General features: G+C 36.4%; 2 protein-coding genes across 4 annotated transcripts; one reads left to right on the top strand and one right to left on the bottom strand.

Annotated features, from left to right (window-relative positions):
- Positions 1-31,547: 31,547 nt before the first annotated feature.
- LOC149793432 (uncharacterized) lies at positions 31,548-38,599 on the bottom strand. Of its 3 annotated transcripts, none has more exons than XM_089967427.1 (4): positions 38,501-38,599; positions 35,053-35,240; positions 32,512-32,744; positions 31,548-31,784 (listed from the first exon to the last, which is right to left on the bottom strand). In XM_089967427.1, the coding sequence occupies exons 2-4, from the start codon at positions 35,085-35,087 to the stop codon at positions 31,633-31,635; spliced, it is 420 nt and encodes a 139-aa protein (XP_089823553.1). In that variant the 5' UTR covers positions 35,088-35,240; positions 38,501-38,599; the 3' UTR covers positions 31,548-31,632. The 3 variants fall into 3 exon arrangements, with proteins under 3 accessions (XP_089823553.1, XP_089823552.1, XP_089823551.1); XM_089967426.1 differs by having other exon boundaries at positions 38,483-38,571; XM_089967425.1 differs by lacking the exons at positions 35,053-35,240; positions 38,501-38,599 and adding an exon at positions 38,325-38,456.
- Positions 38,600-38,865: 266 nt separating this feature from the next.
- LOC149793433 (transmembrane protein 178B-like) lies at positions 38,866-55,784 on the top strand. Its single transcript, XM_089967428.1, has 3 exons — positions 38,866-39,214; positions 46,750-46,893; positions 54,546-55,784. The coding sequence occupies exons 1-3, from the start codon at positions 38,974-38,976 to the stop codon at positions 54,746-54,748; spliced, it is 588 nt and encodes a 195-aa protein (XP_089823554.1). The 5' UTR covers positions 38,866-38,973; the 3' UTR covers positions 54,749-55,784.
- Positions 55,785-72,089: the final 16,305 nt, after the last annotated feature.

Raw genomic sequence — 72,089 nt, forward strand, 5'->3', positions numbered from 1 at the left:
CGGGTTTAGATTTTTCCTTAGGTTGGTATTATCCGTATCTTGTGTTGTTTTTTTTTTCCCTGTGATCTTAGGTGGGTGGTGTAGTTGTTATTCTTGTTTCTTGTATCCATGTTGGTTTTATTGTTGTCATGTTGTTGCATTTTTGTTTAATATATGTTTGCTGTGTGTTGGCTGTGATTGTTTTTTTATATGTTGAGTTCCTTTGATTGTTTTTCCCCCTTCCCTGTGATGCTTGTTCTTCGTATTCTAGTATATCATGGTGGGTATGTTTTGCTGTTTCTTGTAGTTATTGGTTTGCTTCCTGGAGATGTTTTTCTATTTCCTCCATTTCCCTGGCCGTTATGTGCTTCAATGGACCCACTTGCTGACTGTTATATATGGTGTATTTTGTGGTAGTGGACGGGCGTGAGGTTTGGTGTGTTGTGCTTGTGATTGTTGTTCTTGCTGTGGATGATGTGGTATTGTTGACAGGTTTTTGTCCAAGTACTAACATTATATCTTGATGGTGTAGAGTGCTAGGTGTTGTTTGTGTATGCGTTGTTGATGGTGTCGTTGTTGTTAGCTTGTTGCCTTTCATCTTTTGATTGTTGCTCGCCGTTGTTTCTGGTCCATCTTGTTTCACCTGATGTTGGTGTGTATTGTGTGTTGTGGTTGTTGTTGTATTTGTATCAGTTGCTATTGTCTTGTTGTCAACCTTAGCATCCTTTGCAAGAGCAGCTGGTGGTATTGTTGCTATTTTGTTGTCGGTCCCCATTTCATTGGTGGTTTTGTCTTTTGGGTTTCTTGTTTTTGTTGTGAGATGTAAGTTGTTTGGTTGGAAGTAGTTGTTGTGGTTATCGTTGGTGTCACTGTCGCTACTATGTTGTCAGTAGGTATTGTTGGTAACTCTGATGTTACTCTGTTGTTAGTCTTTCTGTTTTCAGTTGTGTTTCTTCCGGGGTCTCCTGGTGGTATTGTGGGGTGTAAGTTGTGTATTAGTTAGTTGGTGTTATTGGGGCTGTAGCGGTTGTTGTTTCATCGTTGTTGGTTTTGTCTTCCACTATGGGTGTTGTTGGTGTTGCTGTCGTTACCCTGTTGTCGGTTTCTTTGTTTTCAGTTGTGTTGTTGTTTGATGCAGTTAGGTTGTCGTGATCAGGGTCATGGTTTTTTGTTTCAGTTTCAGTTCTTTGATCTAATTGCAGTTGTATGGTAATCCGTTTTTCGTGGTTTTAGTTTTTATGGCATCATCAAGGTTTGTTATTCTGGTGTTTGTCTTTCGTGTGGAGGCTCTAGTGGTTCTGGTTGAGCGCTTTTGTACTTCTAATTTCCTTTGTGTGACTTCCGTTGATGTAGGAGATGTTAGAAAGTAACCTTTAACAAGCTCCCTGTGGGGTTTCTTCAGTATTGTGTCACTGGTTTCTTCTTTTGTACCGTTATTCTTTTGCTGGTTAATTTGCTCCATTTTTCTAGTTAGTCTGCTCTGCATTGCAGTTTCCAATCTCGTTTTGTTGAGTAGGGCAATTTTGTTTCTGGTGCCCTGTGACATGGTTATATAATGTACCTGTCTTGATTTGATGTTTTGGTTTGATGATGTTATAAAATATTTATAATGATATGTAATATTTGGTAAATAAGGCTAGAGACAAAATTTACAATAGTAAAGGTTTCTGTTAGATTTGTTAAATCAGGGCTGTTGTGTGTTGTGTGATGTAATTCGGTCCGTTAAGTAATTGACGTTGTTGTTGTTGTTGTGTGGTTTAACGCCATTTTGCAGCACACGATAGGCTATACATGGCGGCCAGTATTAATGGTGGACAAAGAACCCGGGAAATCCCCAGGAAGAACCACTGACCCTCGAGAAGCTACTGGCAAGCTTTCTCACATACCCACATTGGCCGAAACTGAGACTCGAACCCACGCAAACAGAGGTGAGATGGCAGTGACCCGTAACGGAGAGCGCTTTAGACTACTCGGCCATTCGGGGCCCCAAGTATTGATGTAACTTCACTTTGGTGTTTTGCTGGTTTTTGGTTTTAATTGTAAATATAAGTCAATTGTCATGAACAGCGTTAAGTGAAAAATCTGTATCAACACTGGCTTGTTGCTGTTCAGGATTTCATCTAGGTATGTTGACTAGCACCTGTTTAAGGTCTGCTCTGGTGCGTTTTGTTGCTGTTGTTGTTGTTATATGGTTTAACGCCATTTTCAGCACAAGATATGCTATACATTGCAGCCAGTATAACTGGTGGATGAAAAACCCTGTAAAACCCAGGGAAGAACCACCGACCCACGAGAAGCTATTGGCAGGCTTTCCCACGTACAAATGCTAGCCGAGCCTTGGATTCGATCCCACACAGAGATGTGATTGCAGTGATCCGGAACGGTGAGCGCTTTAGACCACTCGGCCACTCGGGGCCTCTGGTGCGTTTTGTAATGTCGTAATTAGTGAAGGAGTCCTAGAATGACGGTATTTAAACCTGCTTGTGTCTAGGATGTAAAGTCAAATCTGATTGTGAGTTGAATTCATTGGTAGGTTTCCTAGTGTTGTAGATTTAGTTGGCAAAAATGGCAAACAAACGACAGACTTATTTTTTCAAAACACGACATTTTTATTCAAATAACTAACAACAAACAATCAACAAGTTTTTAAATTAACAATTCAATAAACAATTATTTAAAAAAATAACAATCTATTTTGGACAAGGCTGACAACGTTGTGAGCTAAAGTTAAACTTCCACTGTTGGAAGTCATTGGGCCATTGATGTACACTATCTTTTCTAGCTAAAGACAAAAGATAACCATAAATGGTCACAAAACCATCGATCTACTTTCTCATCGTTTCTAGATGAGTGACGATCAAAATAAGCCACTAAATGTTCTAAAGAATATCCAAGACTGCGTTGATGAAGAAAATACACACAAATATTGTCCACACACTATGGAATATGTGCCATGTAATTTCACAATATTGAATCGTGTTGTCTGAGCATTTCTCATAAAGTCGATTATGTCGTCTTCCAAATGGGGTAATCCATACGAATCAAAATAATTCACACAACCTTCTTTAGGAAAGTAGACGGCTACCCAGTGGGTTCCCGTGAGATGACTGTCGTCGTGTTGAGGACATACGCTTGATGGTCTTGAGGCAAGTAAAACGTTCCTTGTAACACTTTCCCGTTTATGTCTTCCATTTTATAGACGGTAGGATGACCGCCACGCACTCTTCCAGTGACACGAAACAATTCGGTAGTTCAGTTGGGTAAGTAACCTTTGTCGAACGTGCGTGTCTGGTGTCTGATGTCTGGTTTTGCCAATGCGCACATAATCTCCTACTGCCAACACTTCACTTTTCTTGGGGATAGCCACTGTCGGGGACGTACCAAACAGGCGCTCGAAAACGAGCACTCGTTGTCGGAAGTCACTTGGGGAAGGGGGGGGGGGCACGTCCGATGCTTCGATGGTAAGACTGGTTGTAGGATTGAACCAGGTGCGATAAGATGTCAGTGTACTTGAGAGTGTGGTGATGCGTAAAATATTTCCACATACGTTCTTTCAATGTGAGTTGAAAACGTTCCACGATGCTGGCTTTGGTTTCGGGATTCTCTGTGGTGAAAAAATGAATATCATGTTTTATTTATTCTTTTTGGAACGCTTGGTTCAGAAATTATGTGCCTTTGTCGGTTTGCCATCGAAGACGGTGACGACCACTTTGTTCCAATTGGAAGGCTCGCACTAATTCACTGCTCGATTTGGATATCAATTGCACGACCAAGGCAAATTTGGAAAAGACGTCGATGACACTAAACAAATATTTGCAGCCACAATTGTAGGTTGCCAAATGAGATACATCGGCTAAATCGGCTTGCCATTGATGATCGAAGCCCTCCATTCGAGTACGGCGTCAGGAAAATTTCGTCGAATGGGTTTGTGTAAAGTGTAGGTGGCTTGTTCTTGAAACCATCGTTGAACTTGAGGTAAACGGAGACTCTTCAGTCGCGATTTGGCAGCAAGATTCAATTTCTGAACTCCTCCGTAACCTGCAAGATGGGATGGATCGTAGTAAATGCTGGCTAACATCTCCATTTTTAACAAGTCACCCACTCTTCGCTCATGCTACTTTGGATGGGGCAAAAGGAAACGGATTTACGTATCCGATTGGCCACGGGAGTAGAAGTCGAAGGTAGTGTTGGAGGTTGTGGTAATGGAATGAATTTGGTCTTCTTTTCTGTTGTCACTTCTGGTTTCCCTTCTTTCTTTTCCACTTCTGTCACTGGCCGCCATGTATAGCCTATCGTGTGCTGAAAAATGGCGTTAAACCCTACAACAAACAAACAAACAAAAATCCACTTCTGTCGAAGGAGGAGTGGACATCATCTTTTTAACCCAACTTTCATTTCTTCTCGTTGGGGTGTGTGGGAAGGGGTCAGCATGGACGCTGCAGTCTTACTATACATGGGAGCTGCTGATACTGTTTGAAAGACTTCTCGTACCTCTTCTTCCTCAGGCTTTCGTGGGGTTGCTCCTGTTTTGACCGCTGAGGGTGGTGGTGGAATTTTTTATCAGAGTGTTTAGAGCTGTTTCTAAAGCTTTCAGGTGAAAGAGTTGCAAGAGTTGACAGTACTTTTGCGATTTTTCTTTTTCGGACAAATCGTGGCGATCCATCAACGAATGAATTCGTGTTGTAACTAGGATATCTTGGTCAATTTTGGATTGGGAGGCAAATGTGAGGTGCGTTGTTCTTGCCAACGATGGAATTGCATCCATGGTTTGTAAGGCACTAAAGCTAGTTTTCGCTTTTGTAAGGCACTAAAGCTAGTTTTCGCCCTTCCATTCGATTTCAAGGGCCACGCCTGAGATGTTTGGAATTTACAGGTCCATTTTACCTTCTTGGTCTTTTTTATCTTACTCACACGAGTCCTCCCATCATGGTTCCCAATGCTCCTTTCAGCAAAGGTCCTAACAACATATGAAAAATTCCTCCGCGTTGTACCAACATCTTCTTTTGACGAATGGGGACATTCTTTTGAACCATTTGGCGAAGAACGTGACGATGTTTGGCTAAGCACTATTTCTGGTGATTTGACAAAGGTATCGTGTCTTTCAAGACGTTCAAACAACTGGCTTCTATGACACGAGCACGTATTTGTCGATTTTTTTCGCGATACCGAACAAGGCACGTATCAATTTCACGGGAAGATGAGACTGAAGACTGAAGGGACGTAATGTTGACGCTGTGTGAGACAGATCCAAAGTGTCCGAGGTTTTTATAGATTTGTTTTGTTAATTCGAGGAAGGGGACGTTTACAGGAAAGGCCCTCCGTCTTGACACCAGTGGTGAAACAAATGGGAACGAAATCACAAATGGTCGGGGTGAGCATTGAGATGGCTGGTGCTGTGAGTTTTACTTTCTTGAAACAAATTTGGAGTAATGTAAATGTCACTGGCATTACGATGATGCCCTTTGCGCGTAAACCAGTTTAATTTCTTCTTCGTCTTCTCCTAGCATGTCGAAAATAACCAGATTGGTTTGACTGGGGTCAGGCACATTCCCGTCGTGTTCGCTAGGAATGCCTTCCACAAACACGATGGAAACACCTTGACGTTCTCGCAAGAGGCTGTATGCCGATTGCCACTCTTTGTAACACCACACGATTCGTTGAGATGAACGATCGATCAAACGATGGTTGATGGTTCGATCAAACGTTTGACAAATTCGGTTTTGCCTGACCACTAAGTCCAGCAATTAACATGTTAAAGGGATGGTGAAGATACAAGGCCTCCCAACTGGCACAATCTAAGTGTTCTTTGATGACTTTGAAAGTGGAGGAAGAGGGAGCAGAGACAGCAGATGTGGCCATAGTGCAAGGAATGTCACTTTTGACATGAAGGCAGATAAGACCAGAGTTTTTATACTTTTTTAGGACACGTTTATTGCAAGCTAAAATGGAACAACACGAAAGACAAAACTACATAAAAGCCAGATGGTTAAGTATAGCTATAAAAAACCACTTCAAAATCATCAAAGCAGAATATAAACAAGTCTCTGTACAACATGTTTTTTGGCAACCAAGATGTCCTAGGGACAGTGTGTAATGTTCCTACAGGCCATGCAAGGAGTAATGTCACACAGGTGTCCTCCCGGAATGGTCTTTCGGGAATGTCCATGACAGTCTGTCCTAAAGGGAGTGGTTGCCATTGGTGACGGGTTCTTCTAGCATTGTCACTAACACAGGTTTAAAATTGATTTTTTTTTCCTTGGACGTTTGAATGGAGTATCACAGCCCTTGAGTATAGTGGGCCACTTCTTTGGTCCAAGTTTCAAAACCCCAATTTTTCCAGTCATGTACATCTGTCCAATGAGGGTATAAGTCACAAGCTACACACACATGGTCATACACATATTCAGTACCTAAAGGTTGACAAATCCTTTTTTCTCGTAGAGGTCGAGATGAAATCGCAAATCTTTGAACAAAATGAGTCTCTCGTGGAGATTTAAAGGAACCACCTTCATGTTTGAATTGTTAACAAGTAAAGTTCGTAAAGAGTCCACAAGGAATCGGCTGGTAAATGAAATCCCAGAAAACAAGTCACTAAGACACACACCACATGACTACCCAAGTTGAATGGAGAGAGTTCTCGTAATAAGTGTTGGTAAGCCTCCACTGTTTGAATAGTGTCATTGAATTCCTTCCACGGAATCTGTCGAATCAGATTGATAAAGGTCGTGGAATGGTAACCTGTTTTTATACCTTTTTCTTGTCGGAGACAATAAGTGTACTTTCTGCACAGAGATGATTTTACTCCAGTTACGAATCTAAATGTTTTAGTCACTAACTTTCACATCATAAGACACCGTTCAGAAGTTTCGTCTTCAACTAAATTTACCTTGTGTAAAATAAGTTGGTAACTCTCTAACACTTTCTCTGGAATTCGTTGGAATAAGTGTACCTTATAGTAAAAAGAACGAGACACAAGAATCCAATCCTTTGTGCCAATGGGTAGTTGATCAATGTCTGACCACGTGATCACTTTCGTCTGAATCAGTCCTTTTATAGCATTAAGGTACCAGTGGTTTAAACACCGGTGACGTAACGGATGCACTTGTTCTTCGCGTTTCACTTGTATTTTGACCAGTTCTCGGTAAATGTTTTCTCTCAACTCCACATGCAAACCACGAATGTTCTCTTGTAAAGTATACATGGTCATGTCAGTCAGTATTATTTTATTTAAAATCTTCTCCTAGACCGAAAGTAACGAATATAGTAAATAATTTCTGGCCACTGACATTCAGGGTAACACTTGATCCAAAGAAATCTGACACGTTTGTTGACTTTTGTCACTTTCCTCTTGTGAATTTCTCGACACAAACGTTCTACAGTCACCCATTGAGATTTCGCTCTGGCAAGTCCCTGCCAAACTTCTTGTATATTTTTTCTTGCAGTTCGTTTGGTAATCCTTGAATATTACTTTTTAAATGGGGTTTAAATACTGCTCTAGGTGTTATCCAACATTTGACTCCTAGCCAGTCTGGTTTCTTAAACGACATGGTATGTCACTTCAAGAACTTGGTCCCACTAAAGGTAGGTAATGACAATTCAGAAACCATCGAGCATATTACAGGTATTTCTGTTTCCACTGGTGATGGGACACACCGTAACTGAAGCATTTATCCCCTTCGCCCAAGTAGAAACATCTGACTCTGGCTAATTCTTCGGGGGGTAGGTCCTCCAAGATATTTAGGTCAGTTTCCTTTGAAGGCTTGAAAACGATTTTCAAAGTCGCAGTGTTCGGGCAAACGCACAGGGTACGCATATTCGTCTTTTACAGGTTAATTTCGATGAGAGCCGGGTGAAATCGACAGGCGTTTTCTCAGTTTTGGATGACATCCTTAGGGTGGTAGACGCATGGTCTCGCGTGAAGGTTGACATTGACAATAGAAACCAGTAAAGAGCCCACGATAACGAGTGGCATGGTTTTCGCATCTGTCCTGTTTAACACGCACAACATCGCTTGCCATGGTAGGTGTAGTGGTAGTATAAGTTATAACAAGGTTCCCATGATGCTTTACTGCATCGCTCTCATCGCCAGTTACAGCATCGCACTCCAATTGAACTTGAATGATGTCTGTTTAAAAGGATTAATATTGTTCGCTCGATCTGGTAGTGACAATGAACTATCAATCTTGGACGCTGTCCCTTTTTATATGTTGACCAATATGGACGTGACCGTACGGTAAAGTGAAGTGATTGGGAAACTGCAATAGCTTTTGATACAAGATTTGATACAGCTTTTCCAAGGATCGACAGACGATTTCGAGGTAATGAGTGGGTAAACGTACAATCTTTTGCGGTTCGTAGGGGGTCACTTTAATGTTTTCATCCTTCTGAACTGCAAGGCTTCTTTCAACACCCCAAAGTTCACCACTCGGCTGATGCGATAATTGGGAGCCAATCATTTCACTTTACACTCCGTGTGCACTTCTCCTTGTTTGTCTCTGTATTCGTAGCAGCAATTGTTAAGACCGCTACTAGCACATCTTAGAATCTTCTCGTCGGAGTGTTCGTCTGTCCAGGCTCATAAACGGTGTCCTTCGATGTCAAGGTGACGTTGATCCGGGCGATCGATGTAGATGCAACTGTCTGTGACAAAGTATAGGATGCGATCACCAAACAGATCTAAATCTTCGTACAGTTTTAAGCGGGCATAGGCTGTCAAGTAAGCCGCAATGATGACATTTCCAAATTCGTCGGCTTGTGCAAAGTCCAGATCTTCTTCGTAATTGACTAAGATCAAATCCTCACGAACGACGTTCACGTGTTTCGTGTATTTGGTTTTGTCGTGAATCATATGTAAGTACCGGTGAGGTTCTGTAAAATGCTCTGTGTTGGGTAAACACGGTTGCTGTGCCATTTTGCCCCAAAAATAATTAAACATCACTTTGGCAAACGATCGTCTGCCTTCATGTTTATTGATGTGGTCTTACGTGATGCCTTCCTGCTCCTACTATTTTTCTTTGAATTTCATTTGACCTTCGGGAGCGTGGCACAAGAAGGATAGCCGCTGGCTTCTAGCTTCAGTTTCAGAAAGGCATCCACATCGTCTGCGAAAATGCCTTTCTGAGTCTCGTCGCCCTTGTGGTATTTTTCAGTTTTGGGAAAGTGGTAAATTTCTTACACTTCTAACAGTTGGTATCCTATGTCTAGAGCCTTGAACAGTCCCACGCTGACCCACGTTCCCGTCAAGGCGCTGTCTTCCTGGGTGTGCTGACAAGGCTTATCTTGGTTGCACGTTTCGGCACAAGTACGGCACAAGAGAAACATTAGTTTTCCTTGGCAATGGCTAGGTAACACGGGATGGTACAAGTCCGTTGGAGGCAAGACTTTGCACTTAATCAAGCCTTCGTATTGTCGAATGTTGTCCAAGTCGATGTGTTCCGTCAGGAATTGCAGGTGCCCTGCAGGAAATCGACAATATTTACACTCGTAAGGATACAGTGAGCACACGTCCATGTATTTGATTTCTTCTCCTCTTTCCTCGTCGGCTTGGTACATAAACGGGTGGCATTTGTCAGTCTTCCGTACAAACTGTCTCGCAGGTTCAGTGGGTCTACCAACTGTAACTTTCTACGATACGTTTAAACTCAGGATCGGTTTTCAAACGACGATAGTACTCGTGTTCCCAAGTTTTCACCACTTGTAATCCTTTCTGTTCTAACTTCAAGCGCCGCTGACAATGGCCTGGTACAAATCTTCTATGGTCCGTTGCAAAAACCGATTTTGAGTGTCACGTTGAGGGTAGCAGAGGGGACACCCGTGAATCAAGCAACCGTTAAACTCGTACACGATCTTGGTGTTTTCTAAGTCCCAACCATCCACTGAATACGTTCCGATGGTCTTTTCGCCTCCTTCGTTGCGTGAGTGCTGGATCCATTTGTCTTCCTTGTCGCACAAGTAATGTAGCCAGCGTAGGGCTTTAACCGAGTACTGACGTTTTACAAAGTTGGTCGTTTGAGGACTGATGACAGGCAGGGTGTTTTCGGACATAAATCGTTGGCGGTACACTAACGAACACGCTTTGGCAATGGTGCATGCTTCCTTCAAAGGATCGACCATTCCATTTTTCATGAACAGTTCTCTAAATTCTCCATAGCAACGCCGTAAAATGTCCACGTCGGAACGATAATAATTTATCATTTCTTCCTGAAAGTCGAAGGGTTCCGAGGCGTGAGCCTGGTAACAAGCATAGAAAACTTCTCGTTATTCGGTATACATGTTGTCGGGGTCGTAATAAGGAGCATAGGGCAAATGGGGTAGAACGGCGTGTTTATTAGCTTCAGTATTGAAAAAGTGAGGAAAATAGTCTTTGGCCGTTTCTGTTATTATACACATTTTAGGCATTCGACTCAAAGGCATGGCCAAGTAACACATCGAATCTTTACACTGTACTTGACCCACTTGCATGGAAATGATTCTGGCTCCGTTCAAATATTTGCATTTTAGGAGTGCCAGAAGGTGTCTCTTTGGATAGCCACGCTTGCTGTAATAGGAGTTCTGCTTCACTTCGTTGTTTGGATCAGTTCGATTTTCGAATGTTCTCCAGGCTCTTTTCCATTCTACCGTGTCGTTCTTGTTGGCATACGTTCGTCCCGTCACGATGGCCCTGAGTAAACACATATGGTCTTGAGGATTATTAATTCGGACGAGACTCGTTTTGGTGCTACGAAGGTCGTCGATCAATAATACCTTTTTGTGTCCTGTCCCTTGCGGAAGAGATACGTGGGTCATGAACAGTGTGGCATTTCCATCGGTGATGTGAAACATATCGTTGGATTGTTGCACGTATTGAATCTTGTCGATGACTTTTGAAGGTGTCAATTCTGCTGGGCTGCTAAACTCGATCCAAAACGGAGGACTTTAAATTGTCGTGATGAATGGAAAGTCTCAAGCGATCGTCTTCTTTGGCTTCACATTGTCGTTTCAGAGTGGTTAACAAAGAATTCCACACCTCAGTGATGAAACCCATTGCTTTCTTCAGCCGTACATTGGACTTGCAATTTTTAAGATGTCGTACTAAATATTCTAGAGGACGCTTTTCCGCCTCTCGAATGTGATAGTACTTTTCAGGGATTACTAATGGTGAACTTTGGCTGGGCGTACACTCTCTGGATCTGGATTCTGGCTTACTCATGTCATCTTCAGAATCACTGGCATGAATTTGTGCCAAGACTTCAGCTACGGTACGAAGCGATAAATCACGTTTTTGCCTCTTACATTGTTCTCCTTTCTCCACATGTTGCGATCGTTTCATCGTGACCGCAAAACGTCAAATGACTACATTTTAAACGCCATGGCAACACTTTGTATCCAATACAGACCAGCGTATATATAAAGGGTGTGTGTCTTCCCTTCCAATATTTATTTCGCTCTCAAGCCGAGCATAACGATGGAAGAGCCCACACAGATCGAACTTATGATCAAGAAATTTTCTTCAGACAAGCAGACGGACTACTCACCCTCCATTCGAGATAAAAGTCAAGGTACTTGCTATATCTGTAAGAAGAAAAGGCATTGGACTACAGAGTGTCCAGACCGTCAATAAAGCGAGACAGGTGCTGGAAGAGACAAAAGTCAAGATACCTGTTATGCTTTGTCAAGAAAAAGAACATTGGTATTCAGAATACCCTTTAAAAAAAAGGAGCAAGACGAAGAGAGGGGCTCCAAACAGGAAGAAGAAGAGGTAACCTCCCCAAACGAAAAACCCAGACACGTGCAGAAAGAGTAAAATGAAAAGAACAGACGAGGAGAAAATGAGGAAGAAGATGATGGAAAAACCCTTGAATGTGAAGAAATTCAAAGCAACAGAGAGAGTAAATAAAGACACAGAAGAAGTCTATGAACTTTTTAAAGTTTTGTTTTGTGCTGTGATTTGGATTGTAAAATTGGTACCAGAATAGACCAGACAGCAAATGTAAGTGTCTCATGGTTTTGATGTTCAGAATAAGAACCTACACTCACGCTCTCACTCACTCACACGTACATCATGGGTAAAAAAGGGCTTTCTGAGTTTTAATTGATTTTGGCAATTGAAATACTATCTCTTTTCAAGAGAAATGGGTGGTACTGAAAAAGACCGTTAGGTTCTTGTTTGATTTTTTTAAAAACTCAGGAACGGGACGTATTCATCTTTAACTGCCTTAAGCCTTTGCCACAGCCATGGCCTACTTCTGGACTGGCTACTGTCGATGATGATTTGGTAGAAATCACTTCGGGTCGTATCGCAGACGTAGTAACTGGGCTGGGTTGTTTGGCTCGGGAAGGACTTTTTCTCTTGGGTCGTAATAAAGAAGTCTGATACATTTATTTCAGACTCCTTACTCTGTTAAAATGTCTAAAAGTACCGTTACCGTTTGGATTTCACTATTCTCCTTCTCTCCTAGGCCTTGTTTCTTCTCTGCTGATTCTTCCTGTCGTTTCCTTCTTGCCTCTTCTTTGTCTCGCTCTTGTTGTTGAAGGAGAAAAGCTTGTTCTGCTCCTTTATCATGTTGTAAAAATTTCTCCAATTCTTCTTGTTGTCTCTGTTTAAAATCCTCGACGTGTGGGAAAGAAGGAGAAGGCGGCGAAGGTACTGGTACCGGAACAAATTCTTGTGAGGAAAGAAAATCGAATAAATCCTAATTAAAATCGACTTTTTTCTGGTAGCCAGTGCTATAGCATCGCTTCTCGTCTCCACAGCTTGTGCACCCCAATTCATTGTCTTCTTAGTTTCCGTCATGTTTCAAAACTCTGTCGCATGGATTGACTGCGCACAGACGCTAGCGCATCTATATAGGAAATGTCACGTCATAGTCTGCTCTCATCGGATTGAAAGACTTGCTCCGTGTTGTGACTGAATTTTGTAACGCGTGTTTGGATTGGTTGATGAATAAACTCAACCCGTTTCGATCCGCCCTTCCCCTATAAATAACCGCAGTTCACTGCATTCCCTTCACCTATTCTCGTTACAAGATGTGGAGAAACGTAGAATCATCTACTCTCGTATCATCAATGCTGTTCCGTATGGACTTACCCATGTATGTGAAATCATCATGGATAATTATCAGGATCACGGATACGATGGTTTGGAAAAAAAAAGAATTTATGTGGAAAGACAAGGCTATATGAAGAGGGTTCTTATCTACAGACCAGAAGCCAGAAGAAGTTTGAGAAGGAGAAAAAGACATATGTGATGCCTTCTGTGTTAACGGAATGATGTTAACCTAAACCCAAATGCCCTATTCAGGGTCATTCATATGTTTCTAAAAGATTTGCTTTCTTGGCTACATTTTTTTTAATGTGTTGTATAGCTGTTTTTATAATGTCTATTGTCTGTCTTAGCTCTGTCTCTGTTTCGCTAGTCCCGTTCCCGCCAAGCGTTCTAGGTTTTCTTCCCCCTGCTGTTTGGTCTGATTGCGGTCAGCTCCTTGCAGCATTGTTGATAATCGTCAGTACCGTGACGTCACCTCCCCTGTTCCATTCATATTGTCCATAGACAGTCCCAATACTTTTGTGTCCCTCTATAGTCCCACCCATTTCCCATGTTAAATTCCCATTATCCCTAGGGTACAACCTCACCCCACCCCCGTTTAATATTAAAATCACACTGTCCTAAGGGTATCCCAATATACAACTACCCCAGGTGCAGACTGTTCCGTCTGACGACAGTGGTGTCGATGTGGATACTCTTATATTTGCGTAAATTATCTTTTTGCAGCATCTGATAAGGTAAATAATGCTTACCCTATGGTCGTGTAAACGCTTTTGCGAAACAAAATCTCCAGTATTAATAGTGATTGTCACAATACTAGATAGGTGAAGATTCTCTTATGTCGGACTAAAATACTACTGCAGAAACAGGATTATTGTTCGCAAGTATGCTTTCTAAAAAAAGTTTTAGCTATATTTTATGTTGACTGTTGATTGTGTGATAAAATTATACTAAACAATGACATGTACGTATGTATGTATGTATGTATGTATGTATGTATGTTGTTGTTGTTGATCTAGGGTTTAACGCCATTTTTCAGCACAAGATAGGCTATACATGGCGGCCAGTATAACTGGTGGAGGAAGAACCCTGGAAAACCCAGGGAAGAACCACCGACCCACGATATGTATGTATGTATGTATGTATGTATGTATATGCAGAGAGAGAGAGAGAGAAAAAAAAAATATGCGCATGGGTATTGTGTAAATAAAAATCTTATATGGAATACTGGAATCAGTTTACCAGTCCAAGATAATATGTCTAACTTTACAGAAAAGAATATAATCGCAGTTTGGCTTAAATGCATCTTACAGATTTGTGAAAATGCTTTAAAAAATGTTGTTTTTTTTCCAATTGCATATCACGAAGTTCTTGATAATCATCTGGATTATCCGGTGTTTGCTTGTGTATCGAAGTATATAAAACAGGAAACAAAAAGACAACCAATTAAGCAATTCAAAATTTAATTCGAAATAACAAACTATCCTCTTATAATTAAATATATTAAAAGTTCGATGCACATAGGACTCAGTCCATGTAAAGGATTATGCCTGGGAAAGTATGAACTCTGCGACAGAACATGTCATTATGAATACTGTAATAATGTACATCGCATTTGCTCGCGTTAGGTTGTTGTTTTTGTTCTAGTGTTTGACGCTATTTTTTCAGCACAGGATAGGCTATACATGGCGGCCAGTATAACTGGTAGAGGTTAAACCTTATAAAACCCAGGGAAGAACCACCAACCCACGAGAAGCTACTGGCAGGCTTTCCCACGTACCCACGCTAGCCGAGCCTTGGACTCGAACCCACGCAGACAGAGGTGAGATGGCAGTGATCCGGAACGGTGAGCGCTTTAGACCACTCCATCACTCAGGGCCCCGCTCGCGTTAGGTGTTTGTCTAAGTGCTCGATCATGCTTTAAATGTGATGTTGGATTAAAATTCTCATAATCAGCTTTGCCGGCCATGCGGACATGTTTGCGAGTATTATGGTGTGCGAAACTTCGCCAATGCAACAAGTATAGAACTTGCTGTTGTAGAATTACCCGACGAGTTTAAAAACATCGTTGAGGAAAAAAAATCAGACGACGCCACCGCAGTTGAGGAAAAAGATATGACGTAAATGCAATAATAGCCAGGATTGAAGGGACTGCAAATTTTTACCCAAATCAAGTTACAATTAGACAATAATTTTTCCTTATGTACTAGTATGCCTACCATCCATCAGTTGAGTAAACCAGATCGTGGGATACGAATTCCAAGCAATATGTAGAAAGCTGGCATACTTAATTTATTTAACGCTCTGGCTCCTCTGTATTTAAAGCAAATGTTGTTATTTGTGTATATTTTTTTCCGCAGTATCATACGTCACCAGACAAGGCTGGATGAAGAATGGCAACACCGTGAATTCGTGTTGGTGCACTTATAATCATAAACCGCAAAGTTGCTGAGCATATCCCATACGGGTTTTGTTACATTGAAATCACAGGCGACGGACCAACTGAGCCATAAATGTTGTACCGTGGCCAGATTTCTGTTGAAGTGTTTCTGAAATTGCTCGAGGTTCTGCGAAATGGATTCGACAACAGCTGTTATCGGTCGCAGGCAGGATTAGGACTAATGAGGATATATGCACGTTTTCGAAGGCAAGACATTTCTGGATCTGTGATGGATACCAATGTCCGTGATCACTGTCACATCATTGGTGCGAAAACAGGAGCCACACACTGCGCATGCATTTTACGATTATGAACTTAACGTAACAAACAAAAACTCCTGTAATAAATGCAAGGAGTCACAGCTGCCTGAAACGCAACGATTAGCATTTTCCCGAACACTATGGAGAAATATATCACGTTTAGGCTCGGGCAGCTTAAGTTTATCGATTCATTACAATTCTTTAATTTCAGCCTGGATGAACTTCTGAGCAACCTTGAAGAGAATGGTAATGGTTGGTTTACAATCACACCTTGATACAGTGGTGCCACTGATGATGGAATATTTACCTAGTTGACTCGTAAACAATCTATCCTTACGAGTACATGAATGAGTGACACAGGTTTAATGAAGCCCCCTTGCCACAAATTGAGGCATTTCATTCACCGCTCTCTGTTGAAGACATTTCCGCCAACAGCATATATATATATATATATATATATATATATATATATATTATATATATATATATATATATATATATATATATTAAAATCTGACATTGTTGCATATAATCATTTGTGAAATTTGTATCTGTCTTTGGTACAGTACTGATATTATTATTATTATTATTATTATTATATGCATAACTCAGTGCCGGATTACCCATGAAGCAAACTAATCACGTGTTTACGGCACCAGCCAAACTGGACCACCAGAAGAACTTCATATTAATTGTTGATTTATATATGACCATTTCGATATGCTTGTAGGAGTAGTTTGATTTGGAATGTTGGCAACGCTGGTATTTTCCCACCTTTCTAGCTTTTAATATTTATATTTGTTTAGTTTCAGAATTTTTGTGTGGAGACACCATACTACTTTCAGTGCTTAAGGCCATGGAAGGCCTTAATATATGGCCCTGGAAGGCCTTAATCTAGCGCTGATATGCATATATTTATATTAGACTTGTGCAATAGATTACGTTCATAGTATTATTTGTGTCTCTCAGTAATACTATTAATATGTAAAATAATTATATCTGGCGATGTCACATTCAATCTGTCTTAGTCATACGCTGTGTTATATGTCTGTCATACTATATCTGCCTTTGTTCTATTAAATATTTGTATTACACTTTTGCAGTATAATACTCTCATAATATTATTGTGTATATCTGAATAATATGATTATTTTTAAATAACTAATTATAAACGTTTATTAACAATTGTCGGCATATATATCGCTGTCACCACGTGGAATATAGGGAGACAACAATGGTATGTATGTACACCCTTTTTAAAAATGGAAACCGAAGTGGCCGTCCACTTAGTCAACCACACCTTGTTTTTAAAAAATATGGTTGTTACACATCTCCGCGACGATGACGCCAACAGCCATGGAAGACGAATCAGGCGACAAGCATGTGAATAATTTATTATACATATACGAATCATTTTCATATGTATAATATGAATCCTATTCCATTCAGTACGTCATATTTTAATATTATATATTGTAATACAGACAACCATTCCATTCATTTCATAATAACCCCATTTCATTCATTGCCACAATGCATCAGGCTGCATTTTAATCTTCACTGATGAAGGTGGTTCACACCCCACATCAGACTGCATTTTACTCTTCGCTCATAGGGGTGCTTCAAATCCCAATCGACTTGTAAATACGCCAATTTAATGAATACTGTTCATTTCGTTTTCAACTGTATACATGTCTTTCACACCTACATGCGTGTAAGCAAGTCAGACAAGGCATGTCGGTCTTGACAACATAAATTGTCGGATTAGAGACCGTCAAGCACATAAAACAGCCATTCAAGTCTGAATAGGTAGACTCATGAATACCTGCTCATGCCAATAGGACTTTAAAACAGTTGTGCAACTTTCCAAAGATTCATCAATTTAGATGACATTTCGGTATTATGTTTCCAGTGAAGAACATATCCTGTGGCTGGAATTCGGGTTTTGTCGTTTTCAGGAGCATAATTTACAAATCAAACCATGTAATTTCAAGGCAGAAGTAACGTTTCTTGGATATGTATCTTAAGATATATTGCGTAGAACTGGTTTATTTTTATATTTTATTTATAAAAAATTCCAAATTGTGTTTCTTTTTTTACTTTTTTTTCCGTCATTGCTCTAAACACTTTTTCTACTAAAGAGAGCTCCCAAGGAAAGTCACTTCAAACCAGACACATAATTGGAGGGAAACAACTCAGTATCGATGAATCACAACCGTGAAATTGAGCTATCTCCCTTATCTAAAAACATTTATTCGCAATGTTTATAACATGAAGCCCAAAACCTAAAATATGAATACATGTTTTATACCTAAATCTCATTAGAAGAATTTTCACAATAAATCTTTTAGCTTATAACTAGGAACAAATCAGAAACTTGCAGATATACCATTTGTAAATTAAACAATATCAAGTATGAGATAGAAGTACAGAATGGAAATTTACGTTAATGAAAATCCTGAACAGCAACAAACAAACCCAACTAAATAGATTTATACCACATACATCAAAAATAGCAGGTCATTTAATGTGTTTGGCATAAAGCAATTTGAAATACCAACACTACTGGTATCAAAGTGTGATCCGCCCATGGCGCAATAATATGAATATATAAACTTTCTTTCAACTGCACGCCTATAGATCAATGACGAATTTCCATCAATTAATCATTAATGACGTTTGAAAATAACGATAAAAAGTTTTAATAGTCCTCGATTTCTAAATGAATTTAAATTGGTACACAATTTCGTTCCAATCCTTTCTTTCATCCGGTTCTCCTCTGTCCTATCATGCATAAGGGGCAATATACGCAGAAATATGGAGTGAAAGAGAAAAACAATTTGGGTAGGATGAAAACATTAAAACTGATCTTGCACCAAATAACCTACAAGAATATGCTTCGTCGTAACTGTAAGTTTAAACTTTCCTTGGGATATATCTGCCTGTCGACACTGTAAGTTAAATGTTGGTGGTTAAGAAGCACACATACTGTAACTTATTTAACATTATATATATATATATATATATATATATATATATATATATATATATATATATATATATATATATATATATATATATATATATGTATGTATGTATGTATGTATGTATGTATGTATGTGTATATATATATATATATATATATATATATATATATATATATATATACACACACATACATACATATATATATATATATATATATATATATATATATATATATATATATATATATATATATATATATATATATATATACGAATTTCAAACATTCCTGAAAACAGATGTACATACGTGTCTTCTACAGCGATTATAATGAATAATGCAAACTCTAGCAAAACAAAATTATACTTGTCAATTTTTACACCATAAGAGACATTGCTCCCTATTTCACTGACATGTCTTCCTTTACCTCGTCAATAATACAATGATTAATCCCCATTAACTTTACATCATCAAGTCATGACATACATTAATGACTATTTCAATGACAGTTTGCATGTAATGTGACAAATTACAAAACTAAAACAATCAGTAAATATTTACAAACCAAAGCATGGTAAATAAGTACAGTTATGTAAATGATGCAAGTATAGGAACATGAGACCCATATCACCAAGTACACTTTTACCGTGATTAAAAGTTATATACTGTGGATGCCAAAAGCTGACCTATGAATAAATGGAATAGTCATAGCATCCCTTGCTAGTATCAGATATAAACAGTTAAGACATATGACTCAAAATAATTAATTCGTTCCGAATATTCAATGAATAACAATATGCATTAAATTATCTGGCAGTCATATGAAAGCTTGAATATACATGATATACTACGGCCATATTGTGCTATGTAATAACACGTACTATAATTTACCATCGTGACATAAATTACCACTAGCGTTATTCAGTATAATATTGGAGACGTGTTGATCTTTGTCATTCATGAACAAATCTTGGTAAAAGTTACATAAAAAATCTCGACAAAGTTACATCATTATTGTACTGAAAATATCATTGAATCAAATGTTAAACTGCAAGAAACATTCTTAATACGATCAAACCTGTCAAACAGATGCTGGCGAGCAGAAATCCCACGGTCGGGTCATTGCAATGGGAGATTCTGACAGTGATCAATGAAGACAAAAAAAATATTCTATAAATAGGAGTAATACAATCCAAAGAAAATCTTGAATTTAAAGCCACTGAATAATCATCTCCCTCCCTATTTAAGGGTTGCATTTCACCCTCGGGACTTTTGGAATAGGTAGCAGGTGATTTGGACCTTGATCTTTGTGGTGTGGGGTGTGACGGGATGTGAGATCGTCCTCACTCCTTAAGGTGTTTGGTTATCGTTGTCTAGCTAGGAGGTGATCGACCACAGTGTTATTGCCCGGATCGAGTAATTAATCACATAAAATATTAAATTAAGGGACGGAATAACAGAGAACTGAGCAGAGATATATAAAGGAATAACATGAGTCACGGTATGCAAAACACAACAATTTAATCAATTACATAAACAAAAATGGCATATGAATGAATAGCTTTCTCTCATAAATAGAGTTACAAAAAATAAGTGAATTCCGTTTAGCCGTTCTGTTACTGATAGAACAGGTTTCATCATATGATTGGTAGACAGATCGAACTCAGCTTGCCTAGCATTACATCATCACGTAGTGCTTCCGGTCTTTCCCGAAATCACTGCTGGTGATCGGTCGGAGTGTCCATATCGTTTCCTCTCTTGTACCAGCCTCTTAGGGTCACTGACCTCTTGGTTGTGGACTATGCCCTCTTTCTCGCTGTGCAGTCAGGTGTGGAACTATTTCTTTTTTATACCTTGGAATAAATATATTTTATATAAAATAAATATATGTTAGGATTTCCTTCTCATGGGATCAGCAAATATTCCCACTTTCTCTTTGCGTCAGATATCGTCTATAAAAAAAAACCCACAACAGAACAAGCTATGGCTATTTCCCAAATACCACATTCACCATCCTATTATCAATGATCAATGTCTTATTAGCTTGGTCTCGCATTCCTACTAAGAACATGGCTTAACTAAACCTCTTTAGATAAACCATCACACCCAACTATGGTAATAAATTACCAGATGAAATAGCCAGCACACATGCCTCGATTCAACCATGGGTTCTCAGGTGAAATGAATCCAAAATTTAATTACACAAATGAATTTGTCGACTCCGCTCCTTACCCTAACTACTTTACTTTGCTGATTAGCGATTAAATGACATACGTTTCCAGACACAGGAAAATCAATCCTCAGCATAAATGATATAAATTATTTCAGAGAGATAATTTATGTATTCACACAGTTTGTGTCAGAAGAAATGCATGAAATCTACTAATTGATTTATTTTGCATACAAACAACTAAATATTAAATCCGAACTCATTCACATAACAAACGTGAATCATACAACATGCATTTATTATTTCTGAAGTAAAGGAAAAATTAAATTGAAGAGTATGAATTAAAAATAATAAATTCAACAATAATTTCAACCTTACATCATCGAATTTACATTGCATGCAATTGAGACTAACCTTTTCATTTATCAGGCTTAACATATAAGAATTCCCTCCACCTTTTCTGTATACGTTTCTCACGAATTTCTAGACGCCCTTGCCCCCTAGATGTTCTATAAGGGGAGAAAACTGTCTTATCCCAGGGTTAAGACTTCCCTGTAGGCAAAAAACTTGGACTGATTAATTCTATGAAGGAAACTATTCTAAAACCTCAAAATTCTGTCTGGAAATACACACCCTCGTTTAGCTTAGCTGATCAGGAATACCACTTTACCCACCAGAATTCTTATTAATCCCAAAGAAGTCAGCAAATTCTTCCCAGTCCGCCTTTATTAATTACTATTCTGCAAAATATTATTTTATGACACCTGTTTTAAATGGATCACATTTTCTTAAAATAGTCTCTTTTGGTGCCTGTCACTTTGGACACTTTACCACTATGACTTCACATTAGCATCGTGCTCTCTCTGTCTGGCTCTAACTGTCAGCCAGCATCCCCTAATTAAAACTTAATGTTTATATCTGACACTGACCATGATAGAAAGCATGTTGACATTATATAAGACAGATTATTCTACAAAATTTGGCACCATTGCAACGTTCGCCATGGTGATCAAGACCTTGGCTGTTACCAGGCTTGGCTGAGCTTCTACCAAAAGGTGACCTTGAACCACCCCTCTTGCCATCTAGACCCCTGATATTGTCAAAAATAATTTCATCAGCTATCAAATTTGTCATTTCATTCCGTATTCCTCACAACCACGCATCAGACAGTAGTCCATAACAGACTGGATGTAGCAGGCAGGGAGTAATACCATGTAAGGTCTGACCCTAGCAGGTTCAGGTGAAAAGCAACATCCTTTTTGAACTGGGAGTTGATGTTTGTGAGTAGGAGATATCACTCAAATTCAAATCTGCAGCATCTTCATACATATAACCTGAAAATGCCTTAACGGTTCTTTCTAGAACTGACGGTTGTTTAATATTGCTTAATATAATATAATATAATATAATATAATATAATATAATATAATATAATATAATATAATATAATATCATATAACATAAAATAATATAATATAACATAAAGATACTAGTGGTTCCAATTATTTTTCTTATTTTGACCTTTTTTAACGTACATACTTGTTTTCATAATTTTTCCTGCTAAAGGACACACAGTACTAATGATATGGAAAAACAGGAACTAGCCTGGAAATGGGGACAATACAGTATATATGGGTTTTGCTGGCCAGGACTGGTTAATAATTTAAGTTATGTTAAAGGAAAAAGAATCTTTTCTGAGCTTATCCTAGTTGTAAGTGAAAATAAAATAGAGACATTGTTTTACTGATGGAATTTCAGTCATTTAACAGTCTTGAGTTTGAATACTCATTACTAAAATTATCCCCTGACTTTTTGGTGTGGAATTGAAAGCACATGGTTCTAACACGTGTAGGTCCAGAAAATGCTGCGCCTCATATTCTTTTCTCTACACAGAAGCTGACATCCAGGTTTTATCTATACTGATAAATATAGGTTTGATCACGAGCACTCAGAAATTCAATTTATAATATCATGGTGTTTGCATAGGTTTACTATGGGAATTGAATTAGTACAGTGAGTCCTAAAGAGTTTTGTGGTTAAGAAAGAAAAAACTCAGTAGAGTTGAAAAACACATGGTGCTAATTATATGGATGAACTGTGAACCAGTCTAGAAATGGGTGAACAAATAGTAGAGAATATACGGGTTTGGTGGTCCATAATTGGTTAATAATGAAAGTAATATTTTAGTAAAAACATCTTTTGTGAGCTTCCCCCTGCGGGTCCGGGGTTGTAGAATTGGCCCGACGTTCCTCGCTACGTGTCGTAAAAGGCGACCAAGTAGAGGCAGCCTGTTTGCCGTGGGTTGCGTCTCGTGTCGGGGGAGGAAAGGATCCTGGTAGTTGAGCAGAGGCTTTCCATGCAATACACTACTTTGGCCTCTACTTCTCCTAGACGGGTGGTCGGGATGGGCCCGGTCTCGACAAATCGGCTGGTCACGCCGAGCCCTAGGAAGTCTTTATTTACTCTCTCACCTTCTTTATCTGTCTCCTTGTATCTCTCTTGATACCACCGTTGCCCCTATATTCAATTCCTTTATCTTTCCCGTTTCCAAGTCATAGAAGACTTCCTAGAAGGCGGTGGCTTAACGGGTCAATCGGGGGGTAATTTTACCGACCTTAGAAATTGGCGACTTCAAGGTCAATCAAAGGTAATTTTATCAACTGAGTATGGCATCTGTGTATCCCTGGCACTTTCAAAGTGTCCCCTTGTTGGGCTCCTTGGTGGGCGGGGAGCACGGGTGCTGAATTTTAATCTAGCCAAAATGGAAAATTAAAAAAAAAATCAAAATAAACGATCCAAAACTCTATCTGACTCAGATGATGAACCATGTAGTGTGGAGTCATTTCCACGCTTCATGGTCATACAATCAAAACATGCCGCGAAACCGCTTACCTCACTCTCTCCGTTTGTGATCGAGAAAACAATTACAGGTTTGATTGGAACACCAAAAAGTGTCAAAAAAATGAAATCGGGTTGGCTTCTTGTGGAGTGTGAACGACGAGGTCAGACAGACAATATCAAGAAAATAAAAACTTTCTCCGATATTCCAGTGACCTCATTCGCTCACACCACACTGAATACGTCCAAAGGCGTGACTCGCTGTCGTGACTTGGCTGGAGTCACCAACGCTGATATCATTGAAGGAATGAAAAATGAAGGTGTCACTGCAGTACGCAGAATACGTATTAAACGTAATAACAACCTACAGGACACCAACACCATTGTTCTCACCTTCAACAAGCCAACAGTACCCAAAATGGTCAAAGTTGGCTTCTTGCAAATGAAGGTTGAGATCTACATTCCCAACCCCCTTCGATGTTATAAGTGTCAAAAACACGGCCATCACGAAGACCGCTGCTCTAAAACCCAAATATGTGGCCGATGCGGAGAAAATTCTCATCAGGAAGCTGACTGTAGAGCAACTCCGCATTGTGTCAACTGTGGAAAAGAGCACTACGCAAATTCCAAGGATTGCGATACATGGAAACAGGAGAAGGAAATTCAGAGGGTAAAATACACAAATAATATTCCCTATCCAGAAGCCAGAAAACTTGTACAGGCGAAAACATCCTGGCCCATCCTTCTCCACTGTAGTGAAGAGCAATCCTAAAACAACGAAGGACGCTCAAACACAAACAGAAGCACCCGATTCAACACCAAATTCAAACACCCCCTATTACCAAGGTCAGAAAAACACGGCATCTACTCAGACTACATTTAATAATACCCAACCACCGAAATCACCAAAAAGTAAAAAATCTCACGGAAACAGACAACAAAAGGGGTCAGATGACCCCATCAAACTATATAACAGGTTTGGAGACATTGAGAGCATGGATGCAGAAGAATCTGCTCCATGCGCTTAAGGTAGCTCCAGACCTAACAACAAAAAATTCACCCCCGTACTTCCTCCAGAGAAATAACCAAACAAATTCCCTCTGCGAAAGGTCTAACCTAGCTCCACAATCTTTAATTTAAATTTATAATGAAAAACACTATCATACAATGGAATTGTCGAGGACTTAAAGTAAATTACAATGATATTCTCCTGCTTTTAAACGAACATGAACCTGCGGTACTATGCCTTCAAGAAACATTCTTGAAAGATACGGACAATATCACATTTAAAAACTACTCCCTGTTTAACACCTGCTCTCCAAATGTTGATAGGGCATCAGGAGTTTCTGTTATTGTGAACAACAGAGCTCCTCATAGCATCATTCATTTAAATACCAATTTACAAGCGATTGCTGTAAGCGTCACTCTACATCGAGTGATTACATTTTGCTCTATTTATTTACCACCAAACACTAACCTAGTACCAAACGAACTCGACAATCTTGTTCAACAGCTTCCCGCACCCTTTGTTTTACTCGGGGATTTTAATGCCCATAACATTTTATGGGGATCAAATCATATAAGTGACAGAGGTCACAAAGTTGAAGACTTTATTTCTAGACACGATCTGTGTCTATATAATACCAAAACACCAACATATTTACACCCAGGCACGGGTACATACACATGCATCGATTTGACAATTTGTTCTCCTTCGCTGCTTTTGGACTATGAATGGAAGGTCGCTAATGACCTTCACAGCAGCGATCACTTCCCAATCGCCCTTGTAAATCATAACTCTACAATTGATGAAGTAATTCCACAATGGAATTTAAAGAAGGCCGACTGGGCCAAGTTCGAAACACTCTGTAAAACTAGGTTGAATGAGGATACAGTTTTCAATGTTAACGACCCCATTCAGCATTTTACATCTATTTTAACCGACATTGCAGAAGAATCTATCCCCAAGTCCTCAACAAACTGTAAAAGAACCCTATAACCTTGGCTCACTAAGGAATGTAAGGAAGCCATACGGCAACGCCGAGAAGCCTTGAAAAAATTTAACAATCATCCGACGCCCGAGAATTTAAGTAAATATCGTATTCTCCGGGCCAAAGCTCGCCGCACAATCAAAGAAAGTAAACGAGCATCATGGATGAAATATGTTTCCTCTTTAAACTCTCGTTCCTCAATTAAGAAAGTTTGGGACACGATCCGCAAAATAAACGGAAAGAGAAAACACAATTCTTTCCGACATCTAAAAGTGAACAATAACAATCTTAGCTCAAAACGTGACATAGCAAATGTTCTTGCTGATACATTCTCTAAAAATTCCTCATCATCTAATTATTCCGAAGCCTTCCAAAAATTGAAAACTCAAAAAGAAAAGTCACGTTTAAAATTCACATCCAACAACTCGAGAAAGCTACAACCAACTGTTTTCACTATCAGAACTTATGGAGGCTTTAGACAAGGCCCATGATACTTCCGCTGGACCTGACAAAATACATTGCCAGTTTTTAAAACTTCCAGAATCATCTTTAACATCTCTTTTGAAACTCTTCAATGATTTATGGATTACTGGTAACCTACCTAAAATATGGAAAGAAGCAACAGTTATACCAGTTCCCAAACCCAGTAAAGATAGCGAAGATCCTACCAACTATCGACCTATTGCACTCACAAGCTGCATGTGCAAAACAATGGAACGAATGATCAATTCTCGGCTTGTATGGTACCTGGAAACTAACAATTTAATATCTCCTTTCCAAAGTGGCTTTCGTTATGGACGGAGCACCAACGATCATCTGGTTAGACTAGAAACATTCATTCGCGATGCATTTATCAAGAAAGAACATTTAGTAGCGGTTTTCTTTCATTTAGAAAAGGCCTATGACACACAACATGGAAGTACGGGATACTAAAAGACCTGCACGATCTAGATCTAAAAGGCCGTCTGCCCTCTTTCATATCCAACTTCCTCTCAGACAGAGAATTCAAGATACGAGTGGGCTCTACTCTCTCAGATTTGCACGAGCAAGAGATGGGTGTGCCCCAGGGCAGTATTTTATCTGTGACACTTTTCAATATACAAAATTAATAACATGACCAAGTGTTTGACTCCTGGTGTGGATTGCTCACTATATGTTGATGATTTTCTCATATGTTATCGATCAAAGCACATGCATACAATTGAAAGACAACAACAGCAAAATATCAACAAGATTCAAAATTGGGCTAGTACGAACGGCTTCAAATTCTCAAAATCAAAAACGGTATGCATGCATTTCTGTCAATTACGACGACACCACGAAGAACCTAAACTCACGCTGGACGGAACACCTATTCCAGTTGTTGAGGAAACAAAATTTTTGGGCATTATCTTTGACAGAAAACTGACTTTTATTCCACACCTAAAGAACTTGAAAGCCAAATGCTTAAAAGCACTTGACCTACTTAAAGTAGTAGCGCACACTGACTGGGGTGCTGATAGAAAAGTCATCCTGAATTTATATAGAACGTTTATTCGCTCCAAACTAGACTATGGTTGCGTTGTGTATGGTTCAGCCCGAAAGTCATATCTTAAAATGCTTGATCCAATTCATCATCAGGGAATAAGACTGGCTCTGGGAGCATTTAAAACATCCCCGTGTGAAAGCCTTCTATCTGAGGGCTATGAACCACCGTTATCGCATCGTAGAGAAATGCTTTCCGCACAGTATGCTCTCAAATTAAAATCAAACCTTCTGAATCCTGCTTTTTCGGCTGTTTTTCAACCCAAATACAAAACTTTATACGAAAATAAACCAAACGCCATACCTTCCTTTTGCATTAGAATATCATCCAGCCATGACACTACAAATATAGATCTTTCTAAAATTCAGAAAACGTCTATGTCCGAAACACCACCCTGGCTAATTAAACAACGAAAAGTACGTTTTACGCCACACGATGGAAAAAAATCCGAAACAAACCCTTCTGTCTTCCACAACTCTTACCATGAACTCCTCACCGAATTTAAAAACTACACCAGAATTTACACTGATGGATCAATGGATGAGGAAAAGGCTGCTGCAGCCTTTGTTTGTGGAAATCACACAACGCAAGTTCGCTTACCAAATGGAGCATCAATTTTTACAGCTGAAATCAGAGCAATAGACCTTGCTCTGCAACATATAGAAAAGAAACATATTTTAAACAGTATCATCTTCTCCGACTCGCTATCAGTACTTAAGTCACTACACAATAGAAAACTGGAGAACCCATTATTGAAAAACATACTTATCAAAAATACCGAGACGAGTGTCAACCACAATATAATATACTGTTGGTTACCTAGCCACATTGGTATTAAAGGTAACGAAAATGCAGATCGCGCTGCTAAAATGGCCCTTACTCTAGAACCATCTGATTTTAAAATACCGTATACTGATTTTAAACCTTGTATCAGAAAGTTCTTTCGTCAGAAGTGACAGGCATCATGGAATGATGCTGTAAATAACAAACTTCATGCAATCAAGCCAACCCTAGGAGAATGGACTCCTTCCTATAGAACCATGCGTAGAGAGGAGGTAGTCATTGCAAGAATCCGAATTGGTCATACTTATATCACCCACACCCACATATTAAAAGGTGAAGACCCACCAGAGTGCGTTTATTGCAATGAACCATTCACTGTCAAGCACTTTATGATAGAGTGCTTTGACCTGCAACCTACGCGCGATCGTTATTACATTGTGCATGACATGAAAGAACTTTTTGATACTATAAACATCACTCGTATTATAGAGTTCCTGAAAGCAGTAAATATTTACTCTAAACTCTGAGTATCACCTTGTGCAGTTTTATGCAATATATATACCGTCCCATTTTAATACCTTTTCATCTTTTTTCATTAACATAGAACATTTACCTCTTCCGTTGATCGGGAAGCTTTATTTTGCATCGTTACCATCTAACCGTTTTTAATTTCAACCATTTGTTCTTTTATATCACTGGTCGATACAGGACATTTTTGTAAGTTTTAAAAGATTATACAAATAACACTTTGTTTGGCGCTAAATAGCCTAACAGTGCTGATGCGCTGTTAAAAATCAATCAATCAATCAATCAATCAATCTTTTGTGAGCTTATCCTATCTGTAAATTTTTAAAAATTATAGACAAAATTCTATTGATGCAATTTTAGTATTTTTACAGACTTGACTTAGGAGCACTCAGTAATGAAAGTAGCACCCGATTCTTTGGTGCAGAATCGATAACATGTGTTTCATGCACATGTAGATGACAAACATGCCATGGCCCATAGGGTGTTTTCCACACAGAAGCTTGCACCAACGATAGTTGTGCATGGAAAAATATAGGTCTGATCATTAGCACCTAGAAATTTTAATTTATTGAATACAGTGAGTCCTATATATGACCTATACCATCATAGGAGTCTGTCATTTCCATGGTTACCACATGCATCCAGGGTATCATTTTGGTGGTTTTTGCATATGACAATCATAATGGAGTCTTTTTTCATGGTTTGGATGCAATTTTGGAGAACAAATCTATACAAAACACAGATGGGAAGGGTTTTATACGCTGGACAGGGACAGTAGATAGCTCAGGCAATGGGAAAAAGAGAATAGTATGGCCCGATGGTAGAATTTTATATGTTGGTGCCCACAGATTGACCTATATGGTTAAATACCATTTAACATATGCAACTATTCCCCAAAAAGGGCGTGGGGGGAGAGATTCTAAATGTAAGCCATTTGTGTCACAATCGCTTATGTATCAATACTGATCCTTTAACTTTAGAGACACATTCAGTAAATCAAAGCAGAGAGCATTGTAAAAATCAATGACTGTGCACAATATTGATCATTTAACTTTAGAGACAAACTCAGTAAATCAAAGCAGAGAGCATTGTAAAAATCAAGGACTGTACACAATACTGATCCTTTAACTTTAGAGACACATTCAGTAAATCAAAGCAGAGAGCATTGTAAAAATCAAGGACTGTACACAATACTGATCATTTAATTTTAAAGACACATTCAGTAAATCAGAGAGCATTGTAAAAATCAAGGACTGTACACAATACTGATCCTTTAACTTTAGAGACACATTCAGTAAATCAAAGCAGAGAGCACTATAAAAATCAAGGACTGTACACAATACTGATCTTTTAACTTTAGAGACACATTCAGTAAATCAAAGCAGAGAGCACTATAAAAATCAAGGACTGTACACAATACTGATCATTTAACTTTAGAGACACATTCAGTAAATCAAAGCAGAGAGCATTGTAAAAATCAAGGACTGTACACAATACTGATCATTTAACTTTAGAGACACATTCAGTAAATCAAAGCAGAGAGCATTATAAAAATCAAGGACTGTACACAATACTGATCCTTTAACTTTAGAGACACATTCAGCAGATCAAAGCAGAGAGCATTGTAAAAATCAAGAACTGTACACAATACTGATCATTTAACTTTAGAGACACATTCAGTAAATCAAAGCAGACAGCATTGTAAAAATCAAGGACTGTGCACAAACTGCACATGCCACATTGCATCAACCCATAAAAATGTACTAAAATGGAGGTGGTTTATGAGAATAATGTTCATATTTTATTATTTTTTAGCCACTGCACACATTAATTTCCCTTTGTTATAATTCTTTTCTTCTTGATGTTTCTAACAAAGTTTATAAAGAAATGCCCTTTTCTCAGATTTTTTTCTTTTATATACTCTACCTGCTTTATACATTTTTATCTCAGAGATATATATATATCTTGCTTGCTTTTCAGATGTTGTGCCACAGAACTGCAAGCTGAAATCAGACAACCAATAGATTGACACAGCTTCACCAGACATTCTCCAGGTCCATGTTTACAGTCATGGTCAGCACTATGAACCATGCCATGGAAGTTTCTCTTAAAGGTTAAATTATTGAGTAATCTGTGTTTTATCCCTCGATTCACTTTCTGGGTGTTCTTGTTTAATGTTATTTTGAATACTGTAGATTTACCTAGCCAGTACTCAACACACATGCATAATGTACACGCCTCTCTCTACATTTATATTTTTTAAATGATTTTTCAAACTCAGCCTAGCATTTCTTAATCAAATCAAGTGCAAAGTTGCTCCACAGCTTTTCCCTCAGCATTGTGGTTCTTCCTGGCATCAAATCAATTAATTTCCTCTGACCTTTAAAGAACTTTCTACGAGTTCAACCCAGATGGCATGTATCATGTATGATTTACAGGGACTGTTTCAGTTATTCCTTCTCTCTTAAGGTCCAGGCTAGCCCATTAACTAGCACTCACTCCCATACAAAATCATATGCCTGTATCATAGGCATACTACAGGCGTATTCTGCACCTAAAATATGGGTTATCTTTGGTTTATGAGAATATGAGAAAAGTGTAATACTAGCGTATCTCAAGCATAATACTACTGTATCTCGGGCGTAATACTAGCATACTTTATTCGTACACAAAGGCGAATTATTTAAATTAGTAAACCTGTATTCAAATACATAAATGTAATAATGTGTATTACAGATGTAAATCACAGGCATAACACACAGTCAAGTACATGCGTAAATCACAGGCGTAAAACATATCAGAGTAATATTACAGACGTAAACCATATGAAAGTACAGACGTATATTACAGGCATAAAGTAAACCCAAAATTACAGGTGTAAAACATTGGCATAAACCAGACCTTGAATATGGGCATATTCTATATTCATTTCAAACAAAGCGTATTATACAAGAGGCATATTATTTGAAAAATATACATCCAGCTAATTTACCACTGAAGCAATGAAAACAGACAAAACAGAGGAACAGTGTAGCTGATTTTAATAACATAACACAAATATAGTTGTTGGCAGAATCATTCATAGCAATACAGCCATGTTCTTTGTCTGCTAACAAAGATGTTTTATTGTGATTCTGCACTCATCCAAGTTTTGTCTACATTTTCTTCTCAAATAGCTAACGGTTTCAGTCACAGCATCATTCAAATCAGTCATTGATGGGTTTGTTATTCCACATTGACTACACCATGCATTCACATATTCTGAAATAAAGATACATATGGTAAGAAAATTAATTTAATTCATTTAATGAAGAAAGTAAAAATATTAATTTTAATTTATGTATTTGATATCAATTGTAGGAAATATGTTATGAAAATAGCTGATTTTGTTGTTTAATGGCACATTACACATGTTATTGGCTATATTATGTCAAGGAAATGGGAGCTAAGTACTTTTCCCCAAGGATACACCAAGAGAGCTGACCTAGTTCAGAGTACCAAACCTGTGACTCTTGGATTACAAGGATGACACTCAACCACCGAGCTACAGTGGCTCGCTTTTCAAAACTAAGTCATATTTTAGACTATATCGATTCTGACAAATTTGAATTAAAAAAGTGTTGGGGTTTTGTGGTTTTACAGCACAGCAACATGTTTAATGTTATATTGTGCTGAGGGAAAAGAAAGTGACAAGGACACATACATGTGAATCAAACTCCCACCCTAATGTCATGAGTCCAGCAAGCCACCATGGTTCAAAACGAAGGAATATAATCAGATAAATCAATTATTACAATATTATTAACATATGCAGAGAAAGCATAGATTTTTGAAATATCAGTTTCATGCATTAATTATATTTGCTGCCAAATATCATTCACGGAATATGATATATTTCTAATAAAAACAAAAACAAATTATACAAATAGAACTTGAAAAAATCTTTTACAAATTGTGGATAAAGATGCTCACCAGTAATGCATCTCACCGTAACATGCTGATATGCGTGTTTTGTCTAAGGGAGACCTTAGATCTCCTTCCTTAGATTTCAGCAGTCCTTGACCTCGGGAAAGGGCCATTTCCTTGTCAGTAAACACCAACGGTAGCAATTTTCTTATGAGGTCATATCCTGGATGGCTTTCTTTCTTGGCATGGTTCAAGGCATGCCTCAGTCTGACACTGTCCACCATGACATCGTAAGAACTTAGGAGTTTTTGTTTTCTGAAAATGAAAAAGAATTATTAACAAACTTTTGGAAATAACTGATCAAACTTACAAAGTATGTTATATAGTTTTATAAACTATTTATGCATAGGTTAGAGATATTATAACTTAGGTGGCAAATAATATCAAGATATTTTACATTTTTATACTATTCTAGCATTCTTTTCAATATAAAATGTTGGAAGTCAGAGGTTAAAATGACCATTGGGTTTGGTGAATTATAAATTTTTCATCTAATGATGCTCCCAATTGTAGAAATCTGCTTTAGCTTAAGGCAGTTAGTGTTACTGGCTACATTTTAAGAGTTTTCTATGAAATTCTTAAAAGTATATGAAAGGGCTTGATCGGGCTGTGATGTGTACATCGATATGACATCAGCATATTTAAATAGTGGAAATTTGTGTGCTTCATGGGAACAATATTATTGTGTTTAAAATTCTGTACATCGTTGCAACACCAGCATAATTAAATAGCAAAAATTTGTGTGCTTCATAGGAGCAATATTCTTGTGCTTAAAATGGATCATTTGATAGAGTTTTGCATACAATGTATGCAAAAATGGAGGCCCCTGATGGCTGAGTGGTCTAAAGCACTTGCCTTTACCAATCACTGCCATCACACATCTGTCTTGATAGGTCTGAGCCTTGGGCTCAGTCAATGTGGTTGTATGAGAAAGCTTGCCAATAGCTACCCATGGGTCAGTGGTCCTTACTGGGGTTTTCCTCAATTTATTGTCCACCAGTTATACTGGCTACCATTTTTAGCCTGTCTTGCGCTGACAAACCCAAAACAACAGCAACATATACCTAATAATTAATTATTTAAGAATAACAATATTATTACATAAAATCTGTTGGTCTTACTACATTTACATGTTTCATCCCACAGGCTTTTATACTTCCCGCAGGCCCCTGCAAACATTAACGCTATGTTAAATATGTTTATCCCTATTTTTAATTTAAGGAATTGGACAAGGATGAGAGACAACTGACCACATGCATATGCTCTTTTAGATGGACAAACATAGTGTATCCCTGCCTATATCGCAAAGTGGATAAAAATACTAGATACTTGCTGCCATCACTTGGGTGTGTATTTGTCTTAGTCACAGAAGGGCAGTGACCTCTTATCATTTTGACCTATCATGTGGCACACTTATTTGTTTGGTTTGAATGACTGAAATTGGGATGCACAGTATCTTATATTGGTGAGAGTCAGCAAGAAAAGATATGCAATTTTGAAATTTCAAACATTTAAAGCTTGTTTTATAGCCAGTGAAAGATGAAAAAAATAAGGCGTCATGTAATTTGATACCCTGTGATGTCATATTTGCTGATGTCAGCATGTTTGTGTAGCATGAACGCCATAGAAAGATAGCAGGAAGATCAAAGGCATAAAACAATCATTTTAATAACAAGAATAAGCCACTAATAAGTACAATACAACACAGCAACATGTAATGAGGATGCAATTTAGCTATATACAGTGGTATCACGTAAACTGCCATTACACTGTTATCTTTGCACAAGCATGGCCAATTCTTTCTTACAATTATGCTCCAATATCAATGAGTAAAATACATGTCTTTCTACAAAATTTAGATCCGGTTATAGGCCACACGGTACTAATTATATGGAAGAACTGTGAACCAGTCTAGAAATGGATGAACAAATAATTGAGTACAGTGGTCCATAATTGGTTAATACACTGATAGTAGGATATCCTGCCTTCTCACCACCGTGTATTCTGGAGACATGTGCAAGTTTTGAAGGACTTGAATCAATTCAGTCACAAGACAAACCAATGGTTATGTCACATATGCATCCAGGGTACATGTACTTACACCAACGTAAAAGAACATAAAAACTAAAGTTCCATGTAACTGGAGTTGTCAGTATTAAAGTGGGCAGCCACTGAAAAGTTCTGGGATTATCTCCTATTAAGACAGTTCATAGTCTGTACTAACATTAATTCCGTGTTACCTGAAAACATCGAAACTGGAAGCCACTGAAGCACAAGTAATCTCACAACTGGCCCAATTTGATTTTGATATCAAATATGTCTGTGGACATTCAAGTAAACCTGCCGATGCATTAAGCCGACAGTATACACCAGTAACAGATTAAGAGGAAAGGCTAATTAATTAGCTTATAGCTTCAATGTCTCTTAAAGTTGTGTAATCAAGAAGCCCCGAACAATCTGTTAGCATCTGATTGGGAATAGCCAGTGCAAATGATTTAACAGATTCACTTCATGATTTTAAAGACTCTGTCATTAGAAAAATGAAAATGACGTGAATATTTACCTAAATTGATGTGCTTGTTCAACTGAACACCTCATTCATCTCCTACAGTGTTTTGGGAGTGTTTTCGCAGCTTCGGAAGGGAGTCACACCTCCTAATCAACCACATACTTGGGAAAGCAAAACAAGCTATTCACACTCCAGATGTTTGGTTTCTTGAGCAACAACTGCGTCATCCTAGTTCAGCAGAACTTGTACGTCAAAAAAGATAAAGAAAACAGACTCTTAGAGAACTAAATAATATAATTATATGGGATAAAGTTACCAATACTGTACATCTTGTTCTGCTTCTAAATCACCAAAGTGGGAAGGACCAAGATTCAAGATGCTTGAAATCCTAGCCCATACAAAGTCATAGATGAGAGTCAATATAACCTATATTCAACTCAGCCTGCAGATGGCATTGAACAGACTAAAACGATAATCCTGACTGATACATGGGATATTATATTTTATATAGGTACAGCGTGGAAAACAACGCACCTGCAGGCAGCTTTTCAACTGTGGAGGATAATCAAGGCAGACTAGGTAACAGCTAACAAAAAAGCAGTTCTTATTGGATAATTAACACACATCCAAAAAATACACCAGTCTATTAAAAAAGTGTATGGATGATTTGTTCTGTGGAAAGTAAGAGTAGCCAATCATTGGGTCAATACTTGTGATAGAGCTGGGAAGCCTGTCACTGGGGCTCATACTGTTGAGGAACTTAAAGCTGAATTTAAGGCACCCTTGAAATATATCTTCAGAAAAGCTGCGGGAAAACATTTAAATCTGCGTCATCATCCTAATCAAAGCTATTCTGATTTTTTTTTATCTTTCCCATCCCATTTTAGATTTATGTTTGGGTGACAAATGTTACACTTTTGCCAACCTAGATTTATGACGTGGAGAGACTAAATGTGTCCATCATCTGCATTGTAGACAATGCAATCAATAACATTAAAACAAGTCACAGAGTGTACCTTATTTTCTCTAAAATTTTTACTATCTGTCCGTAAAAATGTAGTTACCCTGTTCTGGTTTGGAAATGGCCAGTCACAAATTTGGATAAAATTTTGTGCCAAACATATACATTGGTACAGTGATACAGAAAGAGAGAGAGAGAGAGAGAGAGAGAGAGAGAGAGAGAGATTTCGCTGAGTAGATATCTTTACCATAAAGTAACTTGCCATTAAATGTTAAGTTCAAGAGAGTGTGAATAATTGATCAGTCTCGCAACGAAGGGTGTAATCAATTTTTGCAAACTTATTCTAACTTTATAGATACTGAGAGCATCAATTGGAAGCAGGAAAGAATGACAATGATTGTTCCTATTAAACACCTTTTTTCTCGATGGAGACTATCACAAGTTTCATTAAATTGTTTTTGCCTTTATTGTCAATACTGATATGCGTATTTACCGCACTGTATGTACTCACTGGGTGCGCCTATTGGAAAGTCATCTGCTATTTGAGTTGGATTTTGTAGCTGCAATATGGCTCAGATATAAATAAGAAAGCACATTGCTTTGCAGAAAAAAAGAATCACATTTTATTTGCCGGAAATATCTTCTCAAAAAAGAACTGCAAATTATTCTGCCTACCTCTGATATTACCACGACTGGATTAATAGCAAGACCGACAGAGAAACGTTGAATAAAAATGAGTTCCATGCATTCACAATTTCTGGGTCAATTGGAAACGGGTCACAATTAATTGTACAATATATTCTCTATATCTATTTCTCAGTACTGAATTTTCCATTGTGTCCAAATGATAAAAAATCATACCCTATTCTAAAGGACCTTCAAAGGTGAACTCATGGTGATGTTTTTGTCATAGGTTACTGAGCATTTTTGTGAGAAGCTGGACTATAAGCAAAGCACCATGAATTGCATCATAGATTTTACTACCAGATTATCTTTTACTCACTGATCACTGTCGCCAAAATGCACAAACACCCAACCATAATGCTCAAATTCTAAAGAATAAACCATTACTTTTAAATCAAAACCAAAATTGCATAAATCTAACTCCTGTATCACCACCAAAGGAGATGAGAAATGCTCTAAAAATGAACTGGGACTACATTCGTGAGTACTGAACCGGAAGTGATAATTGTGACTTATTGTTTTGTGAATCTAGGTGGTACAAATGCAGCTATTCACATACATTCGAGGCCAATGACATCAAAATCATATCTTCATTGACCTATGTGAAGATCTAACAGCGACTGCTTAGTTGTCATGTTCTGGTCATCTATGTTATTACCATAATCACTAAATTTTATCAGCCAATTAGTCTTATACCTTCGCGTTTAGGAGACTCAGCTGTATTGCCAAAGAGCAGGAATGTGTACAGAACGATTTTCTTCACTGTCAAATGTGTGAAAGCTGCATTTTCATTGGCTAATTCAAACAAAAGTTACCAAGATGGTCACTGTCAGAATGTTAATGTAAGAGTGGAGACCTGACTTTAATCAGATGGCATTTAAGGCATGATGCATAGGATTTATCTCACACTCGTTGTTGTTCAAGGGTTTAACGCCATTTTTCACCACAAGATAGGCTATACATGGTGGCCAGTATAACTGGTGGAGGAAGAACCCTGGAAAACCCAGGGAAGAACCACTGACCCACGAGAAGCTATTGGCAGGCTTTCCCATGTACCCATGCTAGCCGAGCCTTGGACTCGAACCCACGCAGACAGAGGTGAGATGGCAGTGATCCGGAATGGTGAACGCTTTAGACCACTCGGGGCCCCTATCTCACACTTGTGAATGTGGATATATTTTCTCTGTATTTTTAATGGTTTTTCGATTATTTTTTTTCGCAAAGTAAATTAATCAATAAAAGGTAGATGAAATTTTAAATTATATAAATATTAATCGTCTTATTAATGATTTTCTAAACTATCTATCTCTCTCTCTCTCTACAGAGAGAGAGAGAGAGAGAGAGAGAGAGAGAGAGAGAAAGAGGCCGGGCTAATGTCACATTATTATAAACTGCTAAAATGCATGCATTATTAGTCTTCTTCCGTAAGGTCGTGACCATACCATGATCGAGACATAGTTTTGGAACTACTTTTGTTCACTGAGGAGGTAGGGGCCAGTTTTTATGTACAAATTTAATGCCGCAATCAGCGACCCTGTAGATAAGATCATTTTAAAAAATCATATACACAAATGTGGTCAAAAAGGTCCATATTTTTGGATACCTATATTAAAACAAAGCATTAGAATATTATCCACTTGACCATAGCAGAAGCATATTCACCCCAACCCCAAATTTCTACCGGAAATTTTCATGTCCGAAGGTATGATGTTCGCAGTGCAAACACAAGCCCTTTTCCATGATGACAGTTCTGCAAAACTGTGTGTACTAAACAGACTGATGCAACTGAAAATTGTAGTCATCCAAGCCGTTTTTGTTAATTATAGATATTCTACTTACCACAAACCCTAGTCCTACCTCGTGGACAGGAGGCTACAACATCGTAGCTAATGGGAGGCTAGCTCTTCTTCATAGCCGATGTTTGGTATTTCACTACCAACATACTGCACAATAGCTATGGAAGGTGTACATGCCTGACATCAATTTCAAGAACAACAAAAGCCCGAAACACCTAGTTTAGAAATATATCCATATCTTTAAATAGTAAACAATGCTACCTGAAAAAGTCACACTATAAGTTAAGAAATTTGCAGCGAACAATTTACGAAGCTGGACCCTGCCACATGAGTGTGATCAGTCACATAAGAGCCGAGAGGATCCGATGAGAAAGAGACGTCTGTACTGTAAATCAAACATAAATTTTATGAAACCAGTCTACCAGTCTCACTCATGCGAATATTGTCAAAAGTTTCCGAAGCGAAGTTCCCGTCCATTTTGCATTTTAAGTTGACTTTCTCTTACATCTTCGTTTCCACTTCTGATCGTGCATAATGGCTTCCTGTTTAGCGGTCATAGCAATAATATGTGTTTTGATTACAGCAGTTGCCACTATCGTGGCATTTTCTACACCAAACTGGATTAGGATGAACGGCGACCTATTGTTTAATTGCATGAATTGTGATTACGGCCTCTGGTTGCGTTGTTCAACTGGGTCTCTTATCAACAACGGGGATTTGGGCAACTGTGAATGGTTCTTCGCCAACGATTATTACATCGAAAGAAATCTTCCAGGTTTGTAGAGGAAATATTGAGATTCAGCTGAATTTCTCTTGTTGAGATCAGTTATAGTGTATGTTGTTATGGCCATGTAGGTACATTTTCACATATATATTAAATTAAAAATTAATTGTTGTAAAATTTAATATTAATATTGTATAACCAAAGTCTATTCAGTCCTGATTACTGAATGCACTGCACCTTAAGTTCATCAAGAAATATCCACGCGAATATATTTTTAGTTCACATGGCAAGAATATTTTGGTTCTTTGATTGAAAAATGACCATTCTAACAAATAACAAATTTAAGATGCTGTCTCATTAGTGCAGTGTCAAAATTTGCAGCATTAAAATTTACAATCTGATGTGTATACAAACATTTCGTCACAGTCTATCCATTATGTACATTGCATCTAAACTGTATGTATAACCATCGCTCTGATTGGATGTATGCAAAAAGACATTTATATTTGTAACCAATATGACGTTTACCAAACATCCAAATCATTTACATGGTATACATTAACTAAAATTATGCCATTTAATGAAACTGATTAAAAACATAACCTTTCCCTATTTGGACATCGATTTAACAACTGAAAAAGATAGCCATTGACAGAGTGCATTTTCTGCAACATGTAGCATGCAATTATTTAATTTGCTGTACATCTACCAAATCTTATGACAGGATTCAGTTTATATGATGTGTAATTTGTTAAATACATCTCATGCCTAATGGACTGCTCCTGTGATCTAGTTGTTAGAGCATCCACCTTGGATGCATTAGATTGCATGTTCGAACCCTGGCCATGTCATACCAAAGACTTATAAAAATGCTACTCGCAGCTGCCTCACTTAGTACTCAGCATTAAGAGGTTAGTGTTAGGTCTTGTGTCAGGATGTGAATGGGTGGAACATGATGCTGCCTATCTGTGGCATGATGCTCCAGTGCTAAACATCACTATAAACTGTCATACTGCAAACATCATTGCAGTTTGACTGAAAAATTGTGAAAGCTGTGTTAAAAAGACACACACACATAATGCCAAATGAATATGTGATGCTTTTGTAGTTTCAACAGTGACCAGAAAAAACTTGTAATGGCTTATAAACTTGCAGTAGTTTTTCGTTAAAATATTAGTTTTCAAGGTGCTGTTAAAGAACATGTTTCTGAGAGTTAAATAATGAAATTTGTGTAAATTTTGTCAGCATTATCAGTAAATAAACAGGATGTGTAATGTGTGTACCTCTCCAGTGGCCTAGTGGTTAGAGCAGATGCATTCGATTCCCTGCCGAGTCATACCAAAGACTTACAAAAATGGTTCTAACAGCTGCCTCACTTGGTGCTCAGCATTAAGAGGTTAGTGTTAGGACTGGTTGGCCTGGTGTTAGGATAATGTGACTGAGTAGGACATCATGCTACATGTCTTCGGCATGATGCCCCGGTACTAGGCACCACTATAAACTATTACACTGCAGACATCATAGTGATATGATTGAAAAATTGTTGTTGTTGTTGTAGGGTTTAACGCCATTTTTCAGCACACGATAGGCTATACATGGCGGCCAGTATTAATGGTGGAGGAAGAACCCGGGAAATCCCCAGAAAGAACCACCGACCCTCGAGAAGCTACTGGCAAGCTTTCTCACATGCCCACATTAGCCGAATCCGAGACTCAAACCTGCGCAGACAGAGGTGAGATGGTAGTGATCTGTAACGGAGAGCGCTTTAGATCACTTGGCCACTCGGGGCCCCTGAAAAATTGTTAAAGCTACATTAAAAATCCAAATCAAACATACACACACACATAATTCTCTGCCGACTTTGCTTTTTATATAATGATGCCACATTTGATGTAAGATATAACGATGCCACATTTGATGTAAGACTCAAATATACTTAAGAAAAAGAATTATTAGAAAAATACTACTAAGCATTCTTTGTTCAGGAAGGTGTGGCAGTATATAATTTAATTAAAAATAGGTAATTCCCACATCATGGATAGCCATGTGCATGTTCGCTTACATGGTTACTGTTCTAAATATTTACAAGTTGTAAACTAAACTATGTTTACCCTGATAGACCACAGCCTTGTAGCATAGCAAGAGTTAAATATTGTTGGAAATAAATTGCAAAGGATTTCTTATTTAAATAAAAGAATAATATGGTGGAAAGATTGAAATAGTTGTATTCCATTTGTGAGATCAAGATATATACCATTTAATTGGAAAATTCAATATTTCAAAGTCATCAGCTATCACTTGTTTATGAGTGCCATAGAGAATCATATTTTTGTGTGGGTTGCAAAAATTTCCAAAGTGTATTAAAATGTCTTGTGTTGTTAGCTTTTGGAGATATTTATCATGGCTTATGTGTAGCAAATATAATTTGTATTGGCTTTATTGATGCATTGTTAGTATTTTTTTAAAAATGTCGGATAATGAAGACAGCTATTAAAATAATAAAAACAGTTGGGTCCCATATTGATATTGCTGACTTTAAAATAATGGTGTTTACTTGGGTAATAAAAAAACGTTTACTTTGTGTCAGTACAGCCAAATAATTGCGAGTAAGTAAATATACCAATGGTAGTTATTTAATTTTAATAGACTGATACAAAAAATAGCCATTTTTGAAAACAATCCTGCTACATTAGCTGACACTTGCATGTAAAGTATTCAATTCATTCTGCAGTGACAGTTGTATTTACAGTGTGACTCCACTATAGCACAAATTGTGGATATAACATGCTCATGGTATGGTTTCCGAAATTTCATATACGTTTATCTTTCTTGTACATGAAATAAAAAAATCTTTCTTAAAAGTACGAAAAAACATAAAAAGTTTATTATCATTTTGGAGAAGATTTCGTATATGAATAATACAACACAATCGTGGTATGGCTTCTGAATTTTTATGTATTTTTCTTGTACGTGAAATAGTAGTTTTTTTTCTTCTTAAAAGTACAAAAAATAATGCGTAAAAAGTTTATTCTGGAATTTCGTAGGGCTTCACCAATGTTGAGACTTGGACTTTTTCCCTTATTGGTGGCAAAATATACCATCTGGTGATTTTTTTTTTTTATTGGTGACATTTTTGGCTGTTTCAACTTGTATATGCAGCCATTAGTTTGGAGTGGAGAAATTCAGAGGTCCCATGAAAAGAAGCTAGAATGCACTGAAATTTATCGATTGTTAGTGTTACATAAAGAAATTCTTTGACCATATTGACAAACCATTTAAACAGTGCATTGTTATATCATAATCCACTTATCTTGACATCAAGCATGAGTTTTGTTGTTGACATTTCTGGTAGCGGAGATCAACAGGATGAGGCATTATCTCGTAATCCATCTTTTGCCGGATTTTTGGCCACTCGCTAGTAATTAATATATTTACATAGACTGACATTTATATGTGGATGGCAAGTACAATTCCTCCTCTTTTCACTCAGAATTAAATCCTTCAGAACACTCACATTTTCTTTCTTTCATTATTCCTGTCATCAGACCAAAACACCTGCATTTCTATCATCTGTTGACCCTTTGTTAAATTTCTGATGCATGCAAAGAAGGCAGCATCACACTGCTACCACAGATGTAAAAAAATATAACAAAAGCTTACATATAGGTTTATTCAATAGGCATGAGGAACAGTAACTAGAGTAGACCTTCCCAAGGCCCACAGAGACCCTACATTCCCAAGGCCCACAGAGTAACAAGTAAAATAAATTTATAGAATTTGTATTTTTTATGAAAATGCACAGAATAATAGCCTCTACAAAGAAAGTTTTTCCCAAGTTGTAAGGAAGACCTATTTCACCTAATTTGCGTACATATAGTGCTTTGTTATATTGGGTGTGTTGGGTCTAAACTTGGGTATTTTGTCATTGAAGATAGAAGGGTAAGGAACCCATAATGAATTACATAGTGCATCTTGTTTTGTATGGGTTCCATCATAGATGGGGGCTCTATAGTGAAATCTCATACATGTTTGTAAGAATGAAATAGAAGAACTAAAATGACTCACTTATCACATGTCCCTAGTCCCTAGTCATTTCATTCTAATCTATGCCCATCTGCCCTCCATCTTTCCCTTTCCCAACGGGGCCCCGAGTGGCCGAGTGGTCTAAAGCGCTGTCCGTTACAGATCACTGCCATCTCATCTCTGTCTGCGTAGGTTCGAGTCTCGGATTCGGCCAATGTGGGTACGTGAGAAAGCTTGCCAGTAGCTTCTCTAGGGTCGGTGGTTCTTTCCAGGGTTTTCCCGGGTTCTTCCTCCACCATTAATACTGACTACCATGTATAGCCTATCGTGTGCTGAAAAATGGTGTTAAACCCTACAACAACAACAATCTTTCTCAACTCCCAAGACTGTGATATGGTTTTTTTACTGCAGAGTCTGTCACACATATATGCTGTAGCCGTACATATTTGTGATGAATGTTCAGGAAATATTTGTAGAATCAGGAGCTAAAGATGACAGCCATCTTGCAGACACTTACATACAACAGGAGCAAGAAAATGGCTAAGTTTTGTAACATTCCAGCAAGGAGTTTAGTAGTGGATGTGGCAGTTGAGAAGCATATGGATGATACTGCACTAATCCTCTAGACTGCTCCAGTTGCCTAGTGGTTAGAGTGTCTGACACAGATGCAGGAGGTTGTGGGTTTGAACCCTGGCTGAGTTATGTCATAACTTTTAAGAATGGTTCTAACAACTGTCTCACTAGGCGCTCAGCATTAAGAGGTTAGTGTTAGGACTGGTTGGCCTGCTGTCAGGATAATGTGACTGAGTGGGACATGATGCTACATGTCTGCGGCATGACGCCCCAGTGCTAGACATCACTATAAATTGTCACACTGGAGAAATCAGTGATATGACTGAAAAATTGTTAAATCTACATATAAAAAAATCCACATACAAACACACACATGCACTAATCCCAAAGATTTTACCCAAGCATAATATGGATAAGAAAGACATGTCAGTGGGTGACATTTCCGTTGCCTTGCTTGGCCCAGCAATTAAAACTTTTTGGGGCAGGTGAAATTGCCCAAAACCCAGTTTTTACCATGTTTAAAAAAAAAAAAAACTCCAAAGTTTGAATAGCAAGACCAGAATTTGCCCACATGATCCTTTGTCACCCCCTGCACATGTATATTTACTTTTTTGTAGCCAGTAGAGAAGTAATGAGCATCGGTATCTAAAGTAAATACAATGGGTCACACCCATCTATAGCTCAAGGGCATATTCGTCATCCATTCAAAATATATTCATGTACAGTGTACATGTTGTTGTTTTAAGGCCTGAAGTAAGGGTTCTAGGTATGGAGATAGCTCAACATAGATAGGAATATATATATATATATAGATAGAGAGAGAGGGAGAGTGTTTTATACCAAAAGGAAGCATCTTGTCTGTCCATTTGTCTGTTGCAATCTATTTTAGCACAAAAGTTATTGGACTCAAAGTCATGAAATATTACACACTTTATCGCCAAAAGTAGGTGACTTGACAAAATTTTTCGGTCATTATCATGATTTTCAAGTCATTACAACTATTTTTCATTTTTGGACTTGCACAAACCTTGTTAGTGCTATTGAGCAATGACGACATGAGGTAGATAAATGAAACATGATAGGTGTATTTATATTCATACATTGATGATACGATTAGGTTTTCCACTTAGTTTAAAATTCTCTTAAAAATGTGTCTTTGAACTTTTTGAGAGATAATTTTAAAATAAATTTTATAGCAAGCATAATGTAGGAATAATCAGGTGAGCTTAGTCAAATGAAATTTGGCATGCCTGTTTGTATGCATAAATACATGATCTGATTAGATAACCTTGCCATTATGGCATTTAAAAAAATTTGTGACTTCAAGTTTTCTCTTGTCTGCAGTTACTTCATTTGGGGCAAATATTTTGCAAACAGAAATTTAGTTACAGCCTGGCTCACTGTTGTGGCTGTCATCAAAACACTTACCACATATAAAAAGTTATAAAAATGCTAATCACTGTATTTGCCAAGAAGTGTTCTGCCAAATTCTCATTCTATAAGTGTTTTCCATTGCAGGAGGATGGAGGATGCATGTATTGTTGATAGTTGTTTTTTTTGTTGTTGTGTAAATAGTGACCATATTTGCATGTGGATCGGTATCCTTTGTGAAAATGGGAAGGCCTTCATGCCAGTGTTTTGTCAAATTTTGTTTCATTATTTTGACCAGTATTTCAGAAGAAGTGTTTGGACAGTTTTCTATATTTAGTAACAACAGCTGTATTTGATAACTGATGTTTGTGCAGATTTAAATTTTTTAAATATCGTGACCTATCTGGTTTTCATTTACTTTTTTAGGCACTGGTATTAGACATGCTTATTAAAGCCTGGTATTAGACATCATGCTTATTAAAGCCTGGTATTAGACATCATGCCTATTAAAGCCTGGTATTAGACATCATGCTTATTAAAGCCTGGTATTAGACATCATGCTTATTAAAGCCTGGTATTAGACATCATGCTTATTAAAGCCTGGTATTAGACATGCCTATTAAAGCCTGGTATTAGACATCATGCCTATTAAAGCCTGGTATTAGACATCATGCTTATTAAAGCCTGGCATTAGACATCATGCTTATTAAAGCCTGGTATTAGACATCATGCCTATTAAAGCCTGGTATTAGACATCATGCTTATTAAAGCCTGGTATTAGACATCATGCTTATTAAAGCCTGGTATTAGACATCATGCTTATTAAAGCCATTTCTCCCATGGGTGGTTGAGTGGTATAAAGCAATTGCCTTTACTGAACACTGTTTTCTTACCTCTGTCCATGAGCATTCAAGTCTTGGGCACTGGGTGTGGGTATTCGAAATCACTGCCAGTAGCTTGCGGTGGGTTGATAGTTCCTGCTGGGTTTTTCAGGGGTTCTTCCTCCACCAATTATACTGGCAACCATGTGTAGCCTATGATGCACACTGAGAAATGGCAGTAAACCCAGAACAGCAACAACAACTATTTATCCGATTAATTTTAAGCCCTTCTAGACTAGAAAGCATGATTCAGGAGCCTTTCTTTGCTGTTTGCTAATTATGGTAGCTTCCAGTTTCTTTGGCAGATTATATCACACAAATGCACAGAATGTCTATGTCGAATTGTCATATGGCATCATGTTCTTGAGTAATAATGGCGATCTTTTCCCAAAGGAATAAATCATTTTATGCAACAACTGTTCACTTTTGGTATATGGGGTTGGGGGGAATGAGTAAAAATATTTCTGACTGACTAACCCAGTTTGTTTATAAATATATAGTTGGAAACATAATGATTTAGAGCTTTGTTATGCAGCAGTTGTATCATCAATGAGCAAATTGTAAAAAAAATTGGTCTAAAAATTTCACTAAATGTACATGATAATGATTTCCTGTAAAGCTAATGATACTTCAGTATTAAGATTTATTATACTTTCTATAAATTCCAATAAAATATTTCTAGATATAATGTATGAATTGTGCCCATAGAAATACTAATGTTGCTTTGTATATTTTCAGATTGGTACAAGGCGGTTCAGGGCCTGATGTCTTGTGCAATTGCCAGCTCCTTGTTGTCCCTGCTGGTAGGCTTGTTCTCACTGTGTTGCAGATGTAAAAGCTGCAACCCTTACCAGGCAGCAGGTGCATTCATTAATCTCACATGTAAGTAGTTTTTGTGTGGCCTATAAATATATTAGCTCACACCAGGCCACAGGCCTGGTTGCCCCTGACTTGTGGGCATGCTCACAGCATCATGGTGGATGAAGTGTCTAATACCTGTCATTTTGTGCAGTAAGCATTTAATATACCTCTTCAAGTGCATGATGTTGGTAGGTACTAAATTATTACAATAAATAGATTAGTGAACCATTAAAGGAAATGTCTACTCACTATGTTTTCACTATTCCAGCATTTATTGATGGCTGTGTTTTAATGATTCATTGGCAAAATCACTAACTGTGGGATAATGAATTTACATTAATTCCTTGCAAGAATAGTTTATGATAATACGCCACTCCCTCGATAACTCGCGCACATCGGGGTCCAGAAACATCAACCGCACTATAAGTTAGGCGCGTGTTATCGAGGGACCTATAAAATAAGCCCAAAACCAATAAAGTGATGATCGACGACATAAAGGAAAAATAAGGGGGGGGGGTAGGCAGATTATAGTGTTGAATACTCACTTTATAATCGTGCTGAGATTAACTGTGAATAAATATCTCTTCATAACGGTGTACTTTATTTATTATTTCCTCATAGGGCAACATTAATTTCAGGATAAATTACAGTATATTGAGGCGATCATTGAAAACATTATTCCACGTGGTTTCCGTTCGCTTAACATGTGTACCACTTCACACATTGTGTACTACGTCACTAATTTTTATGTTGAATTGGATACATTCTAGTTTTATTGTTTGATCCAAATTAGACGTTTTTTTATATACAAAAGATCGACTTTTTTCGAGAAACAGTGTTGATCGAACGATAGATAGATTTGAATGCGATAGAAGTAAAATGGAAAACAAAAAAACAAGGGTTAATCAGTACTAACATATTTAATTGGTCTACAAATTTAAAACAACGTAAATTAGAACAAGTTAATACTTGCCGTTCATGCCACACTTGACAAAATTCAATTCACTTTTATAAAAAATCAATTTTTTGTGTGTGTGTTACTCCTTGGTTTCTCTGTCGCCGAGCAAAATCCCTCAGATTTCTCAACTGCATGAGGTTTACGTAGTCTACATTTTGAGCCTCCAGCCACTTTATGGCAATATCAAAATATTTGATTGCTTCCTGTGCAGAGGGGGGAGGTGGTGCAACATCTGTGTCTGCATCACTTTTAACACTTGTGGTACTCCAGTTAGAATTGTCTTCTGCTGCAAACTTGTTCGTTATAGAATTAATTATTGTTTCATCTGACATGTATTCAGCTGTGGGGCAATCATTGTCAGCACAGATCCACTCCTCCATATCATCAACAGAAACGCTTATGTCAGGACCATGACTCTGTACAAATTTCTCCTAAACAGCCTCGGCATTAATGACATCAGTTTCACCGAAACCTTCGAAGTCACTATCATTGTTGCTGTCTCTGTTACTGTTTTGCTTTACGTCAAAGGCAGCTCCAAGACCCTTAATCCAGCACCCCAGGTCTCTTGTAATCGATTTTTTTTAATGCAACAAACACTTCCCCAAGTTGTTGATCAAAACAAAGCCGGCATGTAATTAGGTTCTCACAGAAGTACTCACGGGTTTTGATGTAACGGTCGATTGACTCTTTTCATGTTTTCAATGAACAGAATATGTTGTGATTATAATGTTTACACTGAAACGGAATTAAAGGATTAGAACGTGACTTTCACACAGGAAGACGTTTAATTTGTGTTTATTTCATTCTCTGTTGCCACCTGTTAGCATTTACCTGAAGTTTTCATTGATTGCTATTTCACCAGACTGTTTATTTACAGTATATTGACAACTATTTATCATAAAAAAAACTTACATAATATATGATATCTTGAAACAGAGGTCTCGCTAGGATTTTAAAACTGGGTCTTTCTGCCTCTGAATTCAATTACTAAATATCAGTACATTTTCTCACCCGGCCGCCAGTCAAAGCCTTTGAACTAGCCGCCTAGCTGTTGCATCATGTTCTTTTTTTTTATGTACTCTTATAAAATGGCAACATGTATGTACATCAAAGAGTCTTTCAGTCAGTGACTTCTGTCATTGTAAATATCAGCACAGTTAACTGATCAACACATTTTCCCACAAAGCAGGTGGCTGAAACAGGACCAGCAACTCTTTGAATTTTCCCGTGCACCTATTACATGCATACGGAGGACTCCCGCCTCAGTGATTTTCTGCATCCCAGATCAAAAATTGGCGTCCAAATAGACATAAATAAGCATTTTCGAGATCTCTGAAATTAATTCTTATTTAGAACTTGCAAATTTCAAAATATGGATTATATTTTTACAGGCATTAATCACCATTTTCGATGATAAAAACGAGCAATGTATCAAGGTTTAATTATCAATTCTTATTGTAATTTTTGATGTTCAGCATATTTAAAGATATTTTAAATACATTTTCTCTGGAAAAAATCAGGAGCCAAGACGGACACCGTGTTATAAGCGGGATCGCGAGTTATCCGGGCGTGAGTTAACAATGGAGCGGTGTAATGTGATAGTGGGCAAAACTAGCATAATACATGTAATAATGGACAAATCAAACATAATACATGCAATAATGGACAAATCAAACATGATGTAATACAATAATGGGAAAAACAAACATAATACATGTAATGTAATAATGAGCAAGACTTACATAATACCTAATAATGATGTAATAATGGGCAAAAATAACATAATACATATAATGTGTTACTGAGCAAGACTTACATAATACCTGATAATGATGTAATAATAGGCAAAAATAACATAATACATGTAATGTAATAATGAGCAAGACTTACATAATACCTAATAATGATGTAATAATGGGCAAAAATAACATAATAGGTGATAATATATGTAATATGATAAATGGGCAAGACTACAGTATATGTATTTTTTGGTTGTGTTGGTGCATTTACTCAAATTAAATTGTTGTTATAACGCCATTTTTCAGCACACAATATGCTGTACATGTCAGCCAGTATTAATGGTGGAGGAAGAACCCGGAAAGAACCACCGACCCACTAGAAGCTACAGGCAAGCTTTCTCACATACCCACATTGGCTGAATTTGAGACTCGAACCAACGCAGAGGTGAGATGGCAGTGATCCATAATGAAGAGCACTTTAGACCACTCTGCCATTCAGGGCCACGCTCAAATTAAATATTCATTGCTCTAAATTTTGGATACTAAATATAGTTTATCCAATTACTATTCAGTCCTGATTGTTGAATGTTCAGCACTGTAAATGTCATCCAAAAACATCCTGATAGAAATTATTAATCACAATGGACCTTTACAGCAGGGTACCAAGTAGGTCTAATGTACTTGTCACAAAATGTGTAACAACTTTTAAAAAAAGTTGACATTTGCATGCATTTGGTTGCCAGATTACACTATTTCGCTATGTTAAATGTAGGATGAAATATTACATGTACTATTGTGCAAAATTACAAGGAGGACAATTCTCATACTGTATGACTAATAGGTAAATTGTAAGCAACGATACAATCCCCTCTGATAAACATCAATGAGCTTGTTTTTTATTTTTAAATTTATTTGTCACCAGGCAACTTTTCTGATAAATTTACTTGCCAGTTAGAACGTTTGGTCAAAATTTTGTGTTATTTACTCACATCTTGGAGCTCTGTACAGTGGTGGGCAGGCCCTCAAGTAGGTCAAGAAAAGATGATGCCATGTCTATAATAATAACAGTTTAATACAAATGTTTTCATAACATGCAGCTTTCATTGTGACATTACAACGCACAATTCATGTTTTCAACACATGCAGCTTTCATTGTGACATTACAACATTCAATCTGGTTTATATTGGATCACAGCTTGAGGTTTACCTCGTCCAAAATTGTCCAAATACTTTCTTATTGCTTTTTTTGTTGTATGTATGTTCTTACAGTTTGTAAATAAGACCTTCCAAAGGAGCTAAGATTTATCAAGATTCCAGTAAAGCAAATAACTGCTGTTTAAAGATATGTTCAATCAGGTTTTAAAACCTGACACCCATTTCTAATATGGTACTGAATGCCCACATGACCTGTGTGACTTACACTCTGACATAATGCGAAAAGTTAATTCATTATTATGGCGCACTGAACATAATACACAGAGTAAAGTTTAAATGTTGCAGGAACGATTTGAACAGCATTGATCTTCATTGACCAATTTTTTTAATGTTTAAACTTGAAGCTACATTTAGAATATGTTGAATATATGTCTTCCACCCCCAGCTGAAGGTGCCTTGTTGTCTAGCTAGTGTTTCATTGTTATAAAGTTACCCATTGTACTTAGATCACTTTGCCTTGGGATTGTAACAAAAGATATGATGGAATGCAACCCATCAGATAATTTCTTGTATAAGTGCCCATTATCAGTTTAATTTACATGAAAGCCATTTACAAGTGTATTGATAAAATAATACTGTATTATTTTCATTTTAGCTGCTGGCAGTGAATTATTTTTTACACATGGGTGGGAAGAACACGATATGTTGCCATATTTATAAACTTAAGTAGTTCTGTATTCATTTTAGCTGCTGGCAGCGAATTACATTGTTTGCACATGGGCATAAACTGGATTTCTTAATGTTGAAAACCAATGTCATCATCGTCATAGTTTTGCTTGTTTGAACTGGACTGTTTAAGTACTAATATAAGATATGCTTTGGGGGTACATGTGTCTTATAGTGTCCTTTGTTTGGTGTGATTGCTTATGATGCATGTATATATTACCTTTCTTACATATGCACAGTTGTTATAGTAGAGATACTGTACATTACAATATAAATTAAAAATCAATTGTACATTTACATATATGATTGAAGATATTGAAGTCTGAATTAGGGCCGTCACATTGACACATAATGCAAACATTTATGTGTCTATTAATAAATGATATTTTAACCGTAAGTTGGACAGACAACATCATCATATGACTTAAGTTAAATATACATCACTTTGTATCTAGGTAATTGCTTCATAGCAGTGCAATAACAAGATTAAATTTCTTTTATCCTAAACTAATTGCTACTGAAGATTTTAAATTTGTTAATGCAAACATCTCTCTTGTCATTCTTATACATACCGTACCTACTCGCTTATGAGTCCAACTAAAAACTGCATAGATTCAGATCTGCCATGGCATAATCCACTGGCAGATAATCAGTAGAACAAACAACATAGACAATGATTTGCATGTGCATTGTGTTATATCAGATCAGGATCTTTATTGTTTGCAATTTGACTCGACTTATAAGCGAGTACATAGGGTTCCACAGGTGAATTTTAAGAACAGCAGCAGCAGTGTTATGTGAGGTGATCTGAGTGATGTACAGAGAAATCATCTCCAAAATGTGTTAGAAATATATGGTAATTTAAGCTTGGGCAATGTAGCATTGTTCATACACGTAAGATAAAACTACAGTAGTAGAGCTAACATTTATTACATTATATAAAGCTTATGATCCTAATTTGCTACCATATGTAGTCGCTTATAAGTAGTCAAACTGCAAACAACAATGATCCTGACCTGCCATAGTATAATGCACCTGCAGACTAGGATGTATATTTATTCTATTGATCACTCCTAACAAACTGCACAGACTCAAATCTGCTGGTGCATTATGCAATTGCAGATCTGGATCTGTGCAGTTGGACAACTTATAAGCAAGTATATGTGGTAGGTATTTAATGATTTCTCCAACATTTTCACACAGAGGTTCAATTCTGTCTTTCTCTCTCTCTCTCTCTCTCTCTCTCTCTCTCACTGTGACATTTTCTTAAGGTGGGGATTTAACATTTATAAGAGGTAGCAGTTTTTGTATGAAGATGGTAGCAATGTGTAAACCCCTTTTTGTGTATTGCCAAAAGCATGTATGCAATAAATAATATTGCTTATAGTTTATCACCATTTTCACCTAGTTCTTTCCTTTACAGAACTATACTTCTTGCCTTCCAGCAAAAAGCAGCAGGCATAAATCCTTAGAATTTGCTTGTTTTCATTTGGCAAAAGTTTTTCCCATAAAATGTAATTTTTACAAAAGACCTCAAGACTTCATAATATTTGGCAGCATATTGTTGGTGTCAAATCCACACCAAAATAGACAGACAGTAAAAACTTACGACATAACCTAGAAGCCTGCTATTATTGTAGGATTACTACCATAATTTATGACTGAAAAATTGTAGATTAGAAAAGGGAATTTTATCCCTGCTGGAGTGAAGGCTTTTTGAAAGCACAACATTACTGTTTTTATTCACATGTAACCATATGATGATAGCCAGCAACACTGTTAGGGTGGTGTGGCCAAGGTGTAACCAAATACAAAATAAGCAGGTATTTCCCAACAAAAAGAACTTTTTTCTGTGTAATACTTCCACATGCTGTAATAAGCATACATCTTCTTTGGTGAAAATTCGTAAAAACTTACCTATTATTAGCATACGTGTCCCAGTGCCATTTATGTGGGAAGTGACTGCTACAAACATTTTGCAACATGTTCCATGCATATCAGTTGTCTCCTTATGCTGTATCTTTTGAGCAATACATCTAATGAATGGCTCATTGTGTTTTAGTCAGTAAACCACTTGGGGGGGGGGAGATGTGCCACTGAAGTAAAGAGCTCACACACAACGTAATAATTATGAGGTAATTGTTATTTCTATGACACATATGGCTCTTTATTATATATGGAAGAGTTTTATTCTGGTGACATTTTGTGTAGGGTTAGTTAGAGGGGATATATTTTTGTTTCACATTTTTATTTACAAAGACATTTTTAGAACTGGCATAAAATTTCATAAATAGACATTCAGATCTGTTTTTTTTACATCTTGGTATATTTCTGTACAACTTGTGTTTGAAAATAAATCTAGAACTTGAAATTAAATGGCATTGGAATTATTAGAAAGTCTCAGTTTAATCTTTATAAAATGAGAAACAGTCGGATAAGTGAAAAGGTATCCAAATACAAGTATCATCACTGCCTTTTTTAATACCTGTATAATATGTCAGTTGAAGTATTCTCTGCTACAGATATAAAAGGAGCAAGTGGTTTACAGAATAGTATGCTGTATGTATTCACTTATAGATCAGGTCCAGATACAAACAACATAGCCCCTAATCTGTCATTGCATGATGTGCCAGAACATCAGCGTCTGTGTTTATTGTTATACAGATTATTCATAACAAGCAGCATTGCATGTTATGCACTTGCAGATCTGGGTCTGTGAAATTGTCAATTGCACTTGACTTATATTCGAGTATGTACGGTACTTGTGTTGCTGCATTGTAAAATACCAATACAACCCAAACTTGATCTAGAATTGGTAGAAATGGCAATTTGAAATGCCAGGACACTTTTGACTTGTATTGTACCCCATTGGTCAAGGAGGTGTAAATTGGAATACATTTTCCATAGTGTATTACAGAACAATAAAATTGGCCTTGTTTTCCAAGTAGAAACCTCAGCAGGGTATTTTTTCCCCTGCTAATTGTGCCAAACCGATTCTTTTGGCCTTAGGTTTGCAAGATAATAGACAGAAACAGTTGCAAACATGTCAATTCATTAATGCTCATTGCTAATTGGACTTGTTTTCTTTGTTTCAGTCTTGCTGATTGCTGTATCTGTGTGCGTGTTTGGGGCCAAAGCATATATGAATCATGGTGCTGTTGTGTTGTCATCCGATTCCCTCCAGAAGAACCCCATCTATGGCTGGAGTTTTTGGGTTGCTGTGGGGTCTGCAGGGATGGCCCTTATTACAAGTACCCTCTACTTCTGTGTTGGTCGTCAGAAGGATCCTTACAAGTAGAACTCAAATTGCATCTGCATCAATGAAAAGAATGAAAGAGAGCAAGAGAAACAAAGAACTGCAACTGTTCAGCAGTCCTTAGTAAATAACTTATCTTCAGTCCACAGACAAATTTACACACATCAAGCAAATATTGGGATGGTTTGTTTTTTAAATTAATAAAATAGCACATATTTTTGTAGTAGCTTTAAACAGATACAGTGCATTCAGGTTGTTACATTTAGTGAACTTCTGAAATGAATGTCATGACCTCATCCTCAATTTAAAAAATCTTTGAAAGAATTTAGCGCTGAAGTCACATTTTTCTTGCTATCAGAAGACGAAAATGATTGCAGTTACTTTTCATAGTTTGTAAAGAATGTATACCATCGTTTGGATTGATCTGAATTTTTATGATCTCCAGCAATATAGCATTAATAAATGCTCTAGATAGTAAACACTGAATGAAATTATCCGATATATCTGATCTTGTTACTGAGATTTCTTGATTGTGTGGGGATGGGGGTGTAAATATACATTCTGATCTACTACTCTTGTAATTATAATCAACAAGTAGCAGATTTTGAGAAATAACTTGACATTTCCAAATAAATAAATCACATTTCAGTCACTCCTATATGTAAACAAGTCCGTTTTAATTTTGTGTCAGACTTTAAATTGTGGAGTTTGAGCTTAGATATGATACTTGTAGCTCTGTCCATTAATCAAATGGCAATTATCCATCATTGTTGTTTTGAGGAGTTTATTTTGTTTGTTTCCTTATTTGTTTTAATTGTTGTTTTTAATTGAATAGTTATGCAACCTAATATGGAAGTTCGTATTTTATTTCTTTTCCGTTTCCAAGTCTGAAACTTGTGAGGTTATTGTTTTTTTTCCAGAAGCATTGCTTGTAATTATCTAGATGAATTTAATTTTAGTATTTGAAGTCTTAATTGCATGTATGCATTTTTATCAAAAGGTGAAAGGTGAATTTTTGTAGATACATAAATAAATTGAAAACTATCAGTGTATATAAATATATATATATATATATATATATATATATATATATATATATATATATATATATATATATATATAGAGGCTAGTTAAATTAACTGTATGACCCTACACTAATAGCTGGTGAAATATAGTTTCAGCAATAAAATTGTCAACAGTTTTGTTAAAGTTTTAGTTTACGGTTTTTATCCATGCTTGACCATGTGCTGAACATGCAAGCCCTGGCCTTCCTGTTGTTTTAGTTCACTTGTCCGCGATTAAAAGTGAACCCATATTTTTACTTCCCTATTAACTTTTCACCTTCCTGGCCCAAGCATGCTACAGGTAAATTTCTATAAGAATGTAATTATTTTTCAGATTAAAATCTTTACTGACTTGTATTTGAAATAGAATTCGTAGTATCTCCACAATAAATCAACTTCGTACCAAGTAATCCATTTCAGTCAAACCTCCATTTATGGAGGACTTCTCAGGGTCATCATTCAAAGGGAAGATTGTTGGTTTGTCAGTTGAAATGGAAGGTTATTACATTATGAGATCGACCTCACGGTTGTAATGAAGGCAGTTTGATTACTTTAATAGTTTATTTTTTTTACAAATTCATCAGGAATTTATTTTATATTTTCAACTAGATTGTGCAAAAACTATTTTTTCATTAGCGTTTTTGTCTTGTTAGAACCATAACCTTTTAAATAAATCTATTATATATGATGTAAATGCAAATTTAAAGATGAAAAAAGTAGTATACCTCAATTTTTGTTAAGATCTGCCATCAGGTAGCTTAAATATTGGTCATTTTGGTGTATATGTGTGTCACTAAGTAAGTTTATACCTGTCTGTCCACACCTTGGATCAAGGCAGATCTTAAAGATTTTAAATGAAGCTCAGTGTTCAATATTTTTTAACCTTTGAGTTATTGAGAAAAGGCAGGCTAGACCAATTGGAATCTCATTGTGTACCTGTTAAAAGACAAGCATACTTATCTCATTTATATTTTTCACTGAACACCATTCATAGTTGACAGGTTTTTATTTGATATATTTTTATTATTTAAAAAGGTATATTTGATATTTGATTGCTTTAATTTGAGATTCTTGTTGTTGGAAAGCTACAAGATAAATAAGCAAAATTTATGTACATTTTTGTTGTTGTTGCTCTTTTGCATAATTTTAAAAGCTGTTGCTGGTCACCTATTTCAGGCACTTGTTCTACATCATATGTTATTGTGTCATGCAAGGATGGTGTCGTCTTTCTTCTCATTTCACATGATTACATGTTGAGTTTGCAGTTTTGTTAATTCTTTTGAAATTAATTCATAGAGAATGTAACAGGCTGCTCCAGAAATAAACTCAGAAAAGGGGGTTCTGAAAGATTGTTTCAAAAAATCCCAGTTACCTATCAAATTTTATTTTGACTGGTCAGCACAATCACTTATAACAGTCTGGTTTATCCATCACCACCTAAATGCAGTGAAACCTGTATATAAAAGACATTCAAGAAACAAAAATGTTTGGTCCTTTGTGGACAGGTATCTTATATGAAGAGGTTATTTAATTATGTATATGAAAAAAGAAAAGCAGAGTGGTTTCAGAATGTGCAAAAGTCTTTAATAGAATTTTTCCACTTGAGCAATTTCACTGTATAAGTTTTAAAAAGTACCTTCCTGCTTTCATCACCACTGCAAGCTATTTTTTTGGCTAGAACATATTAGACTTTTGATGCCCCATCATAAATGTTGTATGAGTACATACTATATATACCATATATACTTGTTTATAAATCTATTCCAGCTTCAGACAACATATGCCTGACATTCTGCTGTCAGATAACGGTACTTAAAGAAAAATGGCTCTTTTTTTAAATACCACTATATTTTCAAAAAAGAATTGCATCATTATTGTGACAGTTTCTGTTTTTTTTATAGACTTGTCAAAAAAAATTCTTCAAAGTTTTAGTATTTTCCAACAATTAAAAAGCTTGAACAAATTAAAACTAAAATAATGAAAGTATTTTTCAATTATTTATTTTTTTGCTAAATTGAACAGCTCTATTTTTTTGCCTCTAAATATACATAGCTTTACTATTTCATTTTAAGATATTTTTCTTTCATTACAAGTGATAAAGTTTTAATCCAAAGATTTTCTGAATGATCTTAAAATCATACTTTGGGGGGGGGGGTCTTTGAAAATCAAAGGTTTTGCATGCCTTCATGTTCATATTATTTTTTGCATTTTTCTATTAAAAGAATTCTCAAATCTTATTTTTTATTTAAATATTTGGTAATCACGTTTGCATTAATGTGTATAATTCTGATGATACATATGGAAACTGCAGAGTTGTGTGATTTTTGTAATGCTTTTATAAATGTAAAACTTTAGGCTTAGAATCATCACGGTTTCAGATCATGAAATGAATAGCTGCTGAATAAGAAAGGAAAGGATCTTCTTGATTATGTAACATTAAGACAGCAGGTCAAGTTAAAATCTTCCTGTGTCAATAGTTTTTCCAGTACATTTACCAATAATAAATAACTTTAAAGTGTGAAGCTTTTCATATTTTAGGCTACATACATATGTATGATTGAACATTTTACTCTTACACAATATATTAGCATTTTATATAATATACATGTGTATTAGAGCACTTTTAGAATATTGTAACCTGTTTTGATTTTAGAACTTGTATCATGTATTAATTTTTACTGTACATTAACAGTTGTGCTTTGGGTGATTTTGTGCCATAAGGGTAATGGAATAAGGTTGTCATGGAAACTAGATATGTTTTTCATATATAGTTAACTTTATTTCACTTTTATCATTTTTCCTGCTAAAAATGTTTTGATGCCCGGTATTGATATGGAATGTGTTTTTACATACATATCTATAGTTATGTTCCCTGTCAGAATGGCTGTATATGTTTTTAAATGTAGCTTTGTCTCTGTACTTACACTCTGTAGGAGTAATCAGAGATCAGAGTAATCGGTAATACCTGTCATTCAGTTACACTAGTCATGGGCAGTAAATTTTAGCATGGAACAACACTGAATACGGAAGTAGTTAGTCTGATTGTCAAAAGCCAAGAAATGTGATACTTTGTTTGGTGGGATCCTTTGATAGTATACTTTTATTGATGGGAGTCTTTGATGTTGCATCTTGTTTACGATGTCTTTTAAAAACTCATTTACTGTATATGCTCGCTTATAAGTCCAGTTAAAATGTGAACCACAAAGATCCTAATCTGTCATAACATAATGCACCTACCAATCAGGATATATGTGTTTATTATACTAATTAATCCTAACGGCACAGACACAGAGCTGCTGGTGCATTATGCATCAGAAGGTCTGGATCTATATAGTTTGCAGTTGGACTAGTCTTATAAGTGAGTGTACATGGTATGTAAGGTCAAAAATTTTATTATAAAATTTTTCAAGCATTATTTATTAGTGCAATGTTAACCAACTCAAGTTGGTTCCAAAATAAGACTGATAGCACTGTAACAATTACCATATTTTCATGCATATATCCCACAGAATATACAATATTTTACATTACCCCCGCCCACAACATTGCAGGGTATTTTGATGGGTGGGCTATGTTAGTTCTTTCAAACATAGCTGTTAGTCATCAACTTAGTTTTAAATGTAATTTTATACAGATATCATTTTTAATCATTGAAAATGAGTCCATTAATCCTCAGTCCATCTGATAGGTATCATATTGCAGCTTAAAGAGTCATGAATTTTATGACCTGCCACTGGAATGGGTTTCAATCTTGACATTGGTCTTCAGGCTTTGGTTCTGAGCTACTGTATATACTACAACAGAGATCCTGATATGCACCTGCATATACTTTGCTCTACTAATTACTTGTGTCAAACTGCACAAACTGAGATCTGCTGGCACACAGAATGCCGGCAGATCTGGGTCTGTGCAGTTTGCAGTTGTACTCATCTTATAAACAATTATACACGTTAAGTATTGCCTAGTACCCTGGTTTTGAACATTAATAAAACTATGTTGATCTTTTGAAATAGCTGGTAAATTCAAATAGTAAATAAATCAATGCAGCACTAAAATATCTAAATATATTACATTTGTTTAGCAGTGATGACAGATTACAAATAGCATCTCTTGTAGCCTCATGCAAACCAAATGACATCTGTTAACCATTCTGTTCTTCACCTAAACATAACAAAACTCAATAGTGTTTTGCCTAATGTTATATTGTGGAGAGAAAGGCTGACAGATGCACAACATTTCAGTCTAATGTTGATAAAAGTTTTGAAACAAATTCAGTAAATGTCATGATTACAGTGCCATGTCTTTACTGTATAGTGGAGAGTTTTGCATTGTAATGCGGCTGTTAGTGCACATGGTTAGTTCCTGTGAGGGTACAGTTTGTGTGCGAAGTATAAGTTTGGGCAGCATGTACTAAAATATTTTTTTACAAGATTAGTAAATTTCTGCAGAGTATACTATTTGGTGGAGCATATGCATGAAAATATGGTACAGTGCAACCCCACTATAACGTGCCCTGCTATAGCACGAATTCGGATATAACGTGGCCGTGATGTGGCTCCCGAAATTTCGTATATTCTTTCACACATGAAAAAATATTGTTTGTTCAAAGTAAATGAAATAGTATATAAAAACTTATTATCATTTTGGGGAAGAGATCGCATATGAATTCGAATTTAATATGATCTTTTGGCATGGTTCCTGAAATTTTAAATACATGTATGTGTATTTTTCTCATACCAGTAAAGAACATTTTTTTAAGTATGAGAAATAGTATGAAAAATGTTTATTATTCACCCAGCAAATATAAAGCTTTTTGAACAGTTTCTGGAAAATGTAACAACTGATTTGAACATTTAGAAGATGGAAATCCAATGAGCAAGATGTCATCATTTTTGTCAGTAAATTGACTGGTTACTAGCTATGATTTTTTGGTTCCTGATACCTTTGTAAGGTATCAGTCTAATAAGAGGAAGAAGACCCAGAAATAACAATGGTTGCAGATTACAAGTTGAATTTCATCTGGTAAATTATCATATTGGTTATAATTTTTATCATTTATGAATATATTTAAAAAGTAACTAGCTCAAGTTAGGTAATGATTGTTTATCATTCAGATTACAATTATTTGTATTTAAAAAAATGCTAGGAAGAATGTAACATTGTGTGGCTACCCAAAACATAAATTGCATGAATCTTCTTGCTGATACTGTAAGAATGAGTTATTGCCCTTTACAGGGTACTATGGACCTTTGTTTAGGTGAATATAAATTTGTATGAACCAGTAAACCTCATGGATATGAAGTGTAGGTCAATATGACAGGTTTTTCATACAACTTTATATTAATCAAACCAAAGGTCTCTAATTGTTTTTTAATGGCTTTTTTAATAGATAATATTGCAGTTTAATTTGTTTTAGAATTTTACAAGTGCTATTTTTGTTTGAACATCATGTATAAGTCAGTTTTGTTAGGATCATACCACATGAAGAATGGCCACACGCATGAAGAAATGTCCAACATCATGTGAATTTGTGCTGTCCTGTGGATACAAAAATCCCATGAGAATCATGTAATAAACAAAATATTGCACAACTAACGGACAGTAGCACAGACCAAGGCCTATAAGTCAGGTTGAATTTGAGATTCGATTTCCACTATCAGCCAATCATAAATGACCTTTCAAAACTAACATCAGTTTTGATTGGCAGAAACAAAATCACAACTTCAGGCTCAGATGTGTTATGATTATCAGGCCAGATATTCAGGTGCATTATGGGAAAGTATATCTTGACTTGTGATGTTTGCCTTTTTGAGTTAGCGGTGTACCTGAACAAATGTAGCACTGTAAGGCATGCTGATTGACAAAGTATCATTTGATAAGAGAGACTAAAGGTATCTTGCTCTGACATGAATGGTACAGTTTTGTAACATGTTTGACTATTTTTTGTATTCTAGTCATCTTTTTTTCACTTATGACTTAGGAAAATACTCCATTTCATCATCTTAGTGGGAAAATAAATTCATAATAAATTTTCTTTACACAAGTAAAGATTCATTTACCCAGATCTAATACAATCAGTTACCATACATACTCACTTATAGTCAAGTCAAATTGCAAACAACAAAGATCCTGATCTGCCATATCATAACAAGCCTACAGATAAAGGTGGTTTTTTTTTTTTGTTTTACTGATTACTCCTAATAAACTGCACAGAACCAGATCTGCCAGCACATTATGCAGTTGTGGATCATGGTCCATGCAGTTTGCATTTGGACTTGTCTTATATGTAAGTACATATGGTAAGTTTTGAATTGGCTGCATTTTAGGTCAAGATTGTCTCATAATATATTGTATGTATATCACTACTCTCATGTATGATATACTACTGTAGTAAATATATGTATGAAAATACAGCATCATACGACAAATCTTGGCTGTATCATTAGGATTTTTAGTTACTGTTGTAGAATTTCAGAAGCCTTTGTGGGGGATGACTTACTTGATGTTTTTATTTCTCTACAACAAAATTGGTTCTGTCCTTTCATCCTTCTGTTCTGTTTCGATCATTTCAGACTCGGTGTTGGAACATAAGTGTTTTATGAATATGTTTTGACTTAATTAGACAAAACACTCATCTCTGTCTGTCTGTCTCTCTCTCTCTCATGAACAGATCTTAAAATGTATAATGGCTGTGAACTCTCAAGAATACATATATAGTGGTCAGTTAGGAGGTACCATCAGGAGTGCCTATAAATGAATCCCAGACAACAAAAAGTCAGCTTTTGGTATTAACTTTTGTGTGATTAGTTTTCAAATTAATCATGCAAAGTGTTATGGAACTTACATGAAATGTTGCTATTTGATATTCTGTGTCACCTATACAGTATCATATACATTTTACACTCGACAAATGGTACACTGATGAAAAACTCTTGATTAAATATAGTAATAACATTTTTTAAGTAGCGATTTTAGCTCTCATTATGGTGATAATCATGTCTGAAAATGATGGAGAAGTCAGGCATTGATGAGTGTTGATTGTGAAATTAAATGACTCCAAATTTGGTGCAGGGTCATTTATCAAAATAAAATGCAAGCTTGCCAAGACCACACAAAAATTGACATTTGAATGCTGAAATAAATTCTTACACATAAACTCAATAAAATCTCGTGTTTATTTATGTTACACTATGAAGTCTGTTGGAAATGACTGTTTAATCATGTCTCTACTGTACCCGAACGACAGCAGTTTTAATGATATCGATCTGTGCAAAAAATGCATTAATGAAAATAAAAATTGCTTCATTTTAGTAATCTTAAGCATTGCATGTACAAGCTAAATTTAAAAAATGTTGCTGTCCCAAAATTACTGTAATGTTTTGGAACTCGATATTGATGTTGTAATGCAGCTATTAATTGCATAGACATAGAAGGAGGGGTGAAAAATTCCATGAAAATTGACAGTTTTGACTTAAAATGTATAATAACATAATAATTTGTGTGTCAGTATAAACAAATGTTTCACCTGGGAATTGAAATAATTCATGGCTTTGCAGTGTTTGACAGCATGTTTCCATGTGTGAAATATTTCTTAATAATCTACTGAAAAAATGTAGAGATGCTCTATATATAAAGTGGTTTGGGTTGTCCACAGCCAGATGCAACTCATTACAATAACCCTTGATATAACACAGATATGGTCATGATTCTTATACAGTATGGTTTTATATTGTTCATTGTGATGTACCTCATTATATGGCCACCTCATCGATAACATAGAACACATTTTGCTTTCCTGAACAGCTTTATTGTCAGGGACTGATGTAGTAGAAGGATGAATGTAAGGAACTAAATTTGTGCTCAGATTAGTTTGAGACACTAATGTACTCAGATTAGTTTGAGACACTAATGTACTTGGGTTTCTTTGAGACACTAATGCACTCAGATTTCTTTGAGACACTAATGTTCTCAGATTAGTTTGAGACACTAATGTACTTGGATTATTGTAAGAGACTAATGTAAAAGGAATGTTTTAAGGGACTAATGTAATTAGAATATTTTAAGGGACTAATGTAATTGGGTTATTGTAGGGGACTAATGTAATAGGAATATTTTAAGGGTTTAATACAGTAGGATTATTTTCATCAGTCACCATATGTAGGTTTGTACTGTCTTGCTTTTGTTATTATATTTCAGTTATTCATTAAGTGAAAAGAAACAAGTTTGCCAGAGTTTTAATAAATTCTGAGATACATTTTAATTGACAAGTTATTTTGCATTTGAGTGCATATGTATTTTTGAAAGAAATATTTAGTAACTCTGATTGGTAGATTTACCTAGCCCATGTACAGCATGTATATACCTAGTATTATATACAATAATTCATTGAAATTTTTTGTCATTCTCTTTTACAATGTAAAGTTTATACGTTCATACACATGAAAGTGGTTGTCATATGAGATATCAATTGCATTTACATATAGAAGAAAATTATATACATAATCGATTTTGTTCTGCTGAAATTTTTTCCTTTGGCTTCAGTGGCTTGGTAAAGGTTTCCTTTAATATTGGCTTGCAACATTAGACTAAATGATTGTCCTTTTCAGATTGGTTTATGGTATATATATGAACCTGTCTGTGTTGACATGCTTGTGTTATTGTGTAACTTGTCCTATACCATTAAACATGAAGTCTTGCAATGTTGCATTATTTTGGAGATGGTTTATTCAGGAGTACATTGGTTTTTCTCTCATGTTTTACTGAGAGAGAAAAAAAGTCAGAAATACAGTATCCACATTTCTGTTCATTGTCACTTTCATTTTTGCAGAGGAATTTTAAAGTTGCTTCTGATTAACATACATCTGATAAGAATGAGAGGTCAGCTCAGAGCAGATCAAGAGATTTGCAATATTTTGACCTCAGAGACATAAGTTTTTCATCTACTTGGGGTTTTCAAGCAAATGGGCAAAAATTGCTACTATTGAACAAATTTCTATTTTGTTTTAAATGTTTAAATATGCTATTTCTTTTAAATTAACTTATTGCCTTTCACACTCTCTATAGATGTAACAGAAGCATTTTAGTATTTCTGATAAGATCATTGCCTGGATGACAGTGTTGACAGTCTTCATCATTGTTGATCTTAAAAAGGATTTTGTGCTATTACTGGATCCAGATTTCCTCTTTGAGTCAACCTGAATATTACTCAGAATGGAAAAATGTCCTTTCATTGTCTGGATTGTAATGTGGCATTGTCAGTACAACAGTACTTTAATGAGTGCACCAATCGTTTTCTACCTGTGGGTAGATACAGAGTGCTGACTGTTTGCCAAAACTGATAAAAACTGGTTCTTTCGAACTTTAGCAGTTCTTTTTGGGGAGGCAGAATGTAATTCTGAATTTCGTCTTCCAGTGCAGTTCTGTCACTCTGGGTTAATGTCGTGAACCTTGCAGATAGCTTCACTACTGCAATGCAAAATGTTTTCCAGGGTTCTTTCTCCACCAGTTATACTGGCCGCCATGTATAGCCTATCTTGTGCTGAAAAATGGCATTAAACCCTAGAACAACAACAACAGCAACAACAAAAGCAATGCAAAATGCCAGATTTTAATTTTCATGGATATATGATAGGTAAATTCAAATATTATAAGACAAATCTGTTTATTTCTAATAGTAATAACCATTGTTTTTTATGCTGCAGTTAAGCTATCAATAAAGATTACATGCCCATGCATTCTTGTTGTTAAAATAACTTATTTCCAATTTTCAGTGTTAATAAATATACTAACTCTTGACAGAATACTATTGATAATTCACTCATTACATAACAATAGTCACTTCCATATCTAGCTGTTTCAGTCTCTGAAATATTATAGAATCTGTTCTTGAATTGGTTTCATGAGGTTCAGATCCAGAAATTACACTTTTACACTTTTATCAATATACTTCTTTTGGCAATTTACTGGAGCAAATATTTCTCTTAATGGTACCCATGACTGCTTGGTAATACTATCTCATTGTTCATCCATCACTAGCTGATAATTTTCAATATTGATCATAAGAGATAAGACAACCTACCTAATCACATTAGTTAATATTGGCAAATAATGTGTGTTTTTTTAATGTCAGAAGATTGTCAACATGAAACACTGATGCATATGCTATATTTATGCATGCACTATATTGATGCATTCACTATACTGGTCCATACACTATATTGATGCATACACTTTATTGATGCATGCATTATAGTGTCACTATAATGGTGCATACACTATATCAATGCATGCACTTTATTGATGCATACACTATTTTTGCACACACTATATTGATGCATACACTATACTGGTGCATACACTATGTTGATGCATACACTATACTGTTGCATACACTATGTTGATGCATACACTATACTGTTGCATACACTATATTGATGCATACACTATACTGGTGCATACACTATATTTATGCATACACTATATTGATTCATACACTATACCAGTGCATACATTATTCCATCACATCTAGTGGACATCTTCTCTATATTATTGTCAAAAACACAAGCTAAGACTCACCATTTTGTTATCCATGTGATCTTTATCCAAACGAGGACTTGTTGGTTTCTGCATGATGCATGATGTCATTCTTGCCAACTTAACAAACTCAAAAATTAGCTTTCTATGAAGAGCATAATACATCTCATTATCACTTGAACATAATTGCAACCACTAAAATTTCTATTTCCACCCATCATTTATGGTGAAATTTCGGTCGCTTGGATTTCATTGTTTTGGCATTTGGCGTGACCAACCGTAGCTGCCATTTCTCATACTCGAAATTTACAAGACTAGTGCTTTGTCTGCGGCTACATCACTAAGTCATCTGAATTTGATAATTTATAAAACTAATTGCTACTTACATCAATATCAGAGCCTTTACCGAAGCTATTGAAGCTTCATAGCTGTGATTCTAATCATGGAAAGTACTGAACGAAATCCGCGACCTCCATTTTGGACAGTGGAGAAAACGACCCAGTTACTTTAAATAGCAGGTTTCTACCAGAGCATAAACAGCGACCACGTGATCTGACGTAATGGTCATTCACAGCAATGAATGAGGTATCTAAAAAGGGGTTTTCCCCGAATGTGGAGCTATGAAAACCCGCTAAAAATGGTCGATGTTTTACAGCAGACGTCATAAGGCGCTTATATGCGAATGGAGTAGAAACGTCAAAAGGCACTTCCATGCAAATGAAGTAGAAACGTCAAAAGGCGCTTCCATGCGAATGGAGTAGAGGTGTCCAAAGGTGCTTGCATGAGGTAAAGCGCCATTCGAGACTAAGATATATAATTTACTATTATGTATACATCTTCATTAGAAGATAATGGTGAAAACAATAACAGGAAAGATTTTGTACAAATCAAAATATAAATCGAAAGGAGCTCCGATAAATATTATTGATCATAATGAACATGCGTGGGCATTGACAATATTTCCACAAGCTAGAAAAGTTAAATATTATCAAGGAAATATTTTCGATTTTTTAATCAGATTAGTAAAAATGATCCTGTGTCTGTATGGTTGTTCCAAAGTTCTGAACATAATGAAACTGGTCTGATATTAATGCCTAATGGAAATATCTGTATCGCAGTAAAAAGCAGATTTGATCAGTTTGTAAGACCTAGTGGTGATATTTATCAAACAGAGTCCCTTCATACAAAAATGAAAGATTTTATGATGAAATATACCAGCGACCATGAACAGTTCCTTTGTAATTGTTTTACTGTTCCATCTGTCGCAGCTGATTTCGCCAGAGAGAAAAATTCGTGAAAACCGACTTGGGTTGAATTTCTTGATGACGTAATATCAAGTTGTGTTGAATATGGACATGGTGGAATATTGAATACCAAATACGATTGAACAAATATGATATTGTTTGATACTGCAGCGCATTATCCTGGAAGTTTTCTTGGAATGGGAGAATGTTCAGAATATTTTAATAGATTTGGACATCCAACCCATGAAATGGATCTAATTTTTTTAGAAACTGACCAACATCAGATTTTGACGTAACGGGTTTTGCACGAATTACATCAATTAAGTGTACTGAAAGTCTTCATCCTGATAATAGCGGATTATGACATCGCAAATAGATCATATTAATGGGTTCTTGCACGATCAAGTATCCAGGAGGTACTTGAGGTGTAAATGTGTATAAAATATATCCTTGTTGAGCCTGACTAGATTTTTAAAGACCTATTTGATAACTGCCTTCAGTTGTGTCGCATACAATATTAACTGCAATTGCTGATATTATATTAACAAATTCTGGTGAAATCTGGATCATTGTTATGTCTGAGAATACTTGTCGGCGGGTTTATTTTTCTTAATGACTGTTTTATGAACGCTTTCATTGAAATGTTCCTCGGCTGCTTTTTTTAGTTCGTCGGGTTTAAATTCTGGTCTTACAAATTTTAGCAGATCTTCTCTGGTTATTTTATAACGATCGAGAAATACTTGTCTAAATGAAAAATTTATACGGTCAACTTGAGCCTTTTTGTTGGTACCTTCATTTATAATTTTATTAAGATAGTCGAGTTTTGACACAAGCTGTATCAAATGTAGTATTAACTAAATAATATTCCGGCCTGTATCATCGTTGTAATAAAGTATAATACTAGGGAATAAATTTCGTAATTTGTTAATTAATTGTTCATGATCTGAATTCATCGGGTTAAACTATTCAATCTCTTTCTCGTCCTCAATGCAACCACCTCTTGGTTTAACAGTGTATATTCCTGTATCTATATCAGGAAGTATTGTACCACCAGACAAAAATTATTAACGATCTTACTTAGCCATGGAATTTTTGCCGATATTCAAGAGCCATTATAAATATTTTTTGAAATTCTGGCGAAACCTCGGGTCATCCTAACACACTTCGGATTGTTGATTGGTATATCTACGGCATAATCTAAAGTGTTTATTTCTGTCGCAGTAGATAATGTTGCTTCGTGAACAGTTGTTTAAATTTGCCCTGAAATTCATCGTTGATTTGTTCAATTGTTCAATTTGATAATTACCCGTGGGAATTCCAAAAACTTGCCAATCTGGAGTTCCATCTGGTTTATTTTTATACGAAAACAAAAGTGTATTATTTGCTTCCTACCCACTGAATGAAATTTATATAATATTTGGTCAGCTATCATATATCGGTAATTGTGCTAGCACCATTTCATTCGCGCGAATTGCAGTTGGAAAGTTGATACTAAATTCAGGATTGGTTGAGTTTAGTGATAACATCGTTATTTTTGACGCAGTTGTATTAGCGATGATCTATTGTAGTAATTCGTTCGACGTTGACATTATTATTATTATTATCATTATTATTAAAATCAAACGTAGATTCTAACACAGTCATTACCTCGTTGCAAATTGTAATCATTTCTGGGAACTCGGCATCTGATATTATTTCATCACAAAGACTTGATGATATCAACGAAGATTATTTTGGAGTATGGTAGCGTCGATGCTTGTAATTTTATTATACACTCATGCAATTTTGTAATTGTGCATGTACATATCTTTTTATGCGATGATATTAAGAACACTGGCAATTTTTGTTGCAACTAAAACACAAAATGTTATAATTGTTCGTGTTATCATTGTTATTGTTGATAACAATATACCTCTTTCAGAGACAACAGCGGAAGCCGTATAGACAGTTATGTAAACGACAGCTATATGCCTGCGATATTTTTTACTTTTACTGTATACTCGTCAACATTATTGTTTAGATTTGTTTGCCATTCACGTGCTTGGTTGTATCTAAAACGCTGAACGTTGATTGGAATACTCATTATATTTTAATTATTTAAGTAATTAACTGAAGTGTTTCAGCGACAAATTTCAGACACCACCAGTAAGACTCTGCGGTTAATTTTTTATCAGATGATTCCAGCATAACTGTCTCTTCTTCCCCCATATTTAACACAATAGACGCGGTTCTAGAAACAATCATTGGTTGAATGACGCCAGGAATAAGTGATAAATACACTAAATTTTGCACCGCTGAACACTGACAGACTATACAAACCAGTTACGTCCGCGGTCTGTTCGATACGGTTATTTTCTTGTGACCATGTTTGTGATCCTGATGATACTGTGTATACCACGTTGATGATCTGCTTGCGAGGAATATTAATGAAATTCAAATTTTTAACGATATCAGGAATTCCACTGATAACATCTTCGGGCTTTTTTTCTAATGTCATCCATATTACTCTGCGCTATCGTGATTAGTTCTGAAAATGATTCAGGATATCTGATAACACCTAATCATTGATTAATCGTTTCAATGTCTGACATAGCTGTTTTAATATTAGCCGAGTTTTGTGTTAATTTCAAATAGTTTAAAACCAATAACTACTGGTTTTCTAAAGAAATCATCAACAAATCCATTTATTCTTTTGGATAATTCAAACGTGTGTTCACTTGAGTAGAATAATCAGATTTAAATGTGCTTATTTCATTATTAATTGAAACCAACGAATTCATCATTGGGAGGTTTTAATGTCGATATATTTCTTTGTGTCTTACAGCGTCATTGTCTAATACTGATTCTCCAAGATCAGTTATTTTATTATTAGCCATATTGAGAGAATCAGTTATTTTATCACCGGTGGGTCGTAAAAGATTAGCAACACTTTTAATAATTTCATTTCTGATAGTTGCGATTGATACATTTGAGTCTCTGAAATACTGGAATGTTTTCCGTGGTAGCACCGAGAGCTCTACGAACTATGTTGACCCAATTAATGTTATTCGCCTTTAAAACACCGTATTTATCCTGAAAAATAACATCTTCATCCCGGTCAACTCCAGAGAGGTTCGTACGATCAGCAAGATCATCTCTAGTCGCGTAATTCGACAAATCAATATCAACCTTTTACTTTTTGATAGAAGATAGTCCGTAAATATCAAACATTATATGATTAGTAATTATTTTAAAAAAAGAACTCGTGTACATATGTATAACTTTATGAGGTGAATCGGAAGATTTTGATACAGCTTTGAGTACAGCATTTACTTCACGGCCACATATTGGCGGATAGGTTATTGTCTGTATTGGTAATGTTGAATACCAAACGGGATTACTTCTACCGTGCCGACATATTTTAATAATTCTTTTGGTGGTGCCACCCCATACGATTCAAAATAAACAATTCCACATGGATCAATCGCAATACAACCCAATGAGTACATGGAGCAGAATTTTTATCGAGATACGGATTGGATGCTTTGGTAATTGATTACGCATGAAAAGACTTCTGAAGTTTATTTATATTTAACTTTTTATCATAGTCAAGTAAATCAAAGTTTGACATAGGAAGCAGACGCTTTGCGCCTAACGAAGTGTTCCTGGAAGTCTCAGACTTGTTCCATATCTGTGAGGGGTTCCTGGTAATCTCAGACCCTTTCCATTTTTTATAGGTTTGTATTCCTTTTCTTGTTGCTTTCTTTAATGCCATTGCAGCAGCAGCTCCAACAACACCAATTGCAGGTGCTTTTGCAACAGCTGCGATTACAGCGGCTATTAAAACTGGAAATGGTGCAAGAAGTGGAGATATACCTCCAGACTTGATTGAGTCTTTAATAGCGCTCTTAAGATTAAGTTTCCTTAATGATTGTGCTGTATAACCAAGTTTTTCAAATATCTTTGGACTGCGTGTTTGTGGGTTTACTAGTATAGCATCTTGAAAAGCACCAAAGATATGTCTTGGTGCAGAAACACCTTGCTGTGATGGTATATTACATGTCAATAAACCATTAATATTACTTTTAAAACTATCTGGGGTCATCGTCAACCATGATAATGTTGATTTAACACCTTGACTCATAAAAGAGAGCAACCGTTGTTCTTCTTTGATTGATGGATTAATTACTGGCATCCATAACGAAAGTTTTGTCAGTACTACTTTACCAGCATCACCGATAGACACTTAATTTGCATCATCGTCAGTAGCTTTTCTTACAAATACAACTGTGTGCTTAGCTCTGAAAATAAACTTTCTGAAATGTTTGCAAACTTCCAAAAATATCTGACAGTTGATTTGCGCATGAAAATCTTCTTTGACCACCTTTCAGCATTAATCGACGCGTTGTGGATCCTAAATTAAATTCTGGATTAACGTTAATATTCATATTCTCCACATCAGCGTCAGCATTGTCGGGTTTGTTTCTTTGTCGTCCTATATTAAACTGCCTGTTGATGTTGATCAAAATTATCCTTGACAAACATTATTAACGGATCAGGTGA

The sequence above is a fragment of the Sinohyriopsis cumingii genome, chromosome 8 (genome assembly GCF_028554795.1).
Source record: "Sinohyriopsis cumingii isolate HCF-2022 chromosome 8, ASM2855479v2, whole genome shotgun sequence".
Taxonomy (NCBI): domain Eukaryota; kingdom Metazoa; phylum Mollusca; class Bivalvia; order Unionida; family Unionidae; genus Sinohyriopsis; species Sinohyriopsis cumingii.

Bases quoted from the DNA above. Each gene is read 5' to 3' on its own strand.
- LOC149793433 (XM_089967428.1), top strand. From the start codon at position 38,974: ATGGCTTCCTGTTTAGCGGTCATAGCAATAATATGTGTTTTGATTACA. The intron at 39,215-46,749 runs GTTTGTAGAGGA...GTATATTTTCAG, and splicing joins CATCGAAAGAAATCTTCCAG to ATTGGTACAAGGCGGTTCAG. The intron at 46,894-54,545 runs GTAAGTAGTTTT...TCTTTGTTTCAG, and splicing joins TGCATTCATTAATCTCACAT to TCTTGCTGATTGCTGTATCT.
- LOC149793432 (XM_089967425.1), bottom strand. From the start codon at position 38,383: ATGGAAAAGGGCTTGTGTTTGCACTGCGAACATCATACCTTCGGACAT. The intron at 32,745-38,324 runs GTAGAAATTTGG...TTTCATTTTCAG, and splicing joins TTCGGACATGAAAATTTCCG to AAAACAAAAACTCCTAAGTT. The intron at 31,785-32,511 runs GTGAGATGCATT...TCTTTATTTCAG, and splicing joins ACGCATATCAGCATGTTACG to AATATGTGAATGCATGGTGT.